Source organism: Pongo abelii, chromosome 19 (genome assembly GCF_028885655.2).
Source record: "Pongo abelii isolate AG06213 chromosome 19, NHGRI_mPonAbe1-v2.0_pri, whole genome shotgun sequence".
In the NCBI taxonomy this organism is placed as follows: Eukaryota; Metazoa; Chordata; class Mammalia; order Primates; family Hominidae; genus Pongo; species Pongo abelii.
In genome coordinates, this window is record NC_072004.2 from 25,208,767 (window position 1) to 25,280,855 (window position 72,089).

At 34.1% G+C, this 72,089-nt stretch overlaps 1 long non-coding RNA gene across 1 annotated transcript; it reads right to left on the reverse strand.

Moving 5' to 3' along the window:
- Positions 1 to 3,445: 3,445 nt before the first annotated feature.
- Positions 3,446 to 42,637, reverse strand: LOC134760529 (uncharacterized). Its single transcript, XR_010138122.1, has 3 exons — positions 42,556 to 42,637; positions 40,686 to 40,824; positions 3,446 to 3,895 (listed from the first exon to the last, which is right to left on the reverse strand). It is a non-coding gene; the product is annotated as an uncharacterized LOC134760529 (long non-coding RNA).
- Between the last annotated feature and the right edge of the window lie 29,452 nt (positions 42,638 to 72,089).

Genomic DNA, 72,089 nt, shown 5'->3' on the forward strand with positions numbered 1-72,089 from the left:
CTTTTCAAATAATGCAACTTAGTAAAATATGGACTTGCAGAGTTCTTATTTTACTGTAATTCTTCTATGAAAATAATATAAAACGGTTTAAAAATTTTGCTTACATTTTTCACAAGTGTAAAGTAAGTGCAACATCACAAGCAATATTTGCTGAATTATTACAATGTATTATACGTCTTTTACTTAATATGAGTTATATATTGAGAACTTTTTTTCAAATAATAATTCTCCAAGATGAAGATAAAGTGCATGAAAACTTGAAGTAAAGATGTATTCTCCCTACAAGACTTAATGGTGAGACTACAAAGAACTCAAGATTGCATTGGCCAAGGGATTAAGGAGGCAGAGCAGAAACTGCTTCCAATGTTGTTTCCCAATAAATAAATAAATAAATAAATAAATAAATACATAAATCTTGTCAGGTGTTTTCATCCAAGGAGAGAGTAACACTAACCTCTATCTTCATGTATATATTATTCCAGGCTTCTGGAGCTTGTCAATGGTTCCTAAACTTGGCTTTATATTCACTCACCCAGAGACCCATTAAAATCCCAATGTCACCAGGTATGGTGGCTCAACACCTGTAATTCAAGCTATGTGAGAGGCTGAGGAAGAAGCATCCCTCAAGCCCAGGAGTTCGAGGCTGCAGTGGGATATGATCATGCCACTGTACACCAACCTAGGTGTACAGAGTGAGACCCTGTCCCCTCCTCCTCCAAAAATCCTGATGTCCAGGTTATCAAATTAGAATTTTTGAAGGTATGATTGAGGCAGTGCTATTAAAAGCAAAGACAAAACAAAGCAAGGAAGCAAACCACTTGATTCTAATATGGAACAAAGTTTAAGAACCACCAGATAGATAAAGAAAACAAATTCATTAATACTGATTGTCTATTACCTTTAAATAATCCAGATCTCAGGAGATCCTAATATACAAAACCTTTGGCTAGGACCTGAGAACCTATTATAATTAGCATTTTCATTAATCTTAATATCTCACTCATATCATCCACAAAATTCAATGTAAGATGGATCACATACCTAAACATGAATGTTAAGCTTCTAGAAGAACACTTTGAGGAACATCATAATGATCTTGGGTGAGATAAACAATGATTTTTTTTTTCTGGAGCACAGAATGTATTAAACATAAAAATAAAAATTGTATTAATGTTTTTACTATATTAAACTTATATTCATTTATTCTAAAAACCTCATTACATATATAAGGAACTCCTTCAACAACAGAAAAAATAACTTAAAAATGGGGGCAAAATGATTGAATAAACTTTCTTCAAAGACATACAAATAGACAAAAGGTATATGAAAAGATGTTCAACATCCCCAATGATCAGAGAAATACGAATGAAAGCCACAATATGATATCACTTCACACCCATTAGGAGAGCCATTATAAAACAAAACAAGACATAACAAGTGTTGGCAGTGACGTGGAGAAAGTGGAATCCTTGTACACTCTTGCTGTAAATTGGGATATAAATTGGTTTAGTCACTGTGAATAACAGTATGGCGGTTCCTCAAAAACACTAAAATTAGAACTACTCTATGATCCCCCAATCTTACTCTTAGGAATATGTCCAAAACAATGGAAATCAGGATGTGGTACAGGTACCTGCATACCCCTGTTCTTTGCAGCATTACTCACAAAAAACAAAATTTAAAAACTTAAATGTCCAATACTGCATGAATGGATAAAGACAATGTGGTGTATAAATACAATGGAATGTTTTCAATTTTAAGAAGGAAGGACATTCTGCCATTTGCAACAACATGGATAAACCTGGAGGATATCATGTCAAGCATAAGTCAGTCACAGAAGAACAAATTCTGCATGATTCCACTTCTATGAGCTTTCTAAAATAGTCAAACTCGGCCGGGAGTGGTGGCTCAAGCCTGTAATCCCAGCACTTTGGGAGGCCGAGGCGGGCGGATCACGAGCTCAGGAGATCGAGACCATCCTGGCTAACATGGTGAAACCCCCGTCTCTACTAAAAATACACAAAATTAGCCAGGCGTGGTGGCGGGTGACTGTAGTCCCAGCTACTAGGGAGGCTGAGGCAGGAGAACAGCGTGAACCTGGGAGGCAGAACTTGGAGTGAGCCGAGATCGCGCCATTGCACTCCAGCCTGGGCAACAGAGGGAGACTCCGTCTCAAAAAAAAAATAAAATAAAAAAGTCAAACTCATAGAAATAGAGATTAGAATGGTTAGGGGAAGGAGGAAGAAGGGTTGCTGTTCAATGGGCATAAAATTTCAGTTGTGTAAGTTGCATAAGTTCCAGAGATTTTCTGTACAACATCATGCCTATACTTAACAGTACTATATTGTACATTTAAAACCTTATTAACAGGATAGATCACAAGTTATGTTTTTATCCCAATTAAAAATGAACAGAAATGTCACAGTGAGACAACATATTTGAAATACATAGACCTGACAAAAAATTTCTTTGGAGAGTAAATAAATCCTATAAATTGTTATGCAGACGATAAATCACTCAATTAAAAGTGGAAGTTCATAAAAGAAGACAGCCAAGTGGGTGATCAGGATAAAAAAATGTGCTGAACACAGTTGGTCATCAGAAAAATTAAAATAAAAACCTGAATGAGATGTCATTACATGTCCAAGAGAACTGGTAAAATTAAAATGGCTAAATACCTGGAGACCAATATGGGAGGAGAGCTTGAGCCCAGGAGTTCAAGGCTGCAGTGAGCTATGATTGTGCCACTCCACTCCAGCCTGTGTGACAGAGAAAGACCCCATCTCTTAAGAAAAAAAAATGGGAACTGAATATAGCAATTTTGAAGAGGTTATGAAACAAAGAAAATCTCATACATTTGTGGTGGGAAAGTAAATTGTATAGCTACATTTTAAATAAGTTTGGCTATGTCTTATAAAGTTAAACTGTGCACATACCCAATGACATCATAATTCAATTTATAGGTATATTCCAAAAATAAATGAGGTTTTGTCTCTTCAATAGAGACAGATATACATTTATTCATAAAAGTTTGTTTTTCTTTGTAGGCAAAAACTGGATGTAACATCTATAAAGAGGAGAAGAGATAAACATATTATGATATTGACTTACAGAGTAATAATACATAGAAATAAAAAATAAAATATCAACACGTAAGTCAGCATGGATATATCTCCAAAACATCATGTTGAGTAAAATAGGTCAGACACAAAAGCTTAAAATCTATATGACTCCAGACAAACTAAGTTTAGAGAGAGGCAAAAGAAAACTATGGTCATAGTAGAATATCCTTTGACCTGTGTTTGTTATTGACTGGAATAAAGCACCAGAAGATTTTCTGTGGAATAAAGCACCAGAAGATTTTCTGTTCTTTATCTTAATATGGATGGTGTGAATATGAGTGCATAAATATATAAAGTTAAGGTATACAACTTAAATTTGTCCATTTTATAATATATAAATTTAGTCTTGGTAATGTACCTCCAAAATTACTTCTCAGCAAACCTACCTTCAAAACATTTAAATGATTTTTACTACTGCTGTTATCCACCAAGGCTAAGCCAACATCATGTCTCCTCTGAATTTTTATCTCCCTTCCTGCTTCTGCATTAGCCCTCACCTTCAGTTTATTCTCAATATCCAAGCAAGAATATAACATAATATAATAGAGATCATGCCACTCTGCTCACCCACTTTTAAGGACTTCTAATTCCACTCTGGGTCATTGTTGTGCAGATGATACAGCTCTACTGATGCTCCCCACCAGGCACACCTCTTTGATCACAGCCCTGTTGCTCTTCCCCTCGTGGCTCTGTTCCAGCTTTCCTGTACCCAACACTTCCTGATGCTCTTTGGGCAGGCTGGGAATTGTCTCTGTGTTAGTCCATTTGAGCAGCTATAACAAAATATCATATACTAAGTAGCTTATAAATGACATAAACTTATTCTTCACAGTTCTGGAAGCTAAGTCCAAGATCAATGTGCTCACATATTCCATATATGATGAGGCCCTATTTCCTAGTTCATAGACCCATCTTCTTCTTCATATGGTGGAGTCATCATATGGTGGAAGGGACGAAACAACCCCTCGGGCATCTTTTATAAAGGCACCAATCTCCTTCATGAAGGCTCTGTATTCATGACATAATCCCCTTCCAAAGACCTTAGCTTTTAATAGTATCGTACTGTGAATTAGATTTCAACGTATGAATTTGGGGGGGTTGTCAACATTCAGATTATAGCACTGTCATATTAGATGCTTTTTACATGGTTTCTGTGACTGAAAACACCTGTCTTCAAATCCCCCCTGGATTGCTTTCTTACCTTCTGTATTAATTCCTTCTCATGCTGTTAATAAAAAACATATCCCAGATTGGGTAATTTATAAAGGAAAGAGGTTTAGTTGAGTCACAGTTCTGCACAGCCGGTGAGACCTCAGGAAACTTACAACCATGATAAGGGGAAGCAACACATCCTTCTTCACGTGGTGGCAGCAAGAAGTGCCAAGCAAAATGAGGAAAAAAAACCCTGATAAAACCATCAGAGAGCATAAGAACTCACTCATATCGCAAGAACAGCAGCATGGGGTAACTGACCCCATGATTAAATTAACCCCCACCAGGTCCCTCCCATGACACAAGGGGATTATGGGAACTACAATTCAAGCTTTAGATTTAGTGGGGGACCCAGTCAAACCATTTCACCTCTTTCAAGCCTTTCACTCTTATGCTACTGTCTCTGTCATGCCTTCCTTTTTTCCCTACTTAAAATTGTATCCCCTCCTCATGTTATTTGCTTTGTTTTTTGTTGTTGTTTCATTTCTTTTAAATTTTTAAAATTATTAATTATTTATTATTTTTTTATTATACTTTAAGTTCTAGGGTACATGTGCACAACATGCAGGTTTGGTACCTATGTATACATGTGTCATGTTGGTGTGCTGCACCCATTAACTCGTCATTTACATTAGGTATATCTCGTAATGCTATCCCTCCCATCTCCCCTCACCCCACAACATGCCCCAGTGTGTGATGTTCCCCTTCCTGTGTCCAAGTGTTCTCATTGTTCAATTCCCACCTATGAGTAAGAACATGCAGTGTCTGTTTTTTTGTCCTTGCGATAGTTTGCTGAGAATGATGGTTTCCAGCTTCATCCATGTCCCTACAAAGGACATGAACTCATCCTTTTTTATGACTGTATAGTATTCCATGGTGTATATGTGCCACATTTTCTTAATCCAGTCTATCACTGATGGACATTTGGGTTGGTTCCAAGACTTTGCTATTGTGAATAGTGCCACAATAAACATACATGTGCATGTGTCTTTATAGCAGCATGATTTATAATCCTTTGGGTATATGCCCAGTAATGGGATGGCTGGGTCAGATGGTATTTCTAGTTCTAGATCCTTAAAGAATCATCACACTGTCTTCCACAATGGTTGAACTAGTTTCCAGTCCCACCAACAGTATAAAAGTGTTCCTATTTCTCCACATCCTCCCCAGCACCTGTTGTTTCCTGACTTTTTAACGATCGCTATTCTAACTGGTGTGAGATGATATCTCATTGTGGTTTTGATTTGTATTTCTCTGATGGCCAGTGATGATGAGCATTTTTTCATGTGTCTGTTGGCTGTATAAATGTCTTCTTTAGAGCAGTGTCTGTTCATAACCTTTGCCCACTTTTTTATGGGGTTGTTTTTTCTTGTAAATTTGTTTAAGTTCTTTGTAGATTCTGGATATTAGCCGTTTGTCAGATGAGTAGATTGCAAAAATTTGCTAGCATTCTGTAGGTTGCCTGTTCACCCTGATGGTAGCTTCTTTTGCTGTGCAGAAGCTCTTCAGTTTAATTAGATCCCATTTGTCAATTTTGGCTTTTGTTGCCATTGCTTTTGGTGTTTTAGACATGAAGTCTTTGCCCATGCCTATGTCTTGAAAGGTATTGCCTAGGTTTTCTTCCAGGGTTTTTATGGTTTTAGGCCTAACATGTAAGTCTTTAATCCATCTTGAATTAATTTTTGTATAAAGTGTAAGGAAGGGATCCAGTTTCAGCTTTCTACATATGGCTAGCTGGTTTTCCTAGCACCATTTATTAAATAGGGAATCCTTTCCGCATTTCCTGTTTTTGTCAGGTTTGTCAAAGATCAGATGGTTGTAGATGTGTGGTATTATTTCTGAGAGCTCTGTTCTATTCCATTGTTCTATATCTCTGTTTTGGTACCAGTATCATGCTGTTTTGGTTACTGTAGCCTTGTAGTATAGTTTGAAGTCAGGTAGTGTGATGCCTCCAGTTTTGTTCTTCTGGCGTAGGATTGACTTGGCAATGCAGGCTCTTTTTTGGTTCCATATGAACTTTAAAGTAGTTTTTTCCAATTCTGTGAAGAAAGTCATTGGTAGCTTGACAGGGATGGCATTGAATCTATAAATTACCTTGGGCAGTATGGCCATTCTCATGATATTGATTCTTCCTATCCATAAGCATGGAATGTTCTTCCATTTGTTTGTGTCCTCTTTTATTTCCTTGAGCAGTGGTTTGTAGTTCTCCTTGAAGAGGTCCTTCACATCCCTTGTAAGTTGAATTCCTAGGTATTTTATTCTCTTTGAAGCAATTGTGAATGGGAGTTCACTCATGATTTGGCTCTCTGTTTGTCTGTTATTGATGTATAAGAATGCTTGTGATTTTTGCACATTGATTTTTTATCCTGAGACTTTGCTGAAATTGCTTATCAGCTTAAGGAGATTTTGGGCTGAGATGATAGGGTTTTCTAGATATACAATCATGTCATCTGCAAACAGGGCCAATTTGACTTCCTCTTTTCCTAATTGAATATCATTTCTTTCTTTCTCCTGCCTGATTGCTTTGTCTGCCTTACTTTCCTCCATAGCACATATCAACACTTAACATATTATATAGCTTAATTACTTTTGTTATTATATATCTCCTTCCAAGAGAATATAAGCTCCAAAAAGGCATATATGTTTTTCTTTTTTTTCACTGCTATATCCGTAGTGTCTAACAAAGAATGTGTTACAACATAGGAGATTAATGTGAATGAATGAATGTTAGTCTTATTATCTTTTAAATTTACCTTATTTTTTTATTTTCTACATTTTTCACCTCCTATGTCTTTTCCACCTTTCTAGATCCTTTGGGAAGTGCATACAGAAAGCAGCAATACGAAGGTAAGAAGTTTTAACCTTTGGATTAATATTACAATCTTGAGACAGTTTTGCTTTTCTATTGCTGTTAGCAAAACCACATTCCTGCTGCTGTCAGTTATGATGCACTGAGAAAACTTCAGAGACCTAAACTTTTTCCAGAGAAGAGAGGCTTTACTGGTGTTCCTGTCCTAAGATGAGACCACTTATGCATCCTGGTTTATATTTTATTTAGTTGCCTTTATTCTCTTTCTCTTTATTTTTCTTTTTTTCTTTCTTACATTTTATTTCTTTTTGGAAAAGACCATGTACAAACAGAGTAATATGTGGATCCGTGCCCATCCATCTTAGCATAATCGTGTATTCATTGTACTTTATTGTATACATTTGGTACATATTCTATATATGGACATACACTATGTATGCTATATATTATAATATACATAACTATTTATTGATGAACTGTTACAGTACTTTCAATTTCTGATAACAGCAAAAATGATCCTTAAGTTGTTATTATTAATATTTATTTGTACATATCAATGATCATTTTAGAGGATTAAAAACTTAGAAGAAGAATTTTTAGGGAAACCATATATTTACTTTTCACATTGTCATAGATAAAGAGCACCCATATTTTTTTCTCCACTAAGAGCAACACAAGATGACTGGAGAAAAATAAATCACCAAATATCATAAACATAGTTGCATGTTTTATAAGTAATTAATAACTACTTTCTTATAACAGTAAAAATGATTTTGTTTTGTATGAGATGACTTTTCACTCTAACTTTTAAAAACTCATTACATACAAATATATCACATCAAACCCAAAAGCCATTGCTAGGACAATGGTTCCTGTCTTAATATTAAGTATGAAATAAAAGGCCTTTACCTTCCAGAAAGTTGTTTATAACATGCCAAATATGTGAATACCCAATAGTCAAAGACATTATCTCTGTAATGCAATTTTGAAAGTTGGTAAAATATTTTTCTATCAATTTCATCCTACAATCACAGGATTTAAACCATTCTTTTAAAGTGGATTTTAGAAGATTGGAATAGGAAGTTTTAGAAGTCAATCCCTCCACAAAACTGCTGTTAAACTGAAAAAAATAAGAATTAACATTTTTGGAGCTCTGGATCCTAATCAGATAAATAACAATCATTAGTAGAGTGCTTGATGCTATTGGTCTTTAGTAAGAAAGTGGCTGCATGCACATGCCAGATACCATCACTCATTCTTATTCACAAGAGTCAAAAAGTGAAAACAAACCTGTCTGTGTGGATAAACCAAATGTGGCATGTACATACAAGGGAATAGTATTTAGCCATAAAAAGGGAATGATGTTCTGATGCATGTTTACAACGTGGATAAATCTTGAAAACGTAATGCTAAATAAAATAAGCCAGATACAAAAGGACAAATAGTACATGATTCTACTTATATGAAAGATCATGAATAGTCAAATTCATGCAGAGGGAATGCAGATTCCATGTTTCTAGGGCAGGGAGGCTGGGGCAAGGGGAATGGAGAATTTTTGCTTAATGGCACAGAATTTCTGTTTGACATGATATAAAAGTTATGAAAACAGTGTTAATTACACAACATTGTGAATGTATTCAACATCACTGAGTTTTAGAATTTAAAATGTTTAAATTATACCTTTTATGTTATGTAGATTTACCACTGGGTGACAACATTGTATTAATGTAGGCAAGTCAATTTTGACAGTTGTACCACTCTGGGGGAGGATACTGATAATGAGGGAGGCCATGCATGTGAAGGCAGGGTGTATATAATATATACATACATATATATATATGTACACAATATACATACATAATATATATACATATTATGTTATATACACCCTGCCTCCACATGCATGTAATATATATATATGCATATATTCATATCCATGACTCACTCTAAATTCAGGAAGATCTCACCCTGAGATCTTTAACTTTATTATATCTGTAAAGCTCCTATTTCAAAATAAGGTGATATTTACAATTCCTTGGATGGGAGAGGGTCTAGGACTCAGACACTCCTTCTCTCCAGCATGTTCCATGAGCAAATCACTAGTAGATGATTGCTAGCAAGGTGTTACTATTACAACAAACCCCTAAATGTCAGAGACAGAGTTAGTTTGGGGAATATCCTCTCCACCACAATCTCAGTCATTTAAGCTACAGTCTTAGTCATTTAATTCAATTTAACAATATATTGAAATATCTTTCTTAAAAGTTTAAAGCTGCATTAAAGAGTAACAATTACAGAAGTTATACAAGTGACATCTCAAAAGGAAGATGATTGATCAATTTCAAACTTTCCCTGCAAGTAATACTGGATGAAAATTAAATTGGCAAACATAATTAATAATCATGGGTTATTAATTACTTCTGCAAAGTGGGTGTGCTGATTTTAAAAGGCTTGAATAAAACATAAATTTCCTTAATTTGATACTGCAAATGGAGTAATTTGGTTAATGTAAATGGTAATATTTAACTGATTTTTGCCTCAGATCTTACAACTTAAAATACTTTTCTAAAATTAGATTTCATACCATCTTTCCAGCATGTTCCAGCCTATATCAGTCAGTCCAGGCTTCTATAACAAAATATCATGGACTGGATGGCTTACACAGCAGACATTTATTTCTCACAATTTTAGAAGCTGGAAAGTGCAAGATTAAGGTGCTGGCAAATTTGTTTCCTGGTGAGGTCTTCTTCCCGGCTTGCTTTTTCCTCATATAGCAGATACAGAGAGAGAGGGAGAGCACTCTATAGACTCTCTTCCTGTTCTTATGAGGACACTAATTCCATTGATGAGGGTCCTAAGCTCATGACTTTGTCTAAACCTAATTAATTCTCAAAGACCTCACTTCCCAATACTGTCACATTGTGGGGTAGGGCTTTAACATATGAAATTTGAGGGAAAAGAAATATTCAGTCTAGAATAAAGCCCCATAAATTTCAAAAAGTTGTGGGACAGGAGGGAATGGGGATGGTATTCAATGGTACCACATCCAAGCAAGTCTTGTATGGTTAAAACAAAACAAAATCAATATAATAACATGAAATTTTACATAGAAACTGATCTGATTATAAACTGTTTTCTTACCATAATCAACATTGATATACATTGTTTTAAAAATACTTAATAGTGTTCTTTGTTTAACCAAATAATAGACGCATTAACTAGTTTCCTAGTGCTGTCAAAAGAAATTGCTGCAAAATTTGTGGCTTAAAATAATAATAATAATAATAATAATAATAATAACAATATCTCTCAATTATAGAGGCCAAAAGACCAAAATCCAGGTGTACACAGGACCATACTTCCTCTGATGGCTCTAGGGAAGAATCCTTCCTTGCCTCTTCTAGTTCTGGGTGGCTCCTGGTACTCCTTGGCTTGTGACAGCGTAACTCTAACCTTTGTCTCTATCTTCACATGACCTTGCTTGTGTTTCTGTGTCCCAATATCCATGACTCACCCTAAATTCAGGATGATCTCACCCTGAGATCTTTAACTTTATTTTATCTGTAAAGCTCCTATTTCAAAATATGGTGTCATTTACAGGTACTGGGAATGGAGAGGGTCTAGGACTCAGACACATCTTTTTGAGGCTACTGTGTGACCCATTACAAGGCACAAAGTAATTCCCATAAGCGAACTGCTTGTGAGAGCTCCCTCCAGTTTGGAATATATTCATGTTTCCATGTAAGAGAAAAATTCATCCCTGCTTCAGTTCATCTTGGCATCAGCACAAGGGTGGGATTCAGAGACATGTAAGTGTGGAATACCAGACCCCACCACACTTAAAAAGCTGGCATACTAAGTTCATAAACAACGTGGAGTGTAAAGTTGAGTTGAGAATGCTTGCGTCATACAGTTTATGTATCTTATAATAGCCTTAATCACACTTTTAGTAATTTTCCCCTCCATTGGGTGCAAAAAATAAAATTAGTTAAAAATTAGATAGAATAAAAATTATATATATATCCCTTTGAGTGGAAAAATGCTGTCATCACATTTTGTTATTTTATTCCATTGTATAAAGTCTCAGTAGTGCTCTCTTCATAAACATATTGAAGGCTTGGCTAAATTGTATCAAATTTGTGATTAAATACAAATGTGAATACTATAAAATATTACAAAGGACAATCCTAATACTATGCTATACCAATTGTACAATGGCTTACAGATGCCATAAATATTTACTTTAAGGGAGTAAAATAAGTTATAAAATATATTTAAGAACACCTAAAATCCTTGAAGAAGTTTAAAATGGTATTATTATTTGCAAAAAGTTACATATGAAGTCAGCTGACTATTGAAAATTTTCAATAACAGAAATATATACATTATCTAAAACACATATTCCAGTATTTTCAAGAACCAAAATACTGAATTAAATCATCTGTCTTTAAATGTTCATTTATTTTGGTTACAAAGGTCCATGAAAATGCTTAAAATTGGTTTATTTGATCTAAAAAATTAATATACAATTTTTATTTTTAATGTATCATTTTTCCTATTTATTCTTTTCTAAATAAAACTTTCATCCAAAGTAGATGACTGAAGAAACAAAATGCTGTTTTCTTTATGAGCTTGTAATACATTTCAATAATAATTAAGATACTGTTCATAGTGTTGAAGCGTACAATAAAACAAATTGCAGTTGAATAGTAGTAGAGTAGAAGCTGAAAAAAAAATGTATAAAAGTAGCTTAAAACAGATGATAGCAGAGCAAAGAGTTTCCTGCCAATACCCTCTAAAAATCAGCCCTTTCAGGCTTTTGTGCTGGTATTAGATTTAAGTTATAGACAAGACATATATATCTGACTTTTCCTTTCCCTTTCTACACCGTGGGGTCAAAGTCTCCTATCAAAGGACATTTGCAGCAAGTATTTTCAGCTGGGGTAGGAGGAAAGAGCAGGAATAGGAAGCAGAGCAGTATGATCACTTCTTGCTCACTTGATTTGCAACTATTGTGTAGTAAAGAATTTTGCTATACAAAAATAGTGTCTTAACTGGATTATTGTAAGACAAAGTATGCATTTTTCATGTCGTGTTAGTATTTTGTTAATAATCCAGTCCATGACATTTTGTTAATAAGGCTAGGGAAACCTACTAAATCCCTATACCAAAGTGAATTTGATTCTCCTGTAGAAACTTAAATCCTCAGGGTGATACAACTCAGTCCTTCTACTACAGCAGCTCTTTTATAAATGCCTCCCAAAGCTCCAAGAAGGAACAAAGAATGTGACCCAGTAAGCTCACACCATGAGTCCATACTGCAGAAACCTTTGTTCAACAAAACTGCAGATGCTCTATTGATTCCGCTGGAGAATGTCCTGATACTACGGACAACTATATAAGTTAGTGATTTTATTAATTTTAACATTTTTAAATGTTTTCCTTTGGGGAATTCTAATTTATATATCAATATTCTGGTAATATTTGCTGAAAACACAAACTCTGAGAGTCAAAATGATCTGCGTTCACATTCTCATTTTCTATTATAACATAAAGACAACTACTTTATTATCTTTTTAGAAACTTTCACAACTACTTTAGTTTCTTCCTAATTTTATAAATCAATCTCAAAAAACTTTGCCCAAAAGTGTTAGTAATAGCTATCAACTTCAGAAAAACTAAAACTTTAAAAATAACTTTTAGAAGGAAAATGAAATAAATAATACATCTCATTTACACTTAAAAATAATATGAATTGTCACTATTTCCTATGAAAACATCTCATGCCAAGTTCTTTTATTAAGCTTGGATTTAAAATATTATATTTCAGTTGTAACTGGTAGAATCTTAGTAAAATTATGACAATAAGAAATTGTTTATATTATATTTAATATAGAATAATTACATTTAATTCCACTTGTTAGCCTATTCTGATTATTTAGCAGGTTGATTCATAATTTACCAACTTGGGTCAGAAATATTTTCTATTCTTAGCTTTTGCTGTCAGCAGAGATAATAATAATATAGAGCCTGAATAACAAAGGATTCTGTATTGTTTCAATTTAAGTTGATTCCCTGCTTTAAGAGAGACTCGCATTCTGAATATAAATCTCTTATCAGAAAAAAAAAAGAGAACCTAGATATTTGCTTTTCCAAATTTCCCATAAGAAAGACTTGTTTTTTCTTAATAACACCCTTGCTAAGTCACGCTAGGTGCCTGACCTTAGACAAAATTCTTAACCTCTTTGTGTCTCATTTTCAGTAACTGTGAATTAAAGATAATAATTATATATTTCTCAAGGGATTATTGTGTGAATTAAATAAAATAATCCTCTAAAATGCTTAGTACAGATTCTGGAACATAATAAGCAGAAAAAATTAATAACTATTATTATTTTTATTTAAGATATTATATGACATACTTTTTCTTTATTATCTTCAGGAGAATTTCTACTCATCTTAAAACCATATTTGACTGAACAAAATTTTAAAACAAAAATAAAAATATTGCAGCTGTGTTGATTTTAACCATTCTAAACTGATGAAATTCACTTTCTGTTTGGTTTGTGACTAGGAAGCTAAACATTATTAGGACTAAAAATTTCTGGTGTCTAAAAAAATTCAAGAGGAAAACTGTTAGATTCTATTACAAATGGGCATATTTGAACTGTTAAGATTTAATTGCGAGTATGTAGATAATGCAAACATATCTTAGGGTACAACTTTTGTTCTCATGAAGTTACCCATTTTACATTTTGAGAACACTAACATAAATTCTTGTAAAGCGAAGATCCAAGATGGTTTAAAGAAAATACTAAATGAAATCAAACTTACTTGTCAAGCTCCACAGCACAACTTACAAGTCATAAATCACACTCTGTATGACAGCTACAGGAGGGATCTGGGTAGCAAAACAAAATTATGGATTTTATCCTTCTTGTTTTTGAGTTATTAAGAACTAGTTGAACTATAGAATGACGTGAAAGATTCACATCAGGTATGGGAGGTTATTTGCAGAAACTCTCCTTTATCACATTAATGACAATATTTGACATTTCCGTATGACTAATTGTTGAACTAATTTTTGGTTTCTTATGCCAACTATTAATAATCCTCCTTTCATCTAGAAAACAATCACTTTTTGTCTATCTGTAAATTGATATTTGTTAATTTATTTTTGCTTATTACAAGGATTACCTTTTATTTAAAACAAAGCATTCATAGATTTGTCTTCAATCGAATCTCATAAAAGTTAATTGAATTATTGAAAGGAATTTGTAAATTATTGTTTTTTCTAAAATAATAACAGCACGTATATTACATTAATTTTGTTTACTGTTTTTTGCTTCACATTAACTGTATTTAACTGATTTTAGCAGTCTGAGATAATTCCAAAACATCTATTTTTTTACTTAGATTTATTCATTCATTCAAAAAAATACATAATGAGAATCTATTATTTGTCAGGCACTGGGCTAGGCAAAGGTAAGTGTGAATGGCAAAATCATGTTCTCCCTGTTTCCCTGTAATATATTGCCTGGCTAAAGGTTGTGAAGGAAGAGTAATGTGAAGGAAGAGCATTTGAAGGATATAAGAAAAGGGCTCACAGAATTAACTGTATGTAGGCTGTTCTTAGGGAAGACTTCTAGAGGTGGTACTTGGCCTTCAGTAAGAAGTATGATTTGATACTTGATGTTAACTAGGTAATTGAGGGGATAAGGTGCTTTCTCAGCATAAAGGACATAGTAGGCAAAGTCTTTAAGATAAAAGCATAGTGAAAGCTCAAAACTAAAAGGAGGCTTGTGTGTCTGGACTCCAGAGACAGGAAGAGAGTTTAGAGAGTCTAGCGGAGATAGCAGAGAAGATTTTATCTTTTTTTCTTTTTCTTTTTTTTTCAGTACCAACCATCTTTCCTGTGAAAAAGCCCCTCTCCTAGTACTTTAGTTCTGTGGATCCAAAAATTATAGCATTTTTCTACCACCATGGGGGTGAGTATATAATAAATAATGTCAGTTATTTGAGCATGTGAGAAACTTGGAAGTCATCACTCCCATCCTTACAACAAGAAAAATGCTGTACAAACAGACTATCAAGGACTCATTTAGAACCGTTAGAGGACTGAGGCCACAGAACAAACTGCTGCCCCCACTCTAAATCCCCACTTAATTAGAGAGATGGGGAAATGCAAAGAATTGTAGCTTAGTAGAGCAAAAGCCCAGGAGCCCCCATGGGAGTTAGTAATGGAGTAGAAAACTTTAACATGTAGTTGATTAATTTCTCGAAGCGCATTGTGAACAAGCTTGAGAGTTAACTTCGAAAAATATATAACATGATAATACTAATTAAAAGAAAGGTGGATTAATATATTAATTTCCAACAAAAAGACTTCAGAGTAAGAACAATTATAGGGGGATACAAAGTGATATTACATAGTAAAAATGGTTTAATTTTCCAAGAAAATATAACAATCCTCAATGCACTTGCATATAACAGGCTGTCAAAAACACATGAGGTGAAAACAGATAGAACTGCAAGAACAGACAGATAAATCTACTATTATAATTGGAGATGTTAACATCTCCCTATCCATAATGAATAGAACCAGCAGGTGGAAAATCAGGAGGGCCATAGTTCAACTGAATAGCACCAAAATCAGTGAGTCCCAGTCTCTCTTCCTGGAAGTTGATTCTTGAGCAGGGACGTCAGGAGTAGAGTGATGTCCAGGCCATATCTAATAACAAATAAATTAGAATCTGGACATGATATTTAGGCATTTGTTTCTTTAAAAAATTGCCCCAGGTTATTCCATTGTGAATCTAATGTTGAGAAATAATATGCACAGTCATTTTCTTTGAATTCATTCTGCCTGAGATATCTAGAGTTGTTTTGGTTCTTCACATTGTTTTGTTTAGCAATTCATTCAATTTTGTGAATTAACTTTCAAGAAATGCCTTTTCCTTGCTGTAAAATTATATTGTTTTATGTTATTATAATTTTTAAATTGTGATAAAAGTTGCTATTTCAATGTTGGTCAAAGGAAACAAAATTTAAATTGACAGGAGAAGTAAGTTTCAGAGATCTATTGTACATTATGTAGTAGTTCTATAGTGACTGTAGTTATAGCGACTATTGAAATAGTGACTATAGTTAATAACAATACTATATAACTTAAAATAACTTAAAAATTATTGAGAGTAGATTTTAAGTATTCTACATGTTATTTTCTTTGTGACATGTGCATCTTCTGTCAGCTTCCATGGGAAATTTGACATTGCAACCTCACCTGAGGCCATCACTTTTTCCTTGATGCTACAAACCATCCTATCATGTGTTTGTACCATATCAATAGTGAAACTGACAGTGCTCTGATAGGGGTATACTCTTTTATCCCAATCTACATCCCAATACCCAATAGCCCAGTATTCTTAGAATCCAGTTGTATTCATACTCTCCTGGATCATTTCTGTTCCTTTGTAATGTAGTCCTTTTCTTCCCTTATAGGCTTATAACAACATTAACAGTCACTTTTCAGAAAGGCAGGTAAACAATCTGTTCAAATATTACTACTGTTGTTTAACAAAAACATATATATGCATGTGTATGTGTGTACTGTATGAAAAAGTGAAATTAGAGTTTATCTAGAAAAGAAAAATTTACCTCATCTAAGTGCAGAAATGAATGATCCTTAAACAAAATCATACAATTGTCTCTATCATATTTCCACAGATAAGTCAAACATTTTTAAAATCTTATTTTTCTTGCATAAATGCAGAAAACAATACATCTAGGATATGTTTGTATTCTATTGTACTTTAACATAAACTGTTTGATTCTTAATACTATGGTTATTAAGAAAATAATAAATCTTTTCAATGGTTTTGGAACTAAATTTTCGTGTAAAAATGATTATGTAGATCAAAAAAAGTTGCAATTTTCTGGACTCCTGATATTTTAAATAAAAGTAGTTTCCAAAAGTGATTTATTATTTTAATTTTTAATGTAAATTTTTGCAATATAATCATGCTATATAATTTTATTTTTCAACTATTGTTTTTGTCAACTCATTATTTATTAAGAAACAATTACTTATAAATATTAATTTATAATTCTTATGTTATAATTAAAAATCACAGTTTGTTGAATGAAATATCTGATTTATTATTCCCTAAGTCAACATTAAATTATTGTATTGCTATATCATGTATTTTTGTGGTCATAACTCTAGGTTTATATAGTAATTTCACTCCACTTTCATTTACATACTTAGGAAAGCTGCAGTTAATTCCAATTTGAATAATATCATTGTAACTAAATGTATCACGAAACTCAACATGACAATTTAGTATAGTTAATCTCCATTTCATTTTACTTTTGCACAACTTTTCCAATGAAGTGATCCCCTGAGATTAGGACTAGTTGAAATCTTAGGGCAAATATATGAATTGCTTAAAAGGAAGTCTTAAGATGCTTTAACTCATGCATTGAATTTGAATATAGAAATGAGAGGAAAGCTTGGATAATTTTATAATGAAATGCTAAGCATGTTTTCCCCTCAAAGATACATTTAAAGTCAGCTTGCAAATTGAATATTACTCAAACATCGATCATTTAACTGTACAGCATATGACATTTTGGGCATGGTAAATTCTAATGGAGGAGACTGCTAGAAATTCTCAGCCACATAGAAATCTGACTGCTTAATTTTGAAAGCTGCAGAGCTGTTAGTAAATTTTTTTATCTTCTTTTTACATATAACTCAGAAACTACTTTGAAAAATTCTCTTAATAGTTTTTGTGGCTGGGTGCGGTAGCTCACGCCTGTAACCCACGCACTTTGGGAGGCCGAAGTGGGTGGATCACCAGAGATCTGCAGTTCGAGGCCAGCCTGGTCAAGAAGGTGAAACCCCACCTCTATTAAAAATACAAAAATTAGCTGGGCATGGTGGCACATGCCTGTATTCGCAGCTACTCGGGAGGCTGAGGCAGGAGAATCACCTGAACCTGGGGGACAGAGGTTGCAGTGAGCCAAGATCACACCATTGCACACCAGCCTGGGCAGCAAGAGAGAAACTCAATCTCAAAAAGAAAATAAAGAAATAAATATAAAAATAAACAAATAAAAGAAAAAAATAGTTTTTACTTTATTTCTCCCAAAATATGTCAAAAATGACATAATGGCACACTTGCTTTTTCTGTAGTCAAAATCATTTGTAAATAAACTTGAAATGTACAGTGTAGAATCCAAGGGCAGAAAATAAAGGCTGAACATAGAACTAAGAACCTGTCCAACATCAAGGCAGTGGCTTTTTATCAATTTCTCTCACTCCAGCGCAGCATGTGTTCCCTTACTCTTGTACTCTTTGTATCCCCATTGCTTGCCTGTGGCTCAATATTATTCTTTATAACATTATGGAGGCTATTTGGCGTTGCTCATCCAGTATGCATACCTATTATATTCTTCATCTCAATTGGAATTCTCAAGTGAAAGAGGCTTATTGATTTCCAATCAATAAATGGATAACTTCCACCTAAATCAAGTGTTCATTCATTGTCCAATCCACTGGATCAGGTAGGCCTGAATCATACATGGAAGGAAACTTCCTAACGTGCTGAATGGATTAGCTCTCACAGAAGATGTTCTTGAGTGAGAAGGTTTCCTTACAAAATATAATATACTAAGACTGTGGTATTCGGACAGCTCTTCAATCTTTAAGGGAACTGTGGAAGTAAATGAGGGGTGACATGGATTATCAAATATTGTGGACCAGGTGAGCTCTAGGCTTCTCAATGTCCCTTAAGGTAATTACTTGCACTTTCATCTATTTCATACTACATTTAATTTTTTCCATGAAAGAAAGTTAGGTTTGGAAAAACAAGAAAAACAAGCTTAAAATTCTTTCTCTAGTGAATTGGTTGTGTTTCTAAATCTTTAGCTTAGCTTCAGTCCCCGTTTGTGAAATGTATAAATCCTTTTGGTACATTAACAAACACTTGGAAAATGACTTAACTTATTAAGTTGAATTATCTAATATAAGAGTTATAAGTGAAGGCTTAATTACTCAGCATTACTGAATTCAATATACCTGCCTTTTCAGTTTGCCTAGGGTGACAAATACATTTACCATTACAGCTTGCCAGTGTAACACAGCCTTATTTCATTTTTATTGTAAATAAAAGCACATTCTAATATGTTTTAGCTGAATACAGCAATGTATATATTCAACTACTTCACAATAGGGAAAATAAAAAAATGTTATTTATTTAGCCCAGAGCTTTATTTTCCTTTTACATAACCAAAAAATACTTCGTGTGAAATTAAACATTTTTACAGGTAGTGAGACCCCACAGAATTTTAATGAAAGACAATTGAAGACCCATTTTTAAATAAGCCATTGGGAAGAATTAATATAATTAAGAATAGAAAGAATTAGATAAAGATATAAAAACAATTAACCTAGGAATATTTCTGTATTTCTTCCTCATTTTCTTGAGTTTTAAAAGATGTTGAAACATTTTGACAGCTATAGAAAATGACCTAGGAACCAACATACTATTTCTGACATAAAATGATATGCTTTTTGTATTTCTCTTAAAACTCAGCTTAAAACTACATACCTAATAGTCATCTAAAAGGAGTTCCTAAAAATAAATATATACATTATTAATATGTGACATGTGTGAGTTACTTTTGAAAAACTACAAAATTATTCAATATATTTTAACATATGAGTATCGATCTGGTATCCATTTCTTGATTCTGTTTTTTCATATTGCACTTAAATATACATGTTAATACTTTTGAATAAGTGATTTATTCTATGAAATGTTTTAATGAGAAAAATAAATCTATATAAAGCAACTTCATTAATATTTTGTTCCTGTCATGTTACATTGCTGAAATTTTGTATTACACTGGACATGACTGATTTTTAAATATGTAATAGTATATGAAGTTCTCAATGTTAATGTCTGGAGGATACAGAATAAAAATAGAAGAAAAGTTAAAAAAATTAAATGTAAACTATCTTTGCATATGAATAAGAATATTACAAATACCATATTTATATACTATGTTTATATATCTTTACACTGCCAAAAGGTATATATGGCAGATAGAGAATAATATCTCTGAATAAATATAAAATCAATATGCATAATATTTTTAAATGTTTTTCATTGAAGTGTAATTGACATAAACTGAACATAATTCAGTGTATATTATTTTTAAAGTTTTGGCATATTGGTACTAAGAAAACACCATGGCGATCAAGATAATGAACATATTCATTTCCCCAAAGTTGCTTTGTGTCTTTAGTAATGGCTTCTTCCCCTCTTCCCTACTTAATCTCTGTTTCTACTAATGCAACTACTAATCTATTTCTGATACTACAGAATGGTCTACACTTGGTAGAATTTTATGTAAATGTAATCACACAAAATCTATTCTTTTTTGTCTGTCTTTTGCACTCAACAGAACTACTCTGAATTTCACCTATGTTGATACTGGTAGCAATAGTTCATTCTTTTTTAAATTAATAGATTTTATTTTTAGAACAATTTCAGGTTTACAGAAAAAACTAACAAAGCACAGAGAATTTCCAAACACTTTCTTCTACCCTCCATATTCTTTATGATTAATATCCTGCATTATTGTGGTACCTTTGTTATAACTGATGCATCCATATTGACATTATTATAAATGAAAGTCCATATATTAGTTTTATATTAGGGTTCACTCTTGGCATTATACATTTCATGGGCTGGGATAAATGCATATGTCATGTACCCACTACTATGGTATTATAAGAATAGTTTTACTTTCTTAAAAATTTCTGTGCTTGATTTATTCATCCCTTCCCTTGGAGACTACTGGAAATTCTGATCTTTTTATAGATTTTCCCCTTTTTAAGAATGTTACATCATTGGAATGATACAGTGTACAGCCTCTTCAGATGAGCTTCTTTCACTAAGTTATATGTATTCTAGGTCCTTGCATGTTTTGTATGGCTTGATAGCTTATTCTTTTATCACTGAATATCCCATTTTATAGATATGCCAGTTTATTGAGCCATCACTCACCTGTTGGGGGCATCTTAGTAGCTACCATGTTTTGTTATGAGAAAAGCTGTTTTAAGGAGTCATGTGACATTTTTGTTTAGAAATATTTTTGACTCATTTGGATAGGGGTGAAGTTACTGGTCCATGTGGTAAGACTACATTTAACTTTGCAAGAAATGCAAAGCTATCTTCGAACGTGGTTGTGCCATTTTGCATTCCCACAAGCAATAAATGAGTTTCCCTTGCTCTTTATCCTCAACACAATTTAGTGTTGTGTTTTGGATTTTAGCCGTTTTAGTAGGCATGCAGTGGTATCTTGTTCTAATGAGCAATTCTCTAATAATATATGATGTTGAGCATATTTCATTTACTTATATGCCATTAATATGTTTCCCTTGGTGAAATGTCTGTTCAGATCTCCTGTCCACTTTTTAACTGGATTACTTATCTTTTTTTTCTTTTTGAGTTTTAAGTGTTCTGTGGGGTGCTCATACCAGTTCTTCATTGGATACATGTTTTGTAAATATTGTCTCCCAGTCTTGGCTTGCTTTTTAAGTATAAACTATGTCTTTCTTAGAGCAGAAGTACTAACATATAAAATTCAATTTATAACATTCTTCTACAGTCTCGCATTTTTATATTTAAATCTATTATCCATTCTTGTATATTGTGTAAACACAGTGTCTAGGTTCTTTTTTTGGATGTGGATGTTGAATTGTTCCAGCACCATTTGCTGAAAATATGCTTTTATGTGTGTGTGAAGTTATATCTCACGTTATGAGCATACTGTGTTGGATTTATTTATTCACCCGTTGATAAACTTTGGGTTGTTGACAGTTTAGTGTTATTATAAATAAGTTTGCCATGGACACTTGTAAACACATTCTTATATGTATATATGCTCTACTGTTTTCTGCTTAAAGAACAACAGTAGAGTAAGTAGGTAAAATGGTGGGTGTCTATTTAACTTTGTAAGAAACAGTCCATTTTTTCCCCAGAGTGGCTGTATCATTTACTTTCCTACCATCAGTATTTGAGAGTTACAGATTTTTTAAATCATCACCAACACACAAGATGATGAGTGAGTATTTTTAATTGTATTTATTCTAGTAGGTGTGGAATGGCATCTCATTTAATTTGTATTTCTCCAATGGCTAAAGATATTGAACATCTTTTGATGTGTTTATTTGCTGTCTCTGAACTTCCCCTGGCAAAGTATGTGTTCAAATATATTATTTTCCTTATTGCTTATTATTGGACTGTAATTTGCCTTATAATTGAGTTTACATATTTTGGATACACATCGTTTATCAGACATAATTTGGCAATGTCTATTCCAAGTTTGAGTCATTTAGGCTAGAAATATAGAATTTTTTGCTTTTATGAAGTCATATTTACTATTGTTGTAACTGGTGTTTTTGCTTGTTCTCTAGGTTGTTCTTTGGGCCACATTTAAGAAACCTTTGTCTAGCCAAAAGCCACAGATAATTTCTCATTTTTTTGGTTTCTGGGAGATGTACAGTTAAATTTTATATTTAGAACTGTTTTCTAATTTGATTAAATTGCTCTCTATGATATGATATTTGAATTGAAGAAAAATTAGTAAATATTAATATTTTTTAAAGTGGCCAAATCTTGCAATTTACATCTAATAGAGAAGACTAGAAAATCCCCCATATTTATTTCCTCTTACTTCATACTATTAAAATTTGTATTTAGGCATTTAGTTTCTCAGATAAACATTATATTCCCCAGTGTATGGTTCTATCTGGCTTGGTGACAACATAATGAACATTAAGATGTGAGTAGAAGTAATACATACACATTCTTTTCAATGTCTTTAATTCAATGGGATATTGGCCCATTTTTTCTTCCAGTTTATTACACTGAATATTGACATGTTATTTTCCAATATTGAGACAATCAGACAATGACAAGACTTTAAGAGTAACAATGTAAAAATTATAGAAGTTGTCTGAGTTTATCAACAATCCCCTGGATTAGAGACCCCTACCAGTCCTAGGCCATCTAATATATGGACATTTTGTTCAGTAGAAATAAATATATATTTTTTATTGTACTTTAAGTTCTAGGGAACATATGCACAACGTGCAGGTTTGTTACATAGGTATACATGTGCCATGTTGGTTTGCTGCACCCATTAACTGCTCATTTACATTAGATATTTCTCCTAATGCTATCCCTCCCTCTCTGCCCCCACCCCATGACAGGTCCAGGGGTGTGATGTTCCCTGCCCTGTGTCCAGGTGTTCTCACTGTTCAATTCCCACCTACAGGAATAAATTTTTAAATCACTTTTAAAAGGTTTTATTACATTCTGATTGAACATTTTCAGAAAGAATAATTTAATACAAGAAGTGGGCCACTTCATGTAACAAAACAAACCACCAATACAAACAACAACAAAAAACACTAATGAATGTGGCTTTATCTTTGCAACAGCATGACAGACTAGCAAGTTAATGACATTTGTTATGCGATAGAAAATATTTGTTGAATTGCCACTCTAATGACTTTGTATCAACCAACTCGTTATCGACACTAGAAAAGATGATGAAAAAATACTTCAGTACATTCACATGTTGGCTTGTTAACATTTTTAAGAGTCTAGAAGAGAAAAATGCATCCAAAGTCGACAAAAATATTTTTCAAGTATGTTGTATGTACCTACAACTAACTACTTTGTGAACAAAAGTCACTATATAAGTATACAATTTCTGACACTTAAAGAAGCTCCTTGTGCAAAAGAATATATATGTTCTAATACTAAATCCACTTATAAAATAATTGACTTATTTAAATAATTTGATGCTCTTATATACTTATATTAAAAACATGACAGCGAATAAAAAGACATTATACAGTATACAGGCTACTTATGGCTTTTTTTTTTTTTTTGAGACGGAGTCTCGCTCTGTCGCCCAGGCTGGAGTGCAGTGGCGCGATCTCTGCTCACTGCAAGCTCCGCCTCTGGGATTCATGCCATTCTCCTGCCTCAGCCTCCTGATTAGCTGGGACTACAGGTGCCCGCCACGACGCCCGGCTAATTTTTTTGTATTTTTCGTAGCGACGGGGTTTCACCATCTTAGCCACGATGATCTCAATCTCCTGACCTCATGATCTGCCTGCCTTGGCCAAAGTGTTGGGATTACGGGCTTGAGCCACCGCGCCCGGCCCTACTTATGGTTTTTGATGTTTTGGTCTACAATATATGTATCAAAGATTGTGGAAATAAATCAAACAATATATTTAATTGGACTCAATTGCATTATTGCATGCCAAGTGTCGTATATCATCTGTTTGCACATAACACTTTTTAATTTAAGTAAATTATCATAAAGTTATATGAATTTATTTTATTCCATGTTATTATTTATGCAGTTAGGAACATTTGCTTAAAAATTATATTTGGACATAGTAAGTATCAGATACTTTACATCTTTGGAATCATTTATTTTATAACAGTATATACTGAACATCATTACTCCTTTTCAAACTTAAATAATGCAATACAAATTGGACAAAAAATTCAGGGAAGATGTGGGATCAAAAAGGAGGTATGGAAACATCACTTGTACTCCATAATTATATACAAATATTTTCTACCCATAATATTTAAAATACAAACAATTAAAAGGTACATTTTCCTCAAAGTGCATGTTTCTTTTGCTATGCAAAACTGCAGGATATGGAAAGAAGTGTTTTAAACCACTGAATCATTTTATGTGGAGGATAAAAGGGATGGTAACTTTCATGTGCGTCCGTGTGAAGAGACCACAAAACAGGCTCTGTGTGAGCAATAAAGCTTTTAATCACCTGGGTGCAGGCAGGCTGAGTCCGAAAAGAGAATCAGTGAAGGGAGATAGGGGTGGGGCTGTTTTATAAGATTTGGGTAGGTAAAGGAAAATTACAGTCAAAGGCGGGTTGTTCACTGCCAGGCAGGCGTGGGGGGTCACACGGTGCTCAGTGGGGGAGGTTTTTGAGTCGGGATGAGCCCGGAAAAGCGATTTCACAAGGTAATGTCATCAGTTAAGGCAAGGACCAGCCATTTTCACTTCTTTTGTGGTGGAATGACATCAGTTAAGGCAGAACAGGCCATTTGGATGTGTACAACATGCAGGTCACAGGGGATATGATGGCTTAGCTTGGGCTCAGAGGCCTGACAGTACCAAATGTCCCATTTCATGTAGTTCACTGACACATTCAATATGAACGATGTATTAACTTCAAGATAACATGAGAAAGTTAAATTATTTAACTTATTTCAAACTAGGGGATAGTATGTTCCCATTATTATAAGCCAGAATTCTGCTTATCCGTTTCTATTATTAGAACAAAAGCATATTTTTTATTCTTGTCTTAAAAAGACACCTTAATTCTCCATAAATGTAGCATGGTAGTCTGTTTACAGAGTTTATATCATTCCAAGACTGCATTTCTAAAGTGAGAAAATATTAAAGGATATAAATTCACTCCCCTCCACAAAATTCCATATTTGTTATGCAATGTCTTGAAAATGTATGGAAGGGGAGTATTGAAACACTCCGTACCTGGAAAGCATTCTATCTATGCCTTTGAAATAATGGTTATTTAGTACTAGATTCTCGTCAGTGCCTAGCTATGTAACGTGTATAGCTTAAGATTTTTCAGAAAGAAGGATAACATGTCAATATAAATTATTTCTAGCACTTTTATTGGAATATTGAGTCATATATTTGCTTTCTGTAAGTCCTTTCATCTATAAAGTATTAGTTGAGAAAGACAAATTGTAGGGTGGTAAATGAAAACCAAATTTTTCATTCACCACATTAAATGTAAATGGATACATACGCTAAGCAGCAAAGTTGCTTATTTTATTTTATTTTATTTTATTTTTGAGACAGTCTCACACTCTCACCTGGGCTGGAGTGCAATGGTGTCATCTTGCCTCACTGCAACCCCTGCCTCCCAGGTTCAAGCCATTCTCCTGCCTCAGCCTCCCGTGTAGCTTAAGATGTAAAGATTTTTAAATTCAGATGATTCTTGGGATGAACCATCTTGTGTTGGTCGAAAATTTTTATTTACACATTTTCATCATTTTTTTAACTTTTATTTTCAGTCCAATGGCACATGTGTAGGTTTGTCATGTGGGTGAACTAGTGTCACAGAGGTTTGTTGTGCACATTATTTCACCAACCAGCTATTAAGCCTAGTACCCATTAGTTGTTTTTCCTGATCTTCTACTTCCTCCCACCCTCCACCCTCCCAGAGACCCCAGTGCCTGTTGTTTCCCTCTATGTGTTCATGTGTTCTCATAATTTAGCTCCCACTTGTAAATGAGAACATGCAGTATTTGGTTTTCTGTTCTTGCATTAGTTTGCTAAGGATGAAGACCTCCATCCAGCTCCCTCCATGTTCCTGCAAATGACTTGATCTCACTCTTTTTTATGGCTACCTAGTATTCCATGGTGTATATGAACCACAAAATAAAGATGGTTCCTAACTTTTAAATTAAGATTTTTAAATTAAAATGAATCTTGATTTTTAAATTAGGACCATTTTAAGATAGTTTCATAGATAGATTAGATAATCTAGAGCTAGATAGGTAGAGATATCAATTGATAGATACCTATCTAGATATAGATAGATGGTTCTCTATATAGACCTATCTATATATCTATATATGTCTACACATAACTCTATACACAGATATATATCTACATTTCTACACGTGTATATCTATATATACATAGTTATCTATATATGTATATTACATGCATATCTATATCTATCTATATGTATATAGATATCATATACACACATAGAGATATATAGGTGTGTATATATGTAGACATACACATATAGATATCTACATATATACATCTATATAGAGACATATATATTAATATATCTATATATGTATATATACATATACATATCTGTATCTGTAGAAGACATATATTATATTCTATCTATATATCTTCTATCTTCTATCTATAGAACCATCTAAATTTGAAAATTTCATATATGTATATAAAAGATAATCAAACACAAGCCAAATGAAAATTTGTTTAGCTATGTTAATATCAGACAATAGAGATTTTAAGGCAGAAATTATTACCTGAGAGGAAGATGTATACATCATCCACATAAAAGAATCAATTGAGGAAGCTGTCAAACTCGTATGTTTATATTCACGCACACACAGTTAACGCACGTGCATAATTTATAGAACTAAAAGGAGCAATAGGCACATCTTCAATCATAAAGACTTTAATGTACATTTTTTGATACATGATAGCAAAAAGGATACAAAATATCAATAATACAAACATTTAAAGCAGTAGGATTAAATAGTTTGACATAAAAACTCCACTCAAAAATAGCAAAACATACAATGTATTATAGTGTATTTGGAACATGTTTCAAAATTTACCATAGATATCTATAGATATGTCTATCCAGGTAGGTAGGTAGATAGATAGATAGATAGATAGGAAAATAGATAGGTAGATAGAGAGAGAGAGAGAGAGAGATAGATATAGGCTGAGGTTAGGCCCCAAGCAAGAATCAATAAATACCAAAAAATTGAAATCTTTGACAGTTTTTTTTGTACAGCAATGTTATTAAGCTGGAAATCTATAGCCAAGACTTCGAAAGTTAACAAATGTTTGGAAATTAAGCATCACATTTCTAAGTTATTCATGGATCAAAAAAGTAATTACAGTGAACATTAAAATATATTTTGAATTTAATAAAAATGAAAGTAAAAATACTGCTTGTTAAATGTTGGGAGACTTAGGCAAACCTCAGCTTGGAGATAAATGTATACGGTTACATAAATATGTTAAAAAAATTAAAGCTCGAAAATGAATAATGTAATTGTCAATCTCAAAATTTTTAAATGTAATGTCAAATTAAATCCAAATAATTAAAAAAGAGAAGATACATAAGAAGCAGGAGAAAAAGAAACAATCATAAAATAAATGAAATCAGCAAAAGCCAAAGTTACTATGAAAAGACTGATAAAAATATACCATGATTATGCATGAAACTAAAAAAAAGAGTATCCACAAATTCTAAATATCATGAATAATAACGAGGAAATCATTATAGATTCTATAGTCATGAGAGAGAAAAAGAGAATGTAATAAGTAACTTTAAATCAAAAATTTTGAAATAATTTGATGAAATAGATAATACTTCTAGAAAATCGTAAATAGTGACACAAGAATAACAAATCTGAGTAGCTCTATATCTGTTAAAAGTAAAATTATAATTGAAGCTTTCCAAATGTAGTGAGTCTAAATCAAGTAAAATATTAAAAATCTGAAATGTTTCCAGGAAGAAACATTGAATTCCTAATATAAAATATAACATATTATATGCAATCCCTTTACTGAAAATCGTGAAATATTAAGAGAAATTAAAGACATTCAACAGAAATAAAGATGTACCATGTTTCTCTGTTATTCCTGGTATTAGAAGAAAGATTCAGTATTTTAAATAAATCTATGTTTGTAATACACTGAAAATCACAATACTGTGATTAGTAATAGTGTAATTTACATTATATTTGGTGGCAACTGAAAAACTGCAAAATACAAATAAAAACGCAGTGCATAAATAACTTTGAAGAAAAAATATAATGTGAAGACTTACACTATTAAAGCTTTTATAAATGTATATTAATCATGACATTATGGAAAAGGTGCAAGTATAGATATTTCAATGAAAGAGAATGGAGAACTCATAAAGAGAACCACACAACAATATATTTAGCTGATTTGTGAAAAAAAATAGTGCTTCAGTACAGCAAGGAAAAGATGTATTTTCAATAAATTGTGCTGTCTTTCATAAATCCAGAGAAAAATGAATATTAACATCCAACTTCACAACATACACAAAAATTATTTCATATAGAAGCCAATGTGTAACATAAAACAGTACAGATTTTAAAAAGTAATATAGAGGACACTTCTATGACCTTAAGATTTAAAAAAAGACTCAAAAACTAACCACTGAAAGCTAATAAATAAGATAAATAAGTTAATAGTAATAAAATAACATAAACAAGGATTTGGAATCATAACTCACTGAGAGTGAAAAGGCAAGCAACAGAATGAGTAACGAAATTTGCAACATAAATACAGTAGGAACTCTTAAAACATACTTTTTAAACTCTACAACTGAATTTTTTGAAAAAATAAAAACATGGTCAGGTATGGTGGCTTACATTAATCCCAGCACTTTGGGAGGGCAAAGTGGGAGGACCAGTTGAGCCCAAGAATTTGAGACCTGTCTGGGCAACATAGTGAAAGAACTCTGCCTATACAAAAAATTTAATAAATTAGCCAGGCATGGTGGCTCTGGCCTGTAGTCCCAGCTACTCCTGAGTAGCTAGGCTCTTTTGAGTTGGGGAGGTCAAGGATGCAGTGAGCTCTAATCAACCACTGCACTCCAGCCTGGGTGACAGAGTTAGAACCATCTCCAAAAAAAAAAAAAAAAAAAAAAAAAAAATTAATAAATAAGAAATAAAAGTACAACCAAATGAAACATCAAGAAGGGCCTTTTCAAAGCACTTTACCACACAGAATTTAAAAAAAATTAAAGAAAAAAATAAACAAAAGGAAATCAAGCTACTTATTATTAAATACAAATTAAAAATAAAAATAAATTCTACTCTATAATTACTAAAAGGCTAAACTTTAAAAAATAAAGTGTATTTAGGGTTTCTATACAAGCTGCACAAATGAAATTTGCACGCCCTGATGAATGGAATGTAAATCACTATGACTCCCAAAAATATTTGACTTAATCTTGTGATGAACATAATGAACGTATCCTTTCGACCTCACTGCCCAAATCCATCCTGACTTTATATGCATACAGGTGTTTGCATGTTTGTATGTATTCATGTATACAGTGTGTATATATATAGTGTGTATATAGAAATACATACATAAATGTGTACATATACTTCCTCCTAAAGATATGTATAATAATCTTTCTAGAAACATAATTTATATTAGATCCAAACTGGAAAAACAGGTATCAAATATGGAATAAATAAGTACAATGTGTTGCGTTTACACACAAACTGCATGTTAAGTGAAAGAAGTAGCTGTAAAGTATCAACAGATGTGAGGATAATGGTGAGAGGGAGAGTTACTACTGTGTAGGGGAAAGAAGGAATTTCCTAGGATTCAGCTCAGATTTTATTATTTCACATGAGTCATCTTTACAATGCTGTGCTCACTTTTGGATAATTTTTCAGGCTGTACATTTGATGTTGGTACATATGTCAGTATTATACAATAAATATTTTAAAAATCAACTTTCCAGAGTGTTATGAAGTGGATAAATTCCTTTAATTTGAAATCATGTTTCTTATATTTTAATTAGAGCTGCTTTCCTAACTGTCTGAAATTAGGCAAGTTAGTAACTTGTCTGTTGAGTTTACTCACCTGAAAACAAGGAATTAATAAGAGTAGCACCTTCACAGGTTAATAATGAGACTTAATCAGTTTAATACTTATAAAAAGCTTACAATTGTACAGACCTACATTAAGTTCCACGTAAGTGTATAATAAAAATTATCAATTATTAAATTAATACTACTTGTCCATCCCTATAACAGGTGCTAGGACAATAAATGTTATTCATTCCTTCCCTTAAGGAAAACAAAGAATGTTAGAAAATATTAATGTGAAAAGTGGTAATAGCTACGGAACAGTGTTCTCAGAGTAAGATACCTGAACTATTTGTGTAAGAATCTTCTTAGTGTATTTTTGAATTTATTCTAAAAATTATTGTGAGCAAATTTAGCATTGGGGCTAGAAATTCCATTTAAAAAATAATGTCAATTTTTTTAAATGCTAAAGGTGAAGAGCCAAGGCTGTATATTATGAAAAAAATGACACAAGAAGTAACAACACAGGTTTGCTTATGAAGGTCAAGAGAAGCTTTCAAAAATACTGAGATCCAGGAATGGGATCTTAGAAAAAAAATAGGAATTTTCCAAATGGTCAAGTAAAGTAAAACCATTCCAGGAAAATTAAACCATATGAGCCAAGGCCAAGAAAACTAAAATTATATGTAGTATTTCAAACATTTAAAGTTTGATACAGCAGGTATCTAGGTGCTAATGAGAAGCATTTAGAAATAAAGCCAAAGCCAAATTGTCATAAGATGTTTGAACACAAAGCAGCAATGAGAAAATGAGTGAAAAGATTTAATCCCAGAAGAAAAGCACATATTTATTTCATCCTAGGAACACACACACACACACACACACACACAGCATCATTGGAAATAAGGCTTAGAATAAATTACCAGTGAAAATGAATGTTGATTTTTTATTATATTTTTATGAAAAGGTTTCATCCCTTTCATATCATTTGCATATATCCATATATGCAACCTTCAATAATGTAATTTTTATAATGATCATGGTATTGTACTCCTCAATATTTTGATATTTCCCTCTCAGTCTTCCTTTTATATAAACTCCACGAAACTTGTTCAAGTCTCTCCAGACTTTATTATCTTCTGAATTGCTGCCTTGATCAGCCAAGATCTTTTTGAACTTGGGGTAAAGATGCATTTTATCAGCCACCATCCAGTCAGATCAATTTGTTGGTGCCAAAATTGAGATCTTTTTTTATGTCCATTTGATTTACGTGGAGTCACAAATACCAAGGCATTCATTCCTCAGGGGACTCACCCACCAAACATTCACAAAAAACTGTTTTCTTTTTTCTCCTTTCAAGCATTTTGTTGCTTATTATTTTCCAGTTTCTCAGTTGATATTCATTTCATTCACTTGTGCACTGCTACAATAAGGATTGCTCAAAGAGTTTGTGATAATAACAACTTTTATCTTGGAACACGGTAACTAATTTTTAACAGCCCAACTACTCTAAATCACTAGACATCAGCATTGCTATCAGAAAATTAGTTTTACAAACACTTTCAAATAAGATAAAGGCAGAAACTAAGACCGTGACAGAAGATGGTTAAGTATAGGGTTGTTAATTAAGTAGAACTGACACATTTCATTACCAAATGAGAAGAAAAAGGCAATATTTTTAAGTAACTCTGTGGTGTGTCTTGCACACATTAATCTAAGAAGGTAATATAGAAAGGAAAATTAAAGAAAAATAATTAAGTATTAGGTACTGGAAGTACCTGTTAAAAGTTCAGAGGTTCTCAGTAGACAGATGTATTTGTAGAAATTTTAAAGAAATAAGTAGTAACAAAAGTGATGTGTGATCACCAAAGAGGACCAATTTCAGAACACTGGTGAAAATATTTAATGAGTGAATCAAACAACAGAAGTGTATAATGTGTTCTCCAAAGACTTGTACATAATGTTCATAACAGTTTTCATTATAATACAGTAATATTTGGGAAACAACTCAAATGTTCATCAAAAGTAGAATGGGTAATTTGTGTTTACTCACACAAAAGAGGTAAGAAAATGAATGTACTATAATGATATATAACATTGAAGCAATTTTCCAAACATTAGATTTATCATGCTGAGCAAAAAAGCCATACATAAAAGAATGCATACCGTATGATACATTTATATTAAGCTCAAAATCAGACAAAACTAATTCAGTGTTAGAAGTCAAGGTAATGACAAACCTAGATGGTCACTAACTGGAAGAGGTCAAAATGATATCTAAGGTGTGGGAGCTGCCCTATTTGTTGATCAATGTAGTGATTATATGACGTTGTTCTATTTGGGAAACTCATTGACCTACACTCTCATAATTTAGGACCATTTCTGTGTCTATATTATGCTCCAATAATACAAAGTAGCTAAAAATATAGAAGTAGAATCAGGAGAGGCTATTCCATGAATCAAATGGAAAAGCACATAGGGCATGATGGCTCACATCTGTAATCCCATCCCTTTGGGAGGCTAAGGCAGGCAGATCATTTGAGCCCTTTAGTTAAGACCAGCCTGGGCAACATGGCAAAACCTTGTCTCTACAAAAATATAAAAATCAGCTGGGCACAGTGGCTCACACCTGTGGTCTCAGCTACTCAGGAGGCTGAGGTGGGAGAATTGTTTGAGCCTGGGAGGCGGAGGTTGCAGTGAGTGGAGATAGTGCCACTGCCCTCCAGCCTGAGGGACAGAATGAGGCCCTGTCTCAAAACAACAAACAGCAACAACAACAAAAATGGGAAAGTATTCTGGAAAGAAAGATGTGACCAGTGAGTCCCAGACTATGAAATCCATGAAGACGAGTAGTCTAGGTAAACTTCTCAGGTGCCAGGAAAAGCTATTCACAGTGAATTGCTTCACAGAGTAGATATGCTATAAAAAAAGGCCACAGGTCTCTTTGGGGAAGGCATGGGGAAAGACTTACTGTGAGTGGTGCGTCAATAGTGCAGAGTCCTCCAAGCACCCTATTTAATCAAAGGGCTCTGAATCAGAAAATTAACATAGAAACTTGGTGGGAGGCTGTATCTCCACAGTGGTGACTGGAGTCAAGTTTTTGGCTCCAGCCCTTTAGAATTTCTTGTCATATGAGTTAAGCAATATTCTAAAAGGGTCTCTATTTTGTTCTAAGGATGTCAAAATCATTTAGCCACTGCCAAAGTTTTCTTGGTCCAAGGCACTCTGATGACCTGTACAACTCTACCAGCCTTGATTGTAGGTATGCCCACATTTTGTTAGGTGGTTAAGTGCTATAATGTTGCATCTGATTTTCTGGAATCACATCATTCCTATTGAAATCTGTGAGCATTTCTCAATTATGGCCTCTTTTATAGTCATATCTGGCCCACAGAAGTTAGCAACCAGAGAACTTTCACTGATGGAAAATCTCCCCTCACCCATGTTTCTTAATCCCTTAGTGAAGGGAGTCTTTTCTGGATCTTCTCATAGAACATAATAGGGAAGCGTGTGTGCAGAACACACATGAGAATCCATTCCATTGTTAGATGGTTCAACCTGTGGGAATGTTTATGATTAACTGGCTCTGAGACAAGGGCACTACTAAGTAATGTAATACTGTTTGTTGACTGAACAAATTCTGTAAAGTTAGCACAAAACAATAGCTACAGAAATTATGTGTATTTTCATCTGACATGGCTCAGTGATATTAGAGAAAGTATAGGTTTTGGAAATGTTACACTGAATGTGTATACGGGTTGAAATAGCCATTTTCACACGTTATCAGATAGGTAAGTAAGTAGGACAGAAAAGCTCTTTCCTCTCTAAGCTATTCATATTTTCATGCATTTATTCTGAATGTGTTAATGATTTGTAAAACACACATGGTGTGACTTTGATTTCTCCACTATGAATGGTGTTTCAGCACCTGGGCATCACGTAGTTTCCTTTATAAGTCTACATTTTGTTACAGTCACTCATTGTCATTACTTCAAAATGTTCACTTGTATAATTCTTGCCTCTGAACTGAAACACTTTACTCTTATTGTCAATAAGCTCTGTTTTTGAGGCAAAAAGAAAGATAATGCTGGCACATGAGTTTTACAACATTTTCTGCAAAATTAACTGGTTGAGACTGGACAGCATTGCTGGAGACCAACAGAAGCAGAGCTATTTATGGAGGTAGACAAAACAATAGAAGCAACCACTGTTGGATTTCCAGGACATATCCCAGCAATAGGCAGCAGGTAAGCACTGAAAAAATATTTGTTTAATAACTGAATGGTTGGATAAATGTCAAGTGCCTGGTAGAGACAAGAACAATTAGGAGTATGACTAGGAGAGCTTTAAATGAAGCAATGTGTTATGACTTAAAATAATATTAAATGAGGAATTGAAAACTGGGGGTCAAAATTACTTTCAAGAAGCTTGGTTGTAAAGACAGCAAATCAAAATTGCTACAAGTAAAATCATGAGTGTTTGTTTTAAGACTCACTTGTACATCAGTATAACATAGTGTTACACTTAAGGCTACCCACTTAGCAAATTTCAAGTAAACAATACAGTATCATTAACTATAGTTCTGACTTCTTTAAAACTTAAAATCTTTCTCTTATGGCAGATTTTTGATATGACTAGATTTTCTTTGTAAAAAATTTTTGCAAAATCTCCCAACCTTCAACAACAGAGAACTAAAGTTCTAAAGTGGCATTGTCTTGAATCGTGCTATGACAAAGATGTGTTAATGTGTTGTATAGAGGTGTCAGAATCTGTTTTATAGTTATATTTCTTGCAAAATTAATCTTTGGGCCGTACTTCATACCATAAGCTTCAATTAATACATGCAAGACTGATTCCCTTGCTCTGAGACCAACAATTGATCAAACGGAATTTAGGTTTATAATAGGATAAACAGTATTGTGAAAAGATAGAACTGATTATGATAGCTAAGTTGTCAAATATTATAATAAGCATATATTGCCTGTTTCTATGAAAGAATGATAAGATAATTAATTTTATGGTCTTATGTATTATTTCATCCTCTGTCTTCTGCAATTCATAAAGTTATGTGATACAAGTTTGCAACTTATTATAATCTAATAAATATTGTATAATTTAATTGAAATAATTGGGTCATCACATTTAAACTCTCATTACATTGACATTTTGTACTCAGGAAATAATTTGAGATTATTTCAGTTTTCCAAAAGATCATGAAACATAGACTGAATTCACTAAAACAATGTAAAAACAGTGTCTTTGAAATACTTTTTTTAATAGATAATACACTAAAGCTGAAAACTTTCAGCATTTTTCTCTATTTTCCTGTTCCAACATGACCATTGACCTTAAGCCGAGGAAACAATTGTATCTGTGAACTCACCATTAAATATATCAAATGAGAAAACAGGAGTCATCTTCCTATATTCAAATAGCAAAATCAATGTTTAAAAATCTTAATTTAGAGAAAGATTTCTCTTCGTTGTCTGCATGTCTGTGCTCTAGCAGTACCATGTTTCCTATCTACCACGTTGTTTTCCTTAGAAACTAGTGGACAGAATTTTGAGAAGAGGTTTTGTTTTGTTTTCTTCACAAGTGATTCATGAGGGTCCGTATAATTATGTAGAAGCAGAACTGTGTTACTGTTTTGGTTCTTTTTCCTGAAATGCAATCCCAAATTCTTCTCTTCAGTGACTGACCATCAATTATACAGAATGAACAATTTCATCCACCTTGTTAGTTATATGAACCAGATTCACTCCTTGTGGGATCATATTTGGGTCATTGCAATTGGTTAATAGGGAGATTCTGTATTGCAATATAATCATTTTGATACTGTATTTTTCTCACATAAAACTGCAAAGGAAACTCTTTTCAGAGTGAAGGCAAACCTCCCATCCATGGTTATAATGGAGTAGATCCTGCTAACACCTGGAAGTGCCTTTTTAATGGCTCTTGTATATTAAAATGAGTGCCTAGAGGTCACTATATGTCTTTCATATTGAAAAATGAAATATTTCAGTGTACTGAACTCATATAATCTTTTGATTCAAGTGAGTGTCCCCTTTCACTCTATATCTTTCCATTTCTGCTATTTTTTTGCTTCCTGATATTACTATTAATTTTATGTCACTTAAACATTATCATACCACATGCCTTTCAAATATCTCTTCCTGAATTGTTTCCAGAACCCTTTCTGTTTATCGTTAGTTTTCTCATTTTTAATTGCTAGCCTTATTTTTACCAAGTTTCTTCATTTTAACACTCTATATAGTCTGGTTGCCATTCTAGAGGATGTTATTGCTCAGGTTGTATCTTGGTAAGTTTTTAGCAAGTACCTAATTATGTTATCAGTTCAGCCTTATGAGTATTCTGCCTGACATTCTTTATTTTAACAATTCTCAGCTCCCTTGGTGACTTCATCTTCCTCTCGTAACAATTTTTTATTCTAGTTTAAATGCACCATGAGGGGTAATAATGCCATATTTTCTTAAGCGATTTACTTGTATTTACTCAAACCAAAAGTAAGTACTTATTATAGCCTGTTCAAAGTGAATTTAATTCAATTGGCCAGATTTGCAATATTTTAAATAGAAAACATTATCTTGGACAGCCTAAAGCTTCACTACATCGATTTCTGTGTTTCATCCTTTGAAGTGATTTGCATCCTCTGTTATTTATGTAATTATGGCCTATCTAGAGCTAGAATTCTGTAAGAAGTGTAACATTTTATACTAGCCTTACAGAGAAGCCAGGTATCTTGGAAACAATTAGTAAGAGGAAATAGAAAACAAAAATTCTCTCACCACTTGATGATACTAAAATTTCTTTTATATGTTTTATGAGGTTAGGGTAACATTTGTAATATTATTTAACAAAGAAAGTAGAAATATAATACCATAGGCCAGTTTTATCTTGGACTCAAAGTGAGACAGAGGAAAATGTTAATGCCACTAAATCAATCAGTGGTTAGCCCAAACCCAGGGTATATTAATAAAATTATGACAAAATTATCAGTTTATTTCAGGACTGTAAAGTTGGCTGTGCATTATAGAATCTATTTTTTCAATGCACCAAAGTAGTTAACTAAAGTAGAAAAATATATGGCTAGTGTAATAGATAAGCAAAAGTTCAATACTTGGTTTTAATAAAAACTCTTTGAAAACTAGGAATTAAAGTAACATTCTATCCTGTAAACAGTAACAAAATCTATAATAAAAGTTATCTTTAAAGGCAGAGAATGAGATAAAGATTCTCACTATCAATATGAAAAATATGATTACAGGCAACAAGTTGGTAAGAACAATATAAATAAGTTTGGAAACCTGGAGATGCAAAATATCCACTTTGGACAAGAAAATAGCCATTATTATCCTTAAATATTTCTTGTGCTTGGCTTCTTGAATATAGTAGTACTCAAAATGGGGAAATCCCCCATTCAAGAATAAAAGTTGAAATTAGGTAGAAACTCAACTCAAATTTTAGTCACTCCCATCAACAATGGAGACAAGAAATTCTGTATTAACTAGCTCATAGAAGTTTAGTGTATATACAGTTTTTTCATTTATTTCATCAAATTTTCCATATTGATCTTATAAAGAAAAGACAGTTGGGACTGTTAGTATTGTTTGAAACCATGAAAACTATACCTCTTGGACTAAAAGACAGGCATGGGACAATGTCAAAAACATAGAATTAAATAGCTACTTTGTAGTCTGAAGGCCTTGGTCAGAAAATGAGGAAGTGAAGAGCAATGGTTGGTCCCCTCCAAATCTCATGTTGAAACTTAATCCCTAATGTGACAGTACTGAGACATGAGGCCTTTAAGAGGGCTCTGGCCTCATGAAAGGATTAGCCCATTCATAGTTTCCTGTATTTAAATAGTTAATTAATTAATTGGTTATCATGGGAAAGAAACTGGTGTTTTTATCAGAAGAGGGAGAGAGACTTGAGTACAGCATGTTATCGTATGTGGCATTTTCATCATGTGATGCCCTGTCCTGGCTCAGAAGTCTGTACAGAGTTCCCATCAGCAAGAAGGCCCTCACAAGATGTAGCCCTTAACCTTGGAATGCTCAGTCCCCATAACTGTCAGAAATAAATATGTTTTCAATATAAGTTACCCAGTACAAAATATTTTGTTATAACCATCAGAAAACAGACTAAGACAAGTAGGATCGTGAGGACAATGGAGAGTTGGCCTGACTCTGAGATCTGCACTAGACATTAGCACACAAATGAGGTACAAGTCACACTTCCACAAATGTATTGCAAATTATCAGTGATTATTTTTATCACATGAATATATTTCACACATTTATTTGACAGAGTTTGGAAATTAAATAATAATGTGTATCATTAATGGAGAAGGAAACCAGGTTAGAAACACATGCCACTGTCCAAGGTCAGAGAAGGATGCAAACCTGTTGGGTAATATTCCGATGAAATGGTCACTCAGCAGTACATGAGTAGAACAGATAACACTGTGAGGAAAGAAGATTACTAAAAACAAGCATGTTCTACTAAATAATATTTGTTTAGGCTGGTGCTATTAAATATTCATCATAAAAATGTATTCTCCAAGAAGTCTGTAAATACTTTTGAGATTCTCCCAAGTTCCCATAGCAATAGTAAAGTGAGAAGATGCTAGCCAGAGAGCTCTCAAATCTCCTTTTTCATCCCTATTTGCTTTTGCTGACCTTGCTTCTTACTATACTGTGAAAAGAAGAAAGTGTCTACAGACTCTAATTACCATATCTGCCCTCCTTCTGGAGCCTCTACCCACATGCTATGTTTTTCACCATCTCTTGTGCATTAACTATATATTTCTCTCTCTCTACAGACAATTCCTTCATTAGTGCCTTAGATCTTATTCTCTCTCATCTACTACAGACTGCTGTGGTCTTAATTTTTCCTTCTTTCTCCTTCATTACCAATTTTTCCACCCTACTTCCTTGAAGCAACTTCCATGTCAACTACAGACTAACCTATTTCTCTGCCTCTTCTTCCAACAAAATTTCTTGATAGAATGGGCCATTGTCACTATCTACAGTTATTTTTTTTTAACTTTTAAGTTCAGGGACACATGTGCAGTTTGTTATATAGGTAAACTTGTTTCATGGGGGTTTGTTGTACAGATTATTTGGTGCCCATAACAAATGTCATTTTGAAGTCATGAAAATGGAAGTTTAGTTACTGTGGGTTTAAAAGAAAATGAAAATAATGTGTACAATTTTTTTTCACTTTCTTTTAAACTCAACAGTAACTAAACTTTCATTTTTATGACTTCAAACTGACATTTGTCAACGTCACCACATACTTAGCGTTGCTAAATCCATTAATCGTTTTTCAATACTCATAAGCCTTAAACAGATCAGAAACATTTGATATACTTCCTCCACTTTGATACACTTTCTCTACTGCTTACAGCTAAGCACTGAAGGACATTTACCTTGGGGGCATTATAATCTTAATACAGTTTTTAGAAACATATTGCAGCAGATGGCAGTACTGTGCCATGAGGAAAGGACACATTTTTGATTTGCTTTTGTGCAAACCATTTGTGCTTCCTAGAGCTGGGTATCACATGGCTTTTGATTTTTCTTCTGTTTTATTTGCAACACCATCTCAATCTCCTTTGGTAGTTTCTCTGCTTCTCCCCAAGCTCTTTACATTGGAGTATTCCAGGTATCAGGCCTTAGACATCTCTTGTGTATTCATCCTACTGCTTTTGATGACATCACTCATTACCATGCTCTAAACACTCTTGAAAAGCCAGTAACTCACATATTTACATCTCCATCTCAGAACACTTTCCTGACTTTCCAACTCCTATTTACATTCCACTTGAATATTCAATATACATGTCAAAATTTTAAAAAGTCCCAGAACATGAATTCCTGGCTTCTTCCTACTTATTCACACCTAAACCTGATCCACCTATAGTATCACCTATCTCCCATGATGGCAACTATAACTTTCCATTCGCTCAGCAGAAACTTTGAAGTTATTTTTAACTCATGTTTCTTCCCTTACACCCATATTTAATTTATTAGGAAATAACATTGGCTCTACCTTCCAATCATAACTCCAATCCCCCACTTATAACCAAGTCCACAGGTGCTACTCTGGTCCATGCTGCATCTCTCACTTGTTTCACCAATCTTCTGACTCATCTGCCAGTTTCTCTGCCTTCAGTCTTGTCGCCTTTACTCTATTTTCAACACAAGAGTCAGAATAAATATTTTGTAATGGAGTGAGTTTAACTTCTTACAAAAAGTGATCTAGTGTTTCTATACCTCACAAAGAAAAAATTCAAGGTACCTACCATGTTCTACTAAGTCCTGTTTTCGCTGATCTTTATTCCATTAAATAATAATTCCTATATCAAAACCTTTATTTTCTTTCGTTATGGATTTTTTTTTTTTTTTTTTTGAGACGGAGTCTTTCTCTGTCACCCAGGCTGGAGTGCAGTGGCGCAATCTTGGCTCACTGCAAGCTCCACCTCCCAGGTTCACATCATTCTCCTGACTCAGCCTCCCAGGTAGCTGGGACTATAGGCACCTGCCACCATGCCCGGCTAATTTTTCGTATTTTTAGTAGAGATTGGGTTTCACCATGGTAGCCGGAATGGTTTCAATCTCCTGACATCGTGATCCACCCACCTCAGCCTCCCAAAGTGCTGGGATTACAGACGTGAGCCACCGTGCCTGGCTTGGTTAGGGTTATTATGTCATCAACAAATCATCTCAAGAAAAGATGAATTTTAAAGTCACTAGACCCTGAACCTGCACATCAAAAAAGATTTTTTTAATACAAACATATTAGAGAGATGTGATATTCATCAGCAGAATTATTTACATGCTACTCCTAAGAAACCACAGGAAATGTTTTCTGAGTAACTACCACAAACATTTTGGTAATTGAGTTTCATAGAACTACATGTAAAAGATAAGAGCTTTGTCTGTTTACTGTGTGTATGATGTCTGGATGGCCTGAGGCCTTACCCTCTTCAAAAAAAAAAAAAATGAAACAAAACATGAAAACTGATTTTCAGGCAATGGTAAAGACTCTCTTAAAAGCCTTAGTTCTAACTTTTGGAATACCACAGTATTTTAATCAGACAGAGAAAGTTATTTTATTTGTACCATTGCCTAGGATTTATGCAAATGTGTACTGATTTCCATAACGTATCATACACCTTATATTCCTCAGTCCTCCAGATAAATAAAGTAGATAAATCAAATTTAAAAAAAATAATAAGCTAAGACTCAGCTATGTACTGGGTTAAAATCTCCAGAGTTTTATCATTAGTCTTTTTCCTGCTGCCTCTGCAATCAAGCACAGAATCTTTTCTTTGAACCTACATATGGCAGGCCCATGAATTTGGGTCTAAGAGCACATCCTGTGCCTGATATAAGCAAATCCTGTTCTAACCATTTCCAATGCCTAAAAGTGTTTATCTCTTCCCCAGAAACCCTAAAACTTAAAGACAATAGGATCTGGAAGGACACACCAGTGGAAATTGGCTATCTCTGTGGACCAGGAAATTTCATCTACAAAAAGGTATTCCAGAAAGAAAATACAGTCACCATGCTGGGAAGAAGGCTTTCAAGTGCGGCTGATCACTCATTTGGCTATCAGACATTAAAAAAAAATAAAACAAAAACCAAAACCAGAACAAAAGAGAAAGAATTCAGCTGGAGTTATGCTTCCCACATGGAGACAGCACCTGGGGAAGACTTGACTGTGGTTCTCACAAGGCCTTGAAATTTAAGTTTTCAAGAGTAACTGATCATGGTATTGAATTCAGATGAAAAGGTACTCTAGAGAACAAATTACATATTACATTTTAGATGGTCTTTCTGTCTTATTTCCAGTGGGTTATTTTGACTACTTTAAGAATCACATTTTACTAGGAATCAAAAGTTACTTGTTACATGACCTTTTCTTTCTGTACTCCCAGTAATGGTTCTCACAATGTCCTTTCCAGTTAGCTCAAATTGTCCTCCCAGCAGAAACAGCACCTGGAATTGTATAACCAACAGTTTTATTATTGACAGAGTAAAAGTGAGACCACCTTCTTTATAATTGTTGATAATAAAATAAAACTAATATGCATCCAAGTATTCAAGCCTAGCTATGGTTTGAATGTGTCCCCAAATTCCATGTGTCAGAAATTAAATTCCCAAATTTATGCGTTGTTGCTATTTGGAGGTAGGGCCTTTGGGATGTAGTGATATATGATGTCATAAAAATAGGGCCCCCATGATGAGATTAGTGGCCTTATAAGAAGGGGAGGAGAAATCTGAGCCGTATGGTGCTTTCTGCCATGTTATGATACGGCAAGCTGACCTCTCCAGATGTAGCTCCTCAACCTTAGACTTCCCAGTCTCCAGAAATGTAAGAAATAGTTTTCTTCATAAATTACCCCATCTTAATATTCTGCTATCTCAACACACAATGGACTAAGACAAGCTCTACTTGTAAAACAAACAAAAACAATTAATTGGCTTAATTGAAAACAAAGATTCCAGTTAACAGAAAAATAGAAACTTGGGATTGTATGATAGCCACTACAAAAAACAGGTCTATTGTTACCTCATTAACTTTGTGATGTAACTTCCCTCCCATCTAAGTATAGATTGATACATGAAACTAAATTTCTGTTACTCATTAATATTTTGTTGACTATTATAGAGCTATTGGTTTAGATCCCACGCTGGAAAAAAAAATACCCATAGGCTAGGTTTGTCTTCAAGACTTAAAATAATAATAGCTATATACATTAAACACTCAAAGTTTAATCTGTGCCTTTCAGTTTGTACCTTATAATAAGACTTTTTTTTTCTTTTTGGTGACAGAGTCTTGCTCTTGTCGCCCAGGTTGGAGTGCAATGGCATGATCTCGGTTCACTGCAACCTCTGCCTCCCAGGTTCCAGCAATTCTCCTGCCTCAGCCTCCCGAGTAGCTGGGATCACAGGCCCCCCGCCACCACACTCAGCTAATTTTTGTATTTTTAGTAGAGACAGGGTTTCACCATGTTGGCCAGGCTGGTCTCGAACTCCTGACCTCATGATCCACCCGCCTCGGCCTCTCAAAGTGCTGGGATCACAGGCATGAGCCACTGTGCCCGGCCAAGACTTTTATATTAGATGATGGCCATGGATGTTACTGAGTTGCAAAACTGAAAAAAGCTATTTAGGAAGATTGAATAATTACTAAAAGGTCTACGTAGTCATGTGCTGCATCACAATATTTTGTTCAACAATGGATCATATTATGATGGCGGTCTCATAAGATTATAATGCATATTTCATGTACTTTTTCTATATTTAGATATAGTTAGATCCACAAATACTATTGTGTTATAGTTGCCTACAGTATTTGGTAACATGTACAGATTTGTAGCCTAGGAGCAATAGGCTATACCATATAGCCTCTGTGCTATAGAACATCCAAGTTTGTGTAAGTACATTACATCCTATGATAATCTCACAACAATGAAAAGGTGTATGCAATAGGTTGTATCTGTTTGGCTATATAAAAGGGTGAGATTCCTTTCTGTCTGCATTCTCTTTAGTGGATTGCCTGTGATGTGCATCACATTCTGGTTTCATGCTTATTCAATAATAAAATTGCTTTTTTTCTCTTCTACCTCTGTAGAGAGGTTTTCAAGGTTGGAATAAGACTGTTTTTAACTATATTTTCTCAACAAAACCTAAGTTGCTTTAGGATAACAAAGGTAGCTTTCTGATGTTCACACCATCCCTGATATTAGGAAGTTAAATATTTCTTTTATGTTCTACTCAAAAATATTTGCAAATCGAAAAACGTACTATAGAGTGAATACCTTATGCTCTATGAATATATGAATGTGAAAGAATGTTGTTATTCTTGAAGATGATGTTTCTCAAAGCCAAAATGTAATTTTTCCTTTATTAAAGGATTTTAAAATTACTAAAATGTACTACCAGTAGGCTTCCTATTTTCAACAAATTAAATTATGGAAGGACATAGTTGATTGTAAACTTAGAAAAATATTGCATTTGAATTTTAATATGTATTCTGATATAATAGCTACATTTAAAATCTTATAACCAAACTAATCTCTCATAAAAAATCCAACAGAAAAAAATTTAATAAAAATAAGACACAACTAATAAGAATAATAGTGGATAACATTGTCAACAAATGTTGATTTAAAAGAAACATTGTCTGTATATTGTCTACTAAAGTGTACTTTGTGTATATAACAGTAAGTTAGATCTTGTGATATGTTTTTAAATTAGATTTCATTTCTCTTTTGTTTATTCAAAATAATGTAGCCCCACAATATCTAGGTCTCTTTTTATAAATCCCATCTATCTCATGTATTTTCATGGTCTGCTCTGAAGAAAAGACCGAAAGGAAAATACATGCCAGAAACCATTAGGTAGATTATATATTTGACTCAGATGTGTGTATGAATAATATTTCCAATCAATTTCAATGTATTGTAAGTGCAGAAAAAGTGTTCCAATTTTAAAAATAAATAGCCTCTTGTCTCAACATAATTTCTACAAGCTTGTGCTTCTTTTCCACTTTGTCTTAATTCTTTCCTTGATGTTTCCAGATGACCTTTGGCAAGTAACTCAATTTTCTGTGCATTTTTCACTTTTGTCTAATAAGTATTTCCTGCTCCTCTTGATAACAAATAATCTTCTGCTAAATCTTTTCTTCATTCATTCATTCATGTATTTATTTTCAAGCTATTAATAATAAACTTTAAATGCATATTAAATGCTGCATGTTTTCCTATGCACTTTCACATTTCTACTTGGGTGTGTAATTTGCACTCCACGTAATTTCCTAGCATTTTCCACTGTTAGCAAATAATTCATGCTCACTTCTTCCTAAGGACATTCTGCCATTCCTTTTCTTCCTAGAATGAATTTATCCCTTTTCCTTACCAGCTCAATTTTCATAAATTCTTAGTTTGATTCATTCAAATTCTCCCTACAAAGCTTTATCAAAATCTCGATTTGTCATATCCTGTGGTTTATGCTTTCATAGCAACTTATAATTTTCTCAAACATCATTTATTAGTATTTAATAAACTAATTCTGTAGACAGAAATAAACTTTGATTTCTGTCTCCATTCAGATTCCAAGCTCCAAGCTTCTTTGGCTTTCTCATAGTAGTTAACACAGTGACATGCTTAGCACCTTGCATATAGTTGACAGTCACTGAATGTATGACAAATAAGTAAATGAATATAAATATTTATGTCATATATAATATTATGTTATGTATAACATATATTTATATATGACATATTTATGTCATATATATTTATACATCAATTATATATAAATTATACACAGATACTCACACACATACACACATATGAATATAAAAGGGAATGTGACCATAGAATGAAAGACTTCCCCTCTGAGCAATTACGTTGGCACCTTCTAAGTATATGGCTGAATCTACACACAGTAATTGCTTTATTTTCTTTTCTGAATTAAATATTCATTTTTCTAAGTAAGCTATTTGATAGTTTTAACAAATAGATGAAGTCAAAATGTTTAAAGATATTTTTAATGCAAGCAGGATCTAACACAATAAAAGCTTTTCTTTCCTTACTGGGAATACTTGGGTCAACAATAGAAATAGATTTTTCACCATACAAAACCACTGTAAGATTTTTTAATTTCTAGATAAGAAACAAGTATGTATCCATCAGGTAATTCACAAATGCCAAAATTACTGAGTTGGGTAAAATGTTTAAGCTCAATTTCTTTTAAGTTGATTTTCATTTTAGGTCAGGGAAAATGCCCCTCCTTCCCTGAAAAGGGCAGCATTTTACAGCCACCTTGGAAATGATTGATGAAAGAGTGCTATTTTCCTTTCCTGAACATCCTTGGTGCATCATGCAGTGGATTGAAGGGGCCAAAAGCTGAAAAATGGTTGGTATTCATCTGGGATTTTGTGCCCACTCATGTGCTCCTGCCTTCTATCCTGTGACCCCCAGATTTTTACATTTTGAAAGAACTTGGTTTATTCTCTCTTGGTTGTACTACTTTACCAAATGAGAATAAACACAAGGGTTAACAGTATCAGAAACAATATCTAATATATGTGTAGATAAACATATATTTGGAAAAAGTGGAATTATTACTAATCCTAAAGGCATGTTGAAGACAGCCAAATTCATGGAAGTGGTCAGTAGCTAAACCCATGTGCTTTATTAAGAGATGTTCTCTTCTTTCCCCTTTCTTAATGTTTCTGTTTCAGTTGTTTGTTCAATATTTTGTTGGCAGATTCATCATTCTTCTCTGTTTTTTTTTTTCTTTTTGAGATGGAGTCTCACTTTCTTGCCCACGCTGGAGTGCAGTGGTTCTTTTCTTGGCTCACTGCAACCGCTGCCTACTGGGTTAAAGCAATTCTCCTGCCTCAGGCTCACAAGTAGCTGGGATTATAGGTATGCGCCACCACACCCAGCTAATTTTTGTATTTTTAGTAGAGATGGGGTTGCACCATGTTGGCCAGACTGGTTTCAAACTCCTGACCTCAGGTGATTTGCCTGCCTTGGCCTCCATCCCAAAGTGCTGGGATTACAGGCATGAGCCACCGCACACAGCCCATCCTCCTTTTAAATATAAATTTTTTATTATCTTATTATTTCTTCTTTCCTTTTAAAGATTTTCTCTAGAAAATGTTAACCATGTCTGTATTTTGAATCTTTATACTTTATTTCTCACTAATTTGTATCTCCAAAAATGATGTCCCTGTTGACGCCTAATATTAGATTTTTAACTGTCTCATAGATACCTCCTCTTGGATATTTCATAGTAGATCAAATTCATTACATGACTAGATGATTTCTAATCAAGAATAGGAATTTTTAAGGCGGAGATAAAGTTAGGAAGTTATCTCTACTTTGGTACTTTGACATTTTGGACAGATAATTCTTTGTTGTGGGAACCTGACCTAGGCATTGTAGAATATTTAGCATATTCTTCAGCGTATTAGTATTGGCTACAATTTAGCCAATATACTTGGTCTCTACCTGCTACATACTACTAGTGCTCTTCCCCCACTTGCGATAATCAAAAATGTCTTCACACACTGCCAAATATCCTTCATGCATGAAAATCACCCTTAGGTGGGAATCCCTGATCATGTTGACATGAAACTTTATTCAGAAAGTAACACAAATAGAGACAAAGTAATAAGAGGCATTTTGGAGGAAGACTCAGTAAGGTTAATGATGGTGTATAAATGAAATTAAAAATAAGGAAGAATCTCAAGTTGTTTTCTAGGTTGGTTATTAAAAATTTCCTAAAATTTCTTGTATTTTTAAATTTTTATCTTCTATGCTTCTCTTCATACTATTTCATTTATGTAGATTTGTTTCCCCTTCCTCTATATGCTTAATAATGTTCTATTTATGTTTAAGGCCTAAATGATCTATTAGTCATCATCATTGTGACTATTTCCCCAGCCTGAAACTATAACACAGTCAGAATATTTTCTTTCTTTTTTAAGCCATTAGATATCATTTATTGTGATAAGTTTATTCCTCATGTCTTTAATGATAGAATCTTGTGTCACCTTATACATCACAACATATCACACTGCAAGGCATATAATACGTGCTTTAAAATGGTGAGTGATTTACTTAGCAATTAGATACAGCATAGTAACATTTTTTTCAGAATGTACAGTTATTATCATCACAGGTATTCAACATACATTAACATTAGTATTAATTTTGAAATAATATGCTGACTGCAGTCTCCATGTTTTTTTCCAAACATTTTTTGAATAGACAAAGTAAAATATAGATGTAAATTATAATTTTATTATCACGAAGTATTTGATATTCAGAATGGTTATACTTTTATGTATGGAAACTAGAAGTTTATCAAGTAACTCAATAACCATCTCATATTAAACACAATAGATGGTCAAAAATGACTTTGAGGAAGGTAAGTGATTCTCCAAGAGACAGAAATCCTGTTTGACATGAATTAATATCATTTTCTTAAAGTTATCTTTTACATTAGGGAACGTGTTCTTAGACTCAAAAAAAATTGGAATATTAAGAGAGTCTGTTTTAAGCCTAAAATTTCAATCTATAAATATTCTGTTCAATTGTTTAGAAAATATATGAGGGGTTAAAATTGCACTTCAGAAAAGTCTTTATAAAATTAAGTTTAAAATTGTAATAAAAATATTATACTCAGAATAAAGAATTAAAATGAACTTTCAGAGCCAATGTATTTAAAAGTAACTGTTAGAAAATTTTGTATGTATGTATCTGAATCAAGTGAATTACGTTGCTTCAATCTTTTAAACGCCACCCCTACTAGGTTATTGTAAATTATTTCACTAAGATTGAACTTCTTTAATAAAAAAAAAATTTGCTTTTCACTTGTAGGAGAGTGCAATAGTATTTTGAGATTGTGTAATTTATTCCAAGAGAATCTGAAGTTTTAGTTTAAAAATAAATCCTGCATTTTTAAAATTTAAAACACAAATAAAATGTGATTTTTATTGTGCCATCAAACAGAATTATGGATTATCAATATATATCAAGAGGTAGAAGATTTTACATTGTTTAAATACCAAGATTAATTTAAGAAAAATTAAAATCTGAATATTTGGATGTCTATTTTGTTTGCAAGACCTCAAAAAAAACTAACTTGGACATTTATACAGAATTGGAAAAATGAAATCATATAATGATCTTTTGTCAGAAAAAAGCCTTCTATTTGCTACTCAGACACATTATTTAAAATAATCAGATAACAGAAAATGAAAGAGTATATATTTGCATTAATGCTTAAAAAATAATTTTCTCTTGCCAGTTAAGCAGAACCATATTCCATTATGCAAATGCAGTTTTTGTGTTCTGTACTCTGTTCATCTGCCTTCACATAAAACTCATTAGGTAAAGTTCAACATACAGATTTTAAAATCAGTCATAGTATTTCTAGCTCTGCTATGGCAAATCTAAAAGCTGGCCTGCCTTATAATCACCTTCTTATAATTTTTACATTTCACTTTACCACATATTTGATACTTGTCATCTCTAAACTACCCGGAGTCACCAGTTGATAGTTTCTTTTTAATCAAAATTGCAGTTTGTTGTTTAAGTTTGAATTTTTTTTTTCTTTTTTTTCTTTTATTATTATTATTATTATTATTATTATTATTATACTTTAGGTTTTATTGTACATGTGCGCAATGTGCAGGTAAGTTAATTTCTTCTTTAGTAATTAACCCTTGCAAGGGAAAGGCAGTTTCACATCTATTGAAGCAGCCATTTTCTCAGTTTTGTGCCAAAGATTATATATTTACAATGAAAATAACATGAAGTTATTTTTTTTATTTCTAGAGAAAGTTCTCACACTAAAAATAAAAAAATAGAAAAAGTTTATGCTATGTGAAATTTAACCTCCTTTGTTAATCACACTTAAATGAATGAGACTTGCAACAATAATTTCACAAAATTGGTTGTTGTATAATTTTTTAGTGATCCAAAGTTTTCACTAAATTTTGACTTTTCAGGATTCATAGCTAGAACTTTGACTATTTCTACAAAACTCTCATAAAGCAATAGCACCTTATTTGTTGATATTTGACTAAAATATTACTACGATTATAAGAATAATATTGTTAATTATACAATAAATCTTAACCTTATATTGGGGCAACACTCATCACTTGATATTTATATTATTAAAGGTGTAAATAGATCTAAAAACCTCTGTACTGGGACACACTTAATGTGCAAAACATTATAGTAGGCACTTTAAGTAATATATTATTCATTTGATCCATTTGTGAGTTATTATTAGTGACTTTATAAAAATCCCATTTAGTAAGACCTAGTGTGTTGAAAGAACAAGATTTCAAAAATACTTTCAGACAATCAATTTCGAGGGCATATGATCTGTGCAGTCACATGGGGTCCCACACTCAGAAGGGCTTTGTGTCTGAACTTACAATTCACTCAAATATATGTATTTCTTTTCTCTAGGCTTAATTCTTCATATGAGTTTGATTTTTTAAATACATTATGTTTCCTAGGTCTTGAAATAGCTTTAAAAATAAAATCTGGGTTTTGAAAAATTGTGGACAATGCTTTGAAAGAACAGATTTTCCTTGATATATATATTTAAATTTACTCTGTTGAAATAAAATAAAGAATTCCTTTCCACCATAGGAAAGGTAGGCAAAATCATGACTTGGGGACAAATCCAACTATGCCAATCCATTTACCTATTGTTTACAGCAGGGGTGAGTAATTGTAACAAAGACCATGTGGTCTGCAAAGCCTAAAATATGTATTATCTGGTCACAGAATAAGTGTTCTGACCCTGATTCCTCCATTAGAGCATAATAAATATTCTTTTTTGTGTATAGGTGAATACTAAGTGGGAATTTTATTGATTGCAGGACACTGACAAAACAGGGAGAAGTCAGCCACATGACTTACAAGAACATTAACACCTTATATTGGTACTGGGTTAAACAGCAACCCCTGAAAACTCATGCCCACCCAGAACCTGTGAATGTAACCTTATTTGGAAATAGGATTATTATAGATGTAATCAAGTTCACATATAGCCATATTAAACTAGTGCAGCCACAAAATCCATTATTGAACTTAGGACACTGGATACTAGATAATTTCCTTTCCCTAATAAGGGAGAAATTTGGACATAGAAACATACACAGATGAAAGATGATGTGAATATACAGAGAAGGAAGATGATGTGAAGAGTTGAAGACATGAAGACACAAGGGAGAAGACCATGTGATAAAGAAAGTAGAGATTTCAGTGCCACGTCTACAAAACAAGGAATGCTGAGATTTCACAGCAAACGCCAGAAGGGAGAAGATCAAGGAGGCATTCATTCCCAGAGCCTTTGTGGAGATCATGGTCCCACAGAAAGCTTGATTTTGGATTTGTAGCCTCCAGAACTGTGAGAGAGTATGTTTCTGTGACTTTTGGTCACCCAATTGTGGCCCAATTGTGGCATGTTGTTATGACAGCCCTAGCAAAACAACAGTATTTTAAATAATTTTGATGAATTGTTTAAATATACTAAAGCTATTAAACCTTTTCTAACATTTTCTTGATTTAAAGTAGAAGACTTATGGCTATTAGTATTATAGCAGAAAGCTTATACTCTGAATAGGCTTTTACCATTTGGCAATTTTACAAAATACATAAATATTTTATTTCCTTTTGACAAAACAATTTGTATTGCATTTTAATTATAAATTATGACTTCATGATTCAACATATTCTTCAAAGATAATATAGATTATATGAAGGTTCATCTTAATATTCACTTAATAAAAGACCAATCATCATTATGATTCTTAAGAGCATACAAATTAAAGTTATGATGAAAAGTGTAGCTTAATTTATTTTTATTACTTATCTCTGCTAATTTTATAACCATTAAATCATGTAAAGCAATTATTGCCAATCATCACAACCCAAGAGCAATAACTGTTTTATTTCTTAATTAAATACTTATTTAGAGCACTTCATTTCAAGTGTTACCAAATACTTACTAATTTTTTGTTAGGAATAAACATTTGTAATTCAGGAGGATAAGCTTGGATATCTAAACTACCAGGGATTTTGAAAAAAAAACTTTGTCAAAATTACATAAAGAAAAACATGAAAGCATGGGTAACTATGAGTGGCTTAGTACCCATTTTTTTGTAGCAATTTATTACCTTTACTTGTTCATAAGCTTTCCTGGTACATTCCAGGATGCTCTACATATTTTAGTGCTATTAGAGACCACTGAACTTGTGCTGCCACATTTATCACTGTGTAATTTGTAGATCCAAGTGCTGTTTTCAGAACCCCAAACAACATTTATTAAATTTGCTAAGTAATTATATTTACTCATGATAATTTCAATTCCACAGTGAGAATCAGCACAGGTGTGACTAGCAGTTATATTTCTTCATGCACAGAGCCCCTGCTGTGCATAAAGCATCCAGTAGTAATTTTCTTTAATTGCTTGGGCCAGCCTGAGCCACTCTTTTCCCCTAATTTGATGCTTTCCATTGTGTTTCACAGAAAACCGAATAGTCTGAAGTGGGGCTACTTATAATCACAAGAATTGAAATACAAACACACTTGTGTCTAATATAGTCTTGGAGTCAACTCTGCAGCGTTTACATGGGCATCTATGTGATACAAACAATTTGAGAAACTCTAATAGCCCAGAAGCAGAGAGAGGGAAACAAGGAAAGGAAAGAAATGCAAAGTAAAACAGATGATTGCAGTTCTTAAAATGATTATGAAGTTTACTTCTAATATAATGATACTAAAATCCAAACCAATCTTGTGACAATTCACTTTTTTATTGTTTCAGGATTTAAAATTATATTCATGTGTTTTCCAAAGATGTGTTACGAATGTGCATTCAAGTGTTATTGAACTTCTTGGAGTACATCAAACATACTGTGTGTGTGTGTGTGTGTGTGTGTGCATGTGTGTCTGTGTTTCTACTGACCTTACCTGTGCACATTCTGCTTCATCTGACTAAAGTGCAAGGGAGCAGATTTACTGTGTGCTTTTAGGTACACTCAGTTTTTGTCACATGTGTTTTAAACAAATGAACAATTTGATGGATGAATAGTGCTTTTAGTACCTTTAAAATGCTAAATGGTGATCACTAAAAGTTTTTGCAATGTAATATTTTAGCTTTCAGCATCACAGTTAAATAGTAGTCAATGAGTTCAGTTCACTGCACTTGCACAGTATATAAAAAGGTAAACTAATGTTTTAAAGTGTTTAAAGAAACAGAACTCTTCATATATTCTGCAAAAATTTCATTCAATGAAACACAATTGAAGAAGCAGTTTGCTTTTGGAAAACTCAATTACCATAGAAAATAGGATGCTATTACTGAAGAAACAGTTTTCCCTAGAACAAAGCAAATGGCTATACAATTTGAAATCTAACTTGCACCTGCATGAGACATAACTTTTGATTCCATTAATCTCTGTCACTCTTAGCAACATTGTGGGTATTGTGTACAATTTGAGGAAAGCAACATTGGCTCATGTAAATGGAAGACACCGTTTAATAAAATCATTTTTGTTCCATTTATGTTTTTTATTTTTTATTTTATTTTATGTATTTATTTTTTTTGAGACGGAGTCTTGCTCTGTCACCCAGGCTGGAGTGCAGTGATGCTATCTTGGCTCACTGCAAGCTCCGCCTCCCAGGTTCAGGCCATTCTCCTGCCTCAGCCTCCCAAGTAGCAGGGACTACAGGTGCCCGCCACCACACCCAGCTAATTTTTTGTATTTTTTAGTAGAGACGGGGTTTCACTGTGTTAGCCAGGATGGTCTCGATCTCCTGACCTTGTGTTCCGCCCGCCTTGGCCTCCCAAAGTGCTGGGATTACAGGCGTGAGCCACCACGCCCGGCCCATTTATGTTTTTAAGTATGATATTTAGATGATGGGCCTGAATTTACCAGGAAGCTGTGCATGCCCAGAGGAATGTCTAAACATCATTATTGGAATAGCTGAAAAATCACTCTGGTCCAATAAAAGAGATGCTCTTCTACTAATTTAAATGGGTTTGTTCTTAAGATTTTGAAGATTTAGTCCATTGAGAGCTGACTTAAATAGAAAACTTCTTGCCCGGAAAAATACATAAACATCACAAAATCTCCATGTTAGTTTGGGAGGAGACACATATTTCCTAAAGCTGTCTTTGAGAATTGACAGATCCTAGGAAAAGACACCTTATTCAAATAGCTACCCCATTAACAAAGCTATTTCTCATTGTGTGTCTAGCACACTATTACCTCATATACAGATTTTACTCTTGTTAGGGCTGAAAAAACATACCCCAAAGTATGGCACTTGGGCATGCTGAATACTTTGAAATACAGGAAATGGAAGCCTTGGAAGCAAAGTCTCTCTGACCTTCTCCTGTACTCCTGTCTCCTGCTGCCTTTCTCTCCCTGAAGTGATTCATACAAACCAAGGTTTGTCTTCCTCAAAGCAGGTTACATAAGCTAGAACTACCTTCCCACCAAAAAGCCATAAAACCTGGTCAAGCCACACTCATCCTTCTCCCTTGACCACCTTTATTTCCTCCAGGTTTGTTGCCCCAGGTGTGGAGCAAGAGGTGTCTTGCCTCATATTTGGAAATAATGAATGCTACACAGAGAGACCAAGAAGTATCTGAACAAACAAACCTTGCAGGTACAGTTCAATTTTTACTAAATTAATAAATCTAATGTTCTATTACTAGATAATACCCTTCTGTCCATTTAAATTTTTTACATGGCTACCCATTTTTCATCTAATCTAAGCATAAAACAACACTTTTCCCTGTGTCCTTGGGCCTTCATTTCTGAAATCTCACATGTCACATAAATATTTGATTAAATTTGTTATGCTTTTCTCTTGTTAATACATCTTTTGTTATAGGAGTGTTGGCCGTGACACCTATGATGGGTGAGGAAAGGTATCACATGTTTTCACCCTTACAACTCTTCTTGAGCCTTCAAAATCACCCACTGCTTAATTTCTTTAGACATGGTTAGCATATGGTCATAACAAAACTCTTTCTATTCCCAATTGGCACTAAAAATAACAACAATAAATATATTCTATTAAATATTTTACCAATAATATTTGATATTTTGCAATAAATTTTTTTCTAGATATGATATATTTTAATTATACATTATTTCATTGTTTCACATTTGGGAACATTTTTGTAAATAATTACATAAATCTCTGAGTAGTCTCTTAGTGCATATTCTTAGTTTTGAAATTACTTGCTCAAAAAGTGTGAATGTGAAGAAATTCTTGAAACACATTAAGTTGCTCTCTACAAAATTATAACCATTTATATTCTTACCAATGTTGACAAAAAGAGCCAAAATCTGTAAAATACTTGAAAAGACTAATTCTTAGCCAAGTATGAGTGAGCAATGGCCTATAGCACAGTCCTCAAGAGATCGTAAGAAAATGTGCCTATGGTTGTTGGGACACAGATTGGTGTGTTACATTTTAGGGAGACAAAAGACACCAATCAATACATGTAGGGTGTACATTGGTTCACTCCAGAAAGGCATGAAACTGGCTTCCAAGTCACAGTTAGACTCAAAGATTTTCTGATTGGCAATTGGTAGGAAGAGTTAAGCTATTATACAAAGACTCAGCATCAATGGACAGGAATTGTCTGGGTTAAGTTAAAGGGTTGTAGAGACCAAGGTTTTATTATGCAGACAAAGCCTCCAGGTAGCAGGCTTCAGAGAATAGATTGTAAATGTTTCCTATCAGACTCAGAGTCTGTTCTATCAGCAATTCCAAAACAGAGGAGGGTATAATGAGACATGGCTGGTTTCCCGTTCCCATCATGGCCTCAACTAGCTTTTCAGGTTAACTTTGGAATGCTCTTGACTGAGAGGAGGTGGTCTATGCAGATGGCTGATGGGATTTAGAATTTTACTTTTGGTTTATACCAGTGATTTGGCACTCTTAGGGCTCAGGATACATCCGAGCCTAACTCTCATATCACTGTTGGAGGGCAGAATGTGCCACTGCGAAGTAGATTCATTTGGTATATTTTCAGCTGGTTATCCTGAGAAACTGCAGACAAAGGAGTAGCTCTGAAAACTGTCCTTTTGTAATCTATAAAGAAAATCTACTGAAGAAAATAAAAATATTTTATGCTGTACTAGTTTGTTTTTACAGTGCTATAAAGAACTGCCTGAGATTGGGTTATTTATAAAGAAGAGAGTTGTAATTGTCTCACAGTTCCGCATGCCTGGGGAGGCCTCAGGAAATTTACAATCATGGTGGAAGGTGAAGGAGAAAGCAAGCACCTTCTTCTTCACAAGGGGGAAGAAAAACAGACAGCAAGGGGGAAACTGCCACATACCTTTAAACTATCAGATCTCATGAGAACTCCCTCACTATCACAAGAACTGCATGGGGGAAACCTCACCATGACTAGATCACCCCCAGGCAGGTCCCTCCCTCAACACGCAGGGATTACAATTCAAGATGAGATTTGCGTTGGGACACACACCCGAACAGTATCATACCCCAAAATATGGTTATTTGGCATACATGGAGATGGCTGTTCAGAGCGCCAGCAAACAGATGTAGCCTTACAAAGCTGTCTTTTGTGGCAGAGATTTGCTTCTGTGGACGATCTGCATTGATGCAGCCAGGACTTCCCTTTCCTGGATCTAGCAAAGAGTAACTGAGAGTCTGACAGCTTTAAAGGCCTGAAAGAAATATATGCCATCTATTCTATCTGAGGGCAGCTACATGCAAGGTTTCATTTACATTACAAGGTCACCTTTGTTAGCCAAGCCTCCACTTCTCTTCTATCCATAACCTGCCTGCTATAACCTACTATTCTATAACCTGCCTATATAACCTACTATAACCTGATTTAGCACCATAACCTATTTTCACCTGGGCTCTGAGTCCCCATTCTATCTGTAACCTCAAGGTGGTATATAAGCTTCTATACCCCACTAGCGGTTTGGGTAATCACTCCGGATCTCTCCATGTGCACCTTAATAAATGAGATGGCTTTTCTCTTATTAATCTTTCTTTTGTGAGTTGAATTTTCAGTGAGTCTTCCAAGGGTGAAGGGGAACTTTTCTCCTTGCCTCATCACTGCTTTAGTTAAAGTACTTAATACAGATGTCCAATACAGGAAGATATCTCCTCTGAGACAATTTTATTACCTGAGATATTTTTGATCTGCAGAACAAGACAACATTTATTTACCATACATCTCCACCCCCTCACCCTTATAACTTGTCTTCACCATCCTTCACAAACTCCAAGCCTCAAATATTTTTCTATAGCTCAGAATGCTATATAAGCATCAATCATCTGGCTTTTCATTGAATCTCACATTTCTGTTGGACTGCTGTGCATGTACATAGTTAACTATAGTTTTTTTTGTCAGTAATCTGTTTTATGATCATTTAATTTGTAGTCTAATGAAATAATCTAGGAAGGTAAAGGGAAGCCACTTTTTCCTCACTGATAATGAAAAGTCCATTTCAATATATCATCAATAACTCAACAACATGAAGTTTATCCATTGAAAAAACAATAAAAAATGACATCTATTGTGATCATCCTATGAAAGACATTTCCCATGAAACAGCCGGTATAAAGGGTTTATCAGCAAACCCCCAACCAGCCCGCACACTGGGATTGGTGTGCACTGTGGTGGAGCCTCAGGAAGCCTGAGCCATTTGCAGCAGGGAGGAGCCAGGCTCCTCCTTTTCCTGGGCAGAACCTGGTATTCAATCTGCAAGACAGGAAGTGAACAGCAGGGACTCTGGGTTTGTGGAGGGTCCCTTTTTCCCTAATAAATCCCACTTTCTTCACCCTTCAAATTGTCTGCGAGACTAATTTTTTATGGCCATGTGACAGGGATCCCATCTTTAACTGAACTAAGGAGAGAATCCTGTAACACAGAGACCCTCAATCACAAAACAAGTTAATAGACCGTGTCAGTGACTCATGCCTATAGTTCCAGCACTTTGGGAAGCCAATGCTGGTGGACTGCTGGAGTTGAGGAGTTTGAGACCAGTCTGGGCAACATGGAGAGACCCCATCTCTACCAATAATACAAAAATTAGCAGGCATGGTGGCACACACCTGTAGTCCAAGACACTAAGGTAGGAGCATGGCTTGAACCCAGGAGGTAGAAGTCGCAGTGAGCCAAGATCACTCTACTGCACTCCAGCCTAGGTGACAGAGTGAAACTCTATCTCAAAACAGCAAAAACAAAGTCCACATGTAATAGATTTTATAACAACCACAGGGCAAATGAAAAATCAATTTGATGTGACTACTTTTTTTTAACTACTGTCAAATCAAAAATTGCACTGGATAAAGTTCAATAGGAAAGGAATACTTCATTCAAAGCCATTGCAGTAAATGTTAGAGGCCAGAACTCACTCTGAACTCAACTCAGATGAAACAACAAGTGGGAGAGTTTTTATATACTAGGGTAAGCAGTTTTCACTGCATGATGTTAGAAGGGAGACTGATCTGTGGGATGTATGGAGCACATTTAGTTATTCCTGAGTTTTCAAAATGTTTTTCTTTGATATTATGTCATCCATCTGTGTTTGCTGATTGGTACCCATTGATGTTAGGAGTCTGCCCTCCCAAGGAGATTGGAAACTGGGGTGCTATCTCCTCAAATATTTACATTTCAAAGAGATGGTTCCCAGATCCTTTAGGAAGATATTCCTAAATTCTAAACTGGCAAGATGCTTTTAACAAGATTTGCATCTCAAAGGGGCAAAGAGGTAATATGGAATGATAAGTGTTCCAATATAAATGTTCTAAGAAAAGAGAGGTCAGAGGCCTAGAAGAAGAAGAATCCTGTCTAAAGATTAGTCATGCTGAAGGGAATATTAACATCCTCTTGATCTCTTGCAATAATAGTTTAAGGCACAGCATTAATATCAGAGGCACATGAACCAGGACAATTCCATCTTGAATAGGAGCTGTGTAAAATGAGGCTGAAACCTAATGGGTGCATTCCCAGACAGTTAAGGCATTCTACGTCACAGGATGACATAAGAGGTTGGCACAAAATACAGGTCATAAATCCTTGCTGATGATACAGGTTGCAATAAAGAAGCCAGACAAAACCCACCAAAACCAAAATGGCGACGAGAGTGACCTCTGGTCGTACTCACTGCTACACTCCCACCAGTACCATGACAGTTTACAAATGCCATTGCAATATCAGGAAGTTACCCTATCTGGTCTAAAAAGGGGAGACATGAATAGTCCACCCCTTGTTTAGCATATCATCAAGAAATAACCACAAAAATGGGCAACCAGCAGGCCTCAGGGCTGTTCTGCCTATAGAGTAGCCATTCTTTTATTCCATTACTTTCTTAATAAACTTGCTTTCACTTTGAACTTACCCTGAATACTTTCTTGTATGAGATCCAAGAACTCTCTCGTGGGGTCTGGATTGGATCTCTATTCCTGTAACATATTTCTGGTGACTACAGAAGGGACTCTAATGCAGAAACCCTGACCCAATTGCCACCTTTGGGTAAGTGTTGGTGTCCTGTGACATTAAGGCAATACCTTAAAAAATTAAGCCAAACTAGCAAAGCACTTGCCTTTATGATGGCAAAAACGTTATGCCATTGAAATTTAGATTAGGTAAAAGTTCAGACTTATTTCCTTAAATATCACATTTACCAGGGAATCTTTGCTGCAGCATGGTTTAGGAATTATACTTTTTGCTAAGTCTCTTATTTTGTGTTTCTATTTGAATGATCATTAGCCTTTGGGACTCAGATGTTTGAACACAGAGAAACATGGGGAGAGACATATGGAAGTCTTTTCTGAGCTGGATTTTTAAGTTCAAGAGAACGTCTAAGTGACAACCTAGACCTAGATCAGGAAATATTCTCAGGCAATTTATGCATGTTGGATCTGGATGTTCGGATAGACCCTAATTACAGAATGTGTTTCTGAGATCTGAACTCCAGGACAGGCATTCTAACAGGAGATGTCAGTTATTTTAAAATGAATATATTACAGATTCTGTTCTCATGTAGTTTACAATCTAGCAAAAGTGGTAAGTTGTGCATATAAATGCACTCAAGCAGCAGATGATCTACAGATGTTACATGTAGATATGTATTTATTGATAAGTTTAACATTTTAATAACCTATTTTTCTTATTGCCATCTTTCTGTTAAACTCAACTTTCCTTTCACTTTTTCTGCATACCTTACTATGTTTCACAGTAATTGCTTTTCTGTGAATATTCTATTGCTCTCCTCCCTCAAGGGAAAACATTCTGTTGTCTATTCATATGTTTTTGTCTCTTCCTTCAGTTAATTTACTGAGCTCTAGCTACTATTTACTCTCAAGGTGAACTTCTTGCATTATTAAAAAGTGACATCATGTAACAGTTCAATTCTCTAGGTTATAAAAGACACAGGTATGGTGTTATTATGATGTAAATGTATTATGCTCTATGGCAAAAGTAAATGCTTTCTTCTTCCCCAAAGAAGATTGCTGACAATGTTTTCTGGTTTTATTTATTATCAAATTTTAAAGGTATTACTGCATTTCAGTCCATATTGAAATATGCAAAGGAATAATGTTCTTGTCTCATGGTTTATTTCTTGTGTTTTTTTTTGTAATCACTTCCAATAACGTCAGTAAATAATTCTATTAATTTACACTTAAGAAAAAAACAAACTGGCACAATAGATGTTTCAGTTCTTAAATTACCAATATTCTAGTGAAATTCATTGTAATGCCTGCAGCATGAAACATTTATGATTAATACCAAATTTATTTAAAAATTATATATAATTTGTTAGGTTATGTGAGATTTCCTGGCCTCATCAAACAGATTTTAGTATTGGCCAGGCACAATGAGGAGAGAAGTGGATGTGGAGAGAGAGCAAGCCAACGCAATTCAGCTTCCCTCTTCCTGTGCTAAGCAAGAGAAATTGGCTGTCACTGCAGTAAGCACAAGCCTGGCTAAAGGGGAACCATAAAAATATGTGATGGAGGTGACTTTTCTGTCCCCTGCCAAATAAAGAATGATACTAGCTCCCTCCAAACACAAAAGAAAGAGAGAACCGAAAAAGCACCAGATAAATGTTAATGCTTGCAAGAACTACTTTGAAAAATCTCTCCTAAAGGGGGAAAAGTAAACAAAAGAATACACATTCATATTTTTTCTACCATTTTTGCAGCTGAACAGACCCTTGCTTTCAGCAGCAATTTATGGACCCTAAGTTAAAACTTTTCTCATATAAGAAAGTAAAATGTTAGAAAGGAAAACCTTACATTTTCTACCCCAGATCTAGATCTCTAGTGAACGCATAAGAAAAGACTGAAAGAAAGAAATTGACTTTCTTGGATGGAATTTTACTGAGTCACAGTCAACTGATACTTTTTAAAAATCCTTAAATTCATTTGTTAATAAAATAATTCAGCAAAAGTACAACTTAAAGTCAGACTGTTAATTTCACATACTTTAAACAATTTTGCTTGCTAGAATTTAGAAATTAAAGGTGCAAACCCATTTGCACTTAACCTCAGCTAGGGTTTAGGCTGCTCTTATCTATCCAAAGTGACTCTGCATGAGAGGAATTAGATTACAAATCTCATGACCTCGCATCATGCATACGTTAGGCAGAGAAGCCACTTGCTTATTTTAAACAATACAGTCATACACCACACAATGACTTCAGTCTAAATGACAGACTGCATATACAACAGTGGTCTGATAAGATTATAATAGTGTATTTTTAGGTACTTTTTCTATGTTTAAATATGTTCAGATACACAAATACCACCATTAAAATTGCCTACAGTATTCAGTTCAGTAACATGTTGCACAGATTTGTAGTCGACGGGAATAGACTATGCCATGTAGCCTAGATATGTAGTAGGTGATACCAGTTAGGTTTGTGTAAGTATACCCAATGATGGTTGCATAATGACATAATCACCTAATGGCACTTTTTAAATTTTTATTTATGTATATTTATTTTATTTTATTTATTATTTATTTTTGAGACGGAGTCTTGCTCTGTCCCCCAGGCTGGAGTGCAGTGGCGCGATCTCGGCTCACTGCAGGCTCTGCCTCCTGGGTTCATGCCATTCTCCTGCCTCAGCCTCCCCAGTAGCTGGGACTACAGGCGCCCGCCACCAAGCCTGATTAATTTTTTTGTATTTTTAATAGAGACGGGGTTTCTCCATTTTAGCCAGGATGGTCTTGATCTCCTGACCTCGTCATCCACCTGCCTCGGCCTCCCAAAGTGCTGTGATTACAAGCGTGAGCCACCGCGCCCAGCCCTTATTTATTTTTTGAGATGAAGTCTCGCTCTGTAGCCAGGCTGGAGTGCAGTGGCACGATCTCAGCTCACTGCATCCTCTGCCTCATGGGTTCAAGAGATTCTCCTGCCTCCGCCTCCCCAGTAGCTGGGAATACAGGCGTGTGCCACCACACCCAGCTAATTTTTGTATTTTTAGTAGAGACAGGGTTTCACTATGTTGAATGGCACAATTTTTAGAATGTACCCCCTTAGTTAAGTAGTGCATGCCTATATATTCTATATAGTATATATGTATTTTGTAAGCTTGTTTACAACTCATTATTTATGTGATAGTACCAAAGAAGTCTTATCATTATAGTTTCTTCTTGGCTTCTTTATGCAGAAGACTATATGTGCTAAGAAAAAAACTTTTAATATACAATTAAAAATATCCTCTATATAAGATCTATGCTCACTTTGAATGTACAAACATTCTTAAAAAAATTTTTATAAAATACAACCGATTTCTTTGGTGATGTTAAGTGGAAGCATGGCTTATTAAATGAAAACTCCATAAGAGAAAGGAAGCTCTCCCACTTGGAGTGATTTTTGATGCAGATGCCATTAATGATCTTCCAATAACTAACACTAATTATCTTGGCAATAACTTTCCGCCTTACTCAGAAATAAAAGCTTATGATCCCTTAGGGATATGGACTCGACAGAGTTGTTCAACTCCACAGCAACTGAGCAGGCAGACTATGTCAGAATGTCAGACTGAACTTGACGTAAGAATGTTAAGAGAGGGAGATCACTAGTCTTTGTGATTTTGTGGCCATTAAGTCACTTTTAGTATGAGAGCTGATTTCACAAATTACATACGACACTCAGAAATACCTTCACTAAAAAAAGGAAGACACATCCCTCTATCAGATTAATGTTTCTCAACTTCATTTTTTACCTTTTCCTAAGTGGCATTCATGAACTTTTCTTTTTCCAAGTCATTGCCTTCCATTAAATTTTAATGCTACAGTTATACTGTGTATTTATTTACTGTATTCATATCCGTACTTTATACATGAGTACAATCTTATTATTATTATTATTATTTTACATAGCCAGTTTTGGCCCCTGAGGGACAATATAACTCCCATTACTCAACTGTTGCTTGACAGAAAGAAAAATTATTCCATAGAGAAGTAATACTTTTTTATTTAGATTCTAGATACCCACTCTTTTCACTTCTTAGCTAAAGATAACTTTTATTGAAAATCTATTTCTCAAAAAAATCATTTCTAGTTAAATACAATATAGTTACTGTGAAGTGGATAGAGTTTGACTACTAACTGTGCACTGAAAATTGCTAATGCTATACCTGTAGCATAAAATCTTGTTAATTTTAATTCTATTATCTTTACCCTAGAATTTTGCTGTATATTTTAGTGAATGTTAAACATCTCTACCTGAAGAACCCTCAGCTACTTTAAGGCAAAATGTGCACTGCACCTCTTCTTTCATAGAAAATTGATCTTTGTCAAACTATTTCTTCTCATGCATCCACCACTTCTATTTGTCCTGTATGTATACTGACTCCAGGTTCATAATCTCTGAAATTTATTATGATTTCTTATATTTATTCTTTGCTCATCATTTACACTATGCCTGTGTTAAATTGACCCTCCTCCTCCCATATGTACATTATTGAATTATTCTGTTGTCTCTCTGACTCCAGTTTTGACTACGAACTCAGTCAACTTCACTTTTCCTTGGATAATTTCACTAATACAGAAATCTATTTATATAATTCCTTTTTGAAATGACTCCCCATTTCTCAAGAAACAATGTTAAACCTCTTTAGCTGAACATATGGACCTGACCTTCATCTGACATATCCAGTTTTATATGTAACCACTTCTATGCAATTTCAAAGCAATATTAAATTAATTATGTCAATTTCTGCAATTACTCCATGTGGTTACACTTTTCTGAGGCTTTGTATATGACTGCCAACCCCCCAGCCTTCTTAAGTTAGCCTCCTCAAACTTCAAAGTCCCGTTCATGCCCTGCTTCTGTGAAGCCTTCCTCTACTCTCTAGGTGGAGTTTAAGCTCAAACTGTGCTACTTTGTTATTTAACAGTGACTTCAACTATAACAATTATAATATTTGTCAGATATTTTTATGTCTGCCTCAATTATGCTTGATGGCAAGAAAAATTTAGTTCATTTTTATATTTACATCAGGTGGTCCAACTCAATGTTTACTCACATAATAAATGAATTAAATAATGAATAAATGAATTAATAAATGTTATTATCAATAAATGAATGAAAAAATTGGGAGGAGAAAATATGGCTAGAATGAAGGAATTTAACAGCAACCACCACCACCACAAAATCAAAATAGCAAAAAGTCACTAAGCAATTTAAATAAAATTATTCCTATAGCAATAAAATGCAAAGCAATTTTATATTCATTCTCTAAGTTAATATAATCTCTGGGCTTTCAAAAAAAGGCATACTATTCTATCTAGTCAGTGATAAATGAATTATGCTTTCTTAGTGAGGTATATAGTAACCTTGTAAATGTTTGAATCCATAAGCCAATAACTCTTTACACAAAATTTAACAGTGTGTTTGCTAGTGTGCTGATGTTATCATATGCTTATAGATACTTATTAAAAAAAGTACCTTAAAAAATGAAACGCCCCAATAGATGTACTGGAAATATTGAAGTAAAATTATTTTCTGTTTTCTAGAGTTAATTTTAGCATCTCATGCTATCCCAAAGATAAATGAGCCAATTTTCTGTAAAATGGATTATTAATCCTACCAATTATATATAAAATACCGAAATGTCTGATATCAGCATTATCTGCTTAAACTAGAATAGTGACTCATTCAACTAAAAGGATTCGCATTTATACTTGAAGCTTGTCACTGGAGTACTTGGACCCAAGGATTTGTTATTTCTCTTTTTTTCCCCCTTAGTCAAAGTCTGTCTTAAACATATTCCCCCATCTAAGCCTCATTTTGATAGTTATGAGACATTTTGATTATTCTTTTGAAAATAAAAAAGTATCCAGTGCCTGTCAAAATCTCTAAAGTTTTAGTCTGATGTGAGTTTTAAAAAAGAACTGAATTTTTAGTTGTACAGATGATTAATGAGAGAAGTCTGTGCACTGAAACACAAAGGAGGAAGAGGTTAATGGGCCATACACACTTAACTGGAATATTGTGGAGGAACTGGAAAATGTCACATATTGAACAAATGCAGCAGTAATCCAAGCTTCCCTGAAAGTTATCCATATAGCATCTTTCAGGTAATAAAAGAAAAATAAAAGGTATAAATTGAAATAGATAAAATTTAAAAATAAGATTAGTGATATAAGGAAAAGAAGAAAACTTCTATTGGTAGTAGTATATATACATCGTTTTGTCTAGCTAGATGATGTAAGGGGATCAACTGTTATTTGTATCATCTGTTCCTCTGTCAGACCTGAATTCGGAGCAAGGGCAACATTTGAAAAAATAAAAACAATTATGTGAGCACACTATGCAGTTTGCAGTCTAATTTTATTAAACTCTTTGTATTCAATCTGAATGTCAAAATTACTCGCTCGACCAAATTGCTAGTTTACGTATCAAGCATGCTTTCATCATTATCCACACCACCATGTCCTAGTTTGTTGAGATTTAATATCTCGATGCTAATTATCCTTATTTCATGCTTCTCCCCTCTTCTGAAAGTTCATGTCTTCTCTCAATTCATATCCTATTTTTGTTGTCCACGTCTTTCCTGTTCTATTTTTAGAAGTGAATACAACAGAAACGTATGTGGTCAAATGTCAAGACAAAATTCAAAGCAGAAAAAACCTGAGGTGTGAACAATTTATTACACTTGATATAGATTCATTTTTTTATGTGTTTCATGTATTTGGACTATTTCTCCCAAGTCATTTCTTGTTAGGACTGCCTGTGAAAATTTCAAGCTATAACTTATTTTTAAAAACATTGAACTAAATGTATTTTCTTCTGGAACATCTTGGCTTACTTTATCCACTTTCAATATAAAAAGTTTGATTTAATGTACAGCAAGCTATCATGGGACGTATGGTTGTTTGTGGAAAGGATTAACCAAAACCATCAATGTATGTAAGGGTGAAAATGTATCCATGGAAAAACAAAGATTGTCAGTAATTAGGCAGCCCGTGGTTGATTTCCTTCCTGTACCAAACAATCTAGGTGATTTCTAAAATCTCCACAGCAAATGTGAACAAAATTATGAGGCAGAAAAAAAAACCTAAGAATTAGACAACCACATCTGCTAGTGACTGCCAGATAAAGTACCTTAAAGAAGTTGCGAGGAACTGTAGTCACATGTATACTTAATTTTGAAATTTTAAAATATGAAAAAAATACTTGTATGAAAAATATAAAATAAATGCATCATTACATTAACTAAATACAGTCAATTTTATTGAGTTTCATTTTCCCTATGGATTACCTACTACATTGCTTCCAGTTTTACAGTATTTCATACTGCCATTCCTAGACTTATATCTGGACTGTTTCACAGTATCAACTTTAGAGAATATAGAGGGATAATCTTGGATGTAGAGAAACAATATTTTTCATTGATTTTAAAATTATATATACATATACACAGTCAAAAAGTCATTTTAGACAAAATGAATTCCATGTCAATGAAAATAAAATAACGAAATGATACCATCAATCAAAAGGAGATGAGAAAATGGAGGAAATGAATATTGGAAAATAGAGTCACTGACTTAATTGTTGGATTTCTGGTGAAGCAGGTAAACAAATTAAATTCTCTTCTGTAGAGTTATCCTATCTAGGGCCACATGTCTTTAACCTGGCACCAACAAAGTACTAAAACCATATAACAAAATATTCCTTTATTAATTCCATATTCATCAAATGATTTTCTAGTATACATCTGGGTCCTCATGAAACTTTGTCTACCTAGAAAGAACACTTTTGTTAATTTAAAAGGAATATTTCGGTTCCTACAGCATTTCTTTACATTAACTGGTTTAAACAACGATCTCCTTTAGTTAATGTTAGTATACCCCTAACAAAAACTGGATTAATAATCAGGTATCTGGGCAGGAAATGCTGTGCCTCAGGGTCTACTAGCAGTGAATGAGTAACGAAATGATTCTTTGTGTCTTTCTGTAGTAAGGCATTCATAGCTTCTGTTTTACAAAGCATAATTATAGCTACCAATATTTTGGAGCCATAGGTCATCAGTAAAACGCTATATTTGTGTGCAAAATATTTGATATAAAAAGCTAAAGCTTCCAGTCTATTTTCTGTTATGATAACTTCTCTAATTACATGGTATTATATTTTCAGATATGAGTACACACAATGAAAACAATTAAAAAACAAAATTACCATTCACAGTTTGCCTTCTTTCCATCAAATTGGTCTGATGTCATATAAATGTAGTTTATTTTGGAGATGCAGTGTTCCTTTGTATTCACAGCATCATCACTCAAGATGGTAATTATTATGGTGAACATTGGATGTTATCCTTTAAGCTCCAACGTCTCTTTGGCCCTGATAATGTTGAAAATTCAGTCTTCATTGTACCTAACCTCAGAAAATGAATAAATGGCTATTTGGAGTCCTGGCTCCCTTTGTGCTTTTATATTCCTGAGGGCATGGTTTTATAATACTTCACAGAATATGTCAAAAACTGATTGTGAAATATTTGGATGTAAGTTGATTTGGATGTCCCTGATTATACAACATCTGCATGTAAGATAATACATTATTTTCAATTATGATTTTGTCAAGTTCTCAAAATACAGGATTGACTTTTAACTGGAACACTTTCTGTGTGCTGGCATAATACCATTTGTGTTATTTTCTTATATTCATTTTGTATATTAAAAAGGGATATTAATTAACTATAAGGGTTTTTGTGCTTATTTTAAACAATGGAAAAATGTATTATGAAAGTTTACTCATAAATGCTGGATAGTCATATCATAATAAAGTATGACATTCTTTTATGTATGTCTCCCCAAGGGTAAAGATCATTCAAGCAGAACTATCTCCTGTATCAGTATTTATTCACCTAAATAGACTGTTTTGGTTAAAAATTTTAATGAAATGTCATGCTTATATTACTGCATAATTCTGTATATGCATGGATATTTATCTGTTCAAAGTAGAGATGTAGTTTACGTAAAGGGATGTCTGCCCAGTTCACAAAAGTATGACCATGAAAATATCATTTCTATGATACTCCCTTGTTAGGGAGCTATCCCTTTCTCACTCCAACCTTGAAACTGTAATGTCTGAGACTATAGTATCTACTTCCCTGTGCAGTACTTTTTGATCCAAGCAATAGATCCATGATCTGAGAACAGTCAAAGTGCATCTCAGATTTTTCAAGAGTTGGAGAGTGTGAAGGTTTCACTTTCTGATGGTATATGTTGTAAGAATGAGTCTGTATCTGTCAGTGCCAAATTAAGTAAGATGGAATAAGAATAAAGCTGATGTTCAGAGAAGGGGGCATGAGTTAGAGGTAGTATTGACTATTTAAATTCCGTTCTTAGGTCAGACCCACAAATGCATTTTGTTATTTTATTTCAATACTGATAAAACCTTCTTTTTATGGTTAGTTACTTCAAGTTAATTCTTTTTTTCAATTTCAATTGAAATAATAGGTGTAAAAAACCACAAAAGTACCCCATTTCTCCTTGCTAATGTATTATTCCGAAGCCAGACTGATGTTGAAATACTCGAGGTCAACCTAAAATGATACTGTTTTACTGATGCCTTCATTTTTAGTATCTTTTCCTTAGATTTTACAAGAGGTAGAAACATCTACTATAGATGTGTTACTTTTTGAGGTTGCTCGTAGTCTTCATATCTGGTGTGCGTGTGGTTGGGACAGTGGAACACGATGGAAAGACTGAAAATGATACAATTCCAAAAAGCTGTTTTTACAGTGAAGCCTAGCCTCAGAGTAAAATCCCAATACTATCATGCAAAAAATTACCAGGTTTTCACCAAGTATGAATAGGTTGGAAAACTAAAAAGGCCTATGACCCTATAAGAACCACCTTATTGGTGTTTAATAAAGGTAAAGGTAAAGTACAACAGAAATAAAATGCAGGAAATCATTGAAAGTCTGTCTTTTGGGAACAGAGGCTTTCTCCCTAAAAGATCCTTTCTCAGTCTCACGGACACATTTTATCTGTATATTAACCTTCAAGATTTGAGCTTACTGTAATAATTTAAGGGAAGTGCAGAAAAATCTTTATAGCAGGCTCTCTCATACATTGTTGGTCATATACTTCTTAAGCCAAGTTGTGTAAACCATCAAACTAAACATTCTCAACGATGTAGACCAGTTGGCACTAAACTTCAAGCAACATATTAATGAATCACTAACTAGCACTTGCCATTTTCATCTTGCTCACGGGTCAGTGTTATGTTTCCAACGCATCTCTAGATATAAACATCAAGCTGTTCCAGTCCAACTGTAAGAGAGTCCTCTCCTATGTAGTCATACATTAACATGTATGAGAATATAAGATGTGTTGAGTAAAAAGTATCAAAGGATTGAGAAATCTACATTAATTTTAAAAAGAATTAAGAGAAGGCCAGGCTATATTTAATGTCATCAAAGATAATTCTAGTGCATTGGCATTATTTTTTCACATGCATTTTCTCTCTTTTCCCCTTGACTGATTCTCTCCTAACTAGTTTTAATCAATTTTATAGAATTATAATTTGCATATAAAGCACACATTTTAGTCCAGTTCAGTTTTACAAATTCATAAATCTAGATAATCACCTACACAATCAAATATAGAATATTCCCTTCACCTACACATTTATTGCATGACCTTTGCCAATGAAACTACCCACATCAACCCCAGAAAAGTTTAAGTATTCTGTCTTTATATAATTTCAAATTTTATCTACATGGAAGCATACAGTATTTATTATTTAGTATCTGCCTTCTTTCCTCTAGCATATGATAAAAATTCACCTTTATTTATTTTTTTGTATAAAAGAATGACAATCCTTCAATTGTAAAAACTAAAGAACATGCCACTCAACTAATCACATGCCTTAGGGTATATTTCTAAAAAATAAGATACATATTTTAAAGGAAACTTTATTAAAACTCAGGGCTATTAAAGTATATATACAATACAAAACTAAAAAATAAAGTTATGTTTCCAGGCCAGGCACAGTGGCTCACCCCGGTAATCCTAGCACTTTGGGAGGCCGAGGCCAGTGGATCACCAGATCAGGAGATCGAGACCATCCTGAATAACACGGTGAAACCCCATGTCTACTAAAAATACAAAAAAATTGTCCGGGCGTGGTGGCAGGCGCCTGTAGTCCCAGCTACTCAGGAGGCCCAGGCAGGAGACAGAGCTTGCAGTGAGCCGAGATCGCGCCACTGCACTGAACGTGGGCGACAGAGTGAGACTCTAAAAAAAATTAAATTAAAATAAATTTTTTAAAAAAGGAAGAAACAACCCAGAAAATGGAAGCAGGTATTTGCAAACTATGCATCAGGCAAGGGGTTCATACACAAAATAAGGAACTCATCAAAAGCAAAAATACAAAAGATCTTACTAAAAAAATCTACCCCAAACCTTTGTCCCCCAAAATTATTTCCCTACCTTCTTTTCCTGACCGCCTTTGGCCCTCTCTCCCTCTCGCCAAACTTTTTCTTCTGCCATCTGCCCCCAAACTTCACCATTTTTTGCCCACCCTCATTTCACAAAGCCTTCTCTACTCTCCTGCTCAACACCCTTTTCCCCATCCATCTACCCAAACCCTTTCCCCAGTTCCTTCCCACCATCTTTTCCCCTTATCCCTAGCCACCCTCTTTTCACCCTCCCACTCTCATCACCCTCTTTTGCTCCTTCATCCAAGCAAAAGCATTTTCCCCCGTCTTTTCCCAAAACCTTCTCCCCACTCCTGCTGCTCACTACCCTCTTTTCCCCCTTCATCCACCCAAAAACTGTTTTCTTCATCATCTTTCCCCTCGTTCTTCCTTGCCATTCTCTTTCCCTTCTCCATGTACCCAAAAATATTTCCCCTCCAGACGGAGGGTCTTTTCACAAAGCCTTCTCCCCACTCCTGCTCACCTCTGTCTTTTCCCCCTCCATCTACCCCCCAGAACTTTCCCCACCATCTTTTCAAAGTCTCTTCCCTTTACCACTCGTGCTCTTCTTTCCCCATCCTGCTTGCCACCCTCTTTTTTGCCCTCCATCTACCCCAAACTATTTTTCCGTCATTTTCTCAACACTCTATCCCTGCTCTCTCTCACCACCCTCTTTCCTCCTCCTTGTCACCCTCTTTCTCCACTCCATCTATCGAAACACTTTTCACCCACTGTCTTTTCTTTCTTCACGCTCTTTTCTGCCACTGTCTTTTCACAAAACCTTGTCTTCCTCCTGCTGGCTACCCTCTGTTTCCTTCTCCCACTTGCTACCCTCTTTTGCTCCTCTACCCAAAAACTTGTCCCCCCCACTGTATTTTTGCCCCACCCTTCTTTTCACAAAACCTTCTCTCCCTACTGCTCGCCCCCGTTTTCCCCCATCACCTCCC